The 50,601-nt window shown below is 37.1% G+C and overlaps 1 protein-coding gene across 1 annotated transcript; it reads left to right on the top strand.

Moving 5' to 3' along the window:
- The first annotated feature begins 13,330 nt into the window (after positions 1-13,330).
- Positions 13,331-49,247, top strand: LOC121417672 (deleted in malignant brain tumors 1 protein-like). Its single transcript, XM_041611406.1, has 20 exons — positions 13,331-13,436; positions 16,094-16,405; positions 17,870-18,193; positions 20,837-21,352; positions 22,647-22,970; positions 26,510-26,839; positions 28,426-28,749; positions 30,972-31,151; positions 32,780-32,797; positions 34,511-34,618; positions 35,757-35,810; positions 36,690-36,719; positions 38,114-38,224; positions 39,106-39,150; positions 40,474-40,581; positions 43,396-43,521; positions 44,432-44,545; positions 45,924-46,154; positions 47,275-47,321; positions 48,433-49,247. Exons 1-20 carry the CDS (start codon positions 13,352-13,354, stop codon positions 48,607-48,609), a joined length of 3,564 nt encoding a protein of 1,187 aa, XP_041467340.1. The 5' UTR covers positions 13,331-13,351; the 3' UTR covers positions 48,610-49,247.
- Positions 49,248-50,601: the final 1,354 nt, after the last annotated feature.

Consider the following 50,601-nt stretch of genomic DNA (forward strand, 5'->3'; position numbering starts at 1 on the left):
TTTCCTCTCCGGCAGAAAATAAAAAAATAAGGAATAACCCGGGGAATAACTCATCGGTAACGTATATTTTCGAAATATTATAAAATTTATATAGTATCAATAGAAAGATTAGAGTCTAACGAAAATAGTGGGCCTTCGTTCAAGATAATATAATGTCATTTAGAATCTAAAAGAAGTAAAAAATCTGGACAAAACCCGTCCGCCGAATTGTCGGACCAGATTACACATGCAGGCTCGTACTGACACATTACCGTCGGTGAATGGGGATTATAGTAAAATGTCAGAAATTGTTGAATAAATCCCCAGAAACGACGGTTATTCCTTTCTAAGAAAAAAGAAGCCCTCCCCAATATAAAACAAAGGAGATCTAGATCTCGATAAACCAGGTTTGGACAGGTTGAATACAAATGGAAACAAAACATGTCATGAGGTCAGTGGTCTCCATTTGACAGTCTGAGACTCTGGATATAGGCACTCATTCAATGAACAAGGTTATAATATAACCTTGTTCTCGGTTATATCTCCATGTGTGACAAAATAAGGGTGGCAATGTTTGGCTTATTTTCTCTTTTTCTTTGGGGCAAATGCTTGATTTTTTACACTGACAGTTTCCATTAGACCTGTTATTTCATACTGCTTGGCTCTTATTTAAATTTGATTCTTTATATCATTTATTCTTAATTAAAAATAGAGATAAAAAAATGTAAATTTTCTTGCCATATTACTTTCCACCAATAGAGGGCGTACACAAAAATATGCCAAAAATTCAAGTTTTTGAGCGCTCTAGTAAATACAAAAAATATTCCCACATTACTAATGATAAATAAATTGCAACTGTATGGAAATTAGTAATTTTGGTCACAAAAGTGATATTTTAATGATTTTTTAAAGTGTGTGCTCTATACAGCATTGGCATACCATAGTCCTACCTGTAGATACTCTACAGGCCAGATGGCAGCAGTGAACAAGTGGATATAGGATACAAAATTACAATCATAAATTTCAGTTATTCAAATGTCTATTGTTCAATGATAACTTTTACAGCTCTCTGAGTTTTATGTATCAGTCAAGTTGGTTATTTTGAATACTATATCACGACTGCGCTGATCATGTGAGATTATAATATTAAAGAGCAAAGAGAAGAGCCTGGGCCTTTATTAACATTATTTCAGTGTTTACCCGCGACGACGCCACTAGACCTCCATTCCTGTACACCAGTTGACGAAGGGTGGCTAGGCCGAAACCGGCGGCTCGAGTCCTCCTGCTTTCCCGCTTTGGTCGGAGTCTGGTACTTCAAAACAAAGAATCGTTTACTTTAATTATCATGTCAATTCAACTTACCTCTATTTCAAGCTATGGCCTGTTTTAACCCTGGAACGTGGTCGAATGTTCTCTTACATCATTTATAGCTGGTTTCAGACAATAAACCTAATTATTATGTTTTGATAAAAAGTTGCCAAGGCAAGCATATGTACGGTACTCGCCTTTCCCTGCCAAAATCACATCGCGAGTGCACGCAGTTTGTTTACGTGCCTCGCAAAATTATTCGCACATGTACTGTGACGTCACGATGCGTAGGGTGACGTAATAATATGACTTTCTTGAAGAAACTTTTTCATGAATATTCATGAAGCCGTTTAAACTCTGCGAATGGTTTTGAAGGGGCGGGGCTGTTTGAAAAATAATAAACATTTATACTTATAGGGAGCGGGAATTTCATGAAAGAAACAAACAAAAAGGAAAGTTATGGAGGTTCTTTTAGTTCAGCCATGTATTACATGTATATGTAAATAGTTTTTGTTGTTCTGCTCTGAAGCGCCTTGAGCATCTAATCAAGATGGAAAGTGCGCTATATAAATCTTATGTATTAGTATTATTATTATTGTAAAATTATAACAAACCCTATGCACTGCACTACAAAGAAAATCAAATGACTTTTAAAAAAAGAGTAGGGGGGAGCTAGACGGGGTCATAGAATTGGAAGGTACACATAATATGCCTATAATTAGGCATAATTCATTATTTTGGGCTAAAGAAAGACATCTCATTGTGCACACTCCCGAGTAAAAATAAGAATTAATATGATACATGTATCACGGGTGGCTCCACGTCCATGTGAAAGGGAGAGGGGGTTGAAAATATGTTCACCCTCATTTTCCCTGATTGGCCCATGAAAGCTGATTTTTCTGCGCTTTTGTGGGATAATTATTCTTGAATAGATAAGTACATCTTAATTTTATTCTTATGGTGGTAGCTCGAGCTAAAGCCGGGGTAATAATTTGTCTTCAGACAAAAGGCGCTTTATAAATACGCTATTATTATTATCATTATTATCATTATTACTATACAACCAAGATAAATCTCATGAAGCTTAATCACATAACGCGAGCGCGAAGCGCGAGCTCAATTTTTTTTTAATTTCATGCATGTATTCAGACTCAAATACTGAACATCCCAAGCAAGTTTTAAAATCATGATGGTTCGTTGTCATGGCATCGTGACGTCACACTTCGGTACTCTATAGATGGCTGGGATGAGAGCGATCGGAAAGTAGACTAAAGACTAAGGAGGTTAGACCAAGTGGCAAATTACCGATTCAAACTATCACCAACTGCATCTTAAAGCATGCTTCCAAAGCAACTCATAGAAATTCATAACATTTTGCAGTGATAATCTGTGCTGATGATCATTGTAATATTCATTTTATGTGTAGCGCATATAATATAGGCCTGACATCTATATTAAGGAACTTTGCGCTTCAAACATAATTAGATTTGATTAGATTAGATATATTGATTTCCATCCGTTCTACATGTAATCAAAGTAACAATACATATTCAATATCATACAGACAGATCAATGACATTTCGTAACAAATATTTTGAAGGTAAATTAAACAAAACTAAAGTGAGTTGCAATTAATTTATCTTTGGAAAGAATGTAGAAATTAACATATTTTATTTATCATGTTAATCTGTTAATGCTTAGTTCCTGTATGTATTATCATCTGCAATTGCAGCATGTTTGTATGCTGTTTATATTGTGAAAAACCACACAAACATATAATGACGCGATTCTATAAAAGAACTTGGATATTATTACCCTAGTTTTTGCCCGGCAGGCAGTTAACTACAGTGCAGAAAAAAAATCAAAGAATAAATTCCTGTCAGGTAAGCCTATCCATTTACATCAGCAGCACAAAGTGTATCAAATTCTTACGGAGGAGAAATATAAGGCTACGACTGGGATTCGAATCCACGATCCTAAATTTGAAAGTCAAACTAATCTACTAAGCCATAATGGACTTTTACAGGGTGCTAATTTTTGGCACGATGTATATAGCTGTTGTCGTCTTCAACCGATGCGCTATTAGTGTAATTTTTTAATCATCGTTTTCAAAACGATGATAAATGGCTTGATTTTGTACTTTAAAACGAATTCCGTATAGTATCTTTTCCCTTTTGTTCTCAATATAAATATATTTCAAATGTATGAAGGTTTTTTTTTGGGGGGGGGGGGCGGGTGGGGGCTATAAAATAGTTTTTTTTTTCATTGTCTACGTTTTCCTTTTTTTCTTGCTTTAGGGTAGGCAATCTTAATATCTATCATTATATTCGATAGGCGTGCACTCTAAAAACAATGAGTAAAATGTTACCCAATTATTGGGTAGAAAGGAAACATGCATATTTGCTGGGTAATTTTTTAACCCCATATCGAGCTATTTCAACGAATAATGCGTAAAATTTACCAAATCTTTCAACCCACATGCATGCTCCCAATTTATTGGGTATTTTTTTTTTTTTTAGAGTGTAACATCATTGACATAAACACTTTTTGACATCTCAGGGCCGTCGCCAGGGGGGTGCGGAGGGTGCGAACGCTATCCCCCTTCAGAACCAAAAAAAAAAAAAAAATAAAAAAATAAAAAACAAAACCGGAGAGGGGGGGGGGTAGGGATACTTGAGGGCTCTTTTGAAAAAAAAAACGTTGTTTTTTGTGTTTTTGTGTTTTTTTTCATAAAAAGCACCCCCCCTAGAAAAAAGCTGGTGACGGCCCTGCATCTGCACTTATAAAATTGATTCTCGTTCATAAGGAAATTTCGAGACTGCAAGGGGATGGATTCAAGAAAACAATTGTATATTGAAAATGCCCTATCAATGACAAAGAACAGCTGGGAGGTCTTCGTCTAAACTCGTGAACCAGAACAGCAGTTTCGTCCAAAGTTTCGGAGCTGACGAAAATAATTGCAAATACGTCATTTTGTCCAGGAACCCAGGATAAACCTGTTGCTTTGAGTCAACAATAATCGAGAAAGAATTCTTTGCTGTGCTTTGTCAGGAAGGGGATTTGCCAATGCATTTTCTATGTTCTTGATAGCGTCGTGCGTTGCGGTTCCAAGCGGACCTCCTAATGACAGCAGTGCGACTCCGATAATTTGAATAGGCCATTTTTTCAATTCAATTCAAGTTTATTTTGCTCTCTGCATAAAAATGAACAAAAATGTGGTAAAATACATAGGAACAAAGTTTACATAACACCAAAGACATAAAAAAGCATTGAGAGGGAAGCAGCCAAAAAGGAAAAGAATATCCTTATAAAAAGGCCGACCCAACTTACTTTAAAAAGAATAATAATTATTGACAATATCAAAAGTAAAAAAGACAATTAGGAGACAATACAAAGGCATAGATACACAAATGGTAAGATTTAGATTATATATATAAAAATATTTACAAACAGGTTTAATTATCAAATATAAAGTTTCTGAAGTTACGTTTGAAAATATTAAAAGAACAAGACGTTTTCAAATTAACCGGCAAAGAATTCCAAAGTAGTGGGCCACGAAAGAAAATAGATTTATGAGAAAGGTAAGTTCTTATTTTAGGGAAGTGGAAGTTTGCAGCATTTCTAGTAGGGTATTCATGAATATTATAATTTAATTTAAAACAGTTCAATAAAACAAGAAGGTAAAAGTCCTTTAGAACATAGATACATAAAAAGTCCCATTTCATACTTGTACAAATCATAAAATTTTAAGTGATTGAAAAATAGGATAAGAATGGGCGTAAAAAGGGGAGTTGTTCATAATTCTGACTGCACGTTTTTGAAGTTTATGTAATCTGTCTAAATAAATATTCGCAGCACTTCCCCAGGCAAGAATGCCATAATTTAAAAATGGTGAAATAATAGCATAATACAGCATTTTTAAAATATTTGGTGGAAAATTATGCAATTTGTACATTATGCCTATGTTCTTAGATATCTTATTGCAGATGGCATCAATATGATTTACCACGTTAATTTGTTATCGATTATGACACCAAGAAATTTTAAAGATGAAACTTCTTTTATTATTGAACCGCACAATTTTATATCAATTTCATTAGAGTTTATTTTCTTATTTGTAAATATCATAAAGTTAGTTTTAGAAACATTGAGAGATAACTTGTTCAAGTATAACCAATCGGTAACCTTCTGTAATTCCTCATTAAATTCTGTTTGTAACGTCTGTAAATCTTTGTGGGACATGAATATACTGCATGGTGTCATCTGCGAATAAGATAAATTTAAGTTTACTGGATACATTGCACATGTCATTAATATATAAAAGGAATAAAAGAGGTCCAAGTATCGAACCTTGGGGCACTCCACATCTTAAAGATTTCAATTCTGATTTAATTCCATTACATAATACATATTGTTTGCGATTAGATAGATAATCTTTTAATAAGTCTAAAGTAATTCCTCTTATTCCATATGCATATAGTTTTTTCAACAAAATGTTATGATCTAACGTATCAAATGCTTTTCGCAAATCTAGAAATAAACCTATCAATATACTCTTGTTATCAATTTCATTTGTAACTTTCTGAATAAAATCAAGTAATGCTGACGATGTGGAGTGCCCCGCTCTAAAGCCATATTGACTATGGGTAAAAATATTGCACTTATTGATAAAATTCAAAATACGATTATATAAACATTTTTCAAATAATTTAGAAAAAACTGGTAAAATAGAAATGGGACGGTAATTGGACAATGTTTCGGAATTTCCTCCTTTAAAAATAGGAATAACTCTAGCAATCTTCATTGAATCTGGGAATACGCCCGAGTCAAGGCAAAAATTGAAAATTGCACATAATGGTTGACAAATAGAATAGATACATTTTTTTATTACATTCATACTGATGTCATCATGCCCTGTGCTAGAAGAGTTTTTGAATTGCTTTGTAATATTTATTAGTTCAGATGATGTTATGGGATTTAAAAATATAGACTGAATATTGTTGTCAACAAAAGAAGCCGCATCACTATTATTTACATTGTCAAAATTACGATTTAAATCTAGACCGACATGAATAAAGTAATTATTGAAATTATCAGTAATCATTTCATTTGCTGTTATTTCAGTATCATCAACTACAATTTGTTTTATGATAGTATTTTTGTGACCCTTTCCTAATGCATTATTTATTACTTTCCATGTACCATTCATATTACCACGAACATTGTCAAATTCATTTTTATAATATTCTTTTTTACGAGACTTTATTTTATTAGTTAAAAGATTACGTACTTTTTGTAAACATTTTTCCTGTATTCAGAAGGGCTTTTTACATAAAGTTTATATAAACGACTTTTTTTCTTGATCAGTATCCGAATATCTTGATTAATCCAAGGTTTGTCTTTTTGTTTTTTTATGTAATTTGGTACGTTTAATTTGAAAATGTTTATTATATAAAGTTAAAAATGTATTTAAAAATTCATTATAAGACTTATTAGGATCTTCCATTGACAATGGCCATTGAGTTTCTTGTATTGATTGCATGAAAAGATTTAAATTAATATCATTGAAATCTCTTTTAAAGTGAAAGTCATCAGTACGATTGAAATTGCAATTGAAATTACTAATACAAAGAAAGGGAAAGTGGTCACTGAGATCATTAAAAAAACACCAGATGAGAATTGGCAAGAATCATTTGTTAAAATGTTGTCGATCAAAGTAACTGAAGTAGATGATACACGTGTAGGAGATTGAATTAACGGAAACATAAGAATGTGCCAGCAAAAGGTCTAGATACATATTTACATTCTGAGATTTGCCAATATTCATGAGATTGATATTAAAATCACCAATTAAGTATAAGATTTTATTTTCATTGCTAACTAAATTCAATATATTTTCTAAAAATGATAGGAAATCCGTAATTGATTGACAAGGAGGTCTATATACAATACCTATTAAAATACTTTTATTGCACGTCTTAATTTCAGTAAAAATACTTTCAACATATGACTCATTAATTTCTAAGTCACACCTACGCTTATATTTCAAATCATTTTTTATGTAAAGCCCTACTCCACCACCCCGTTTAGACGTTCTTGGGTTACTAATAAAATCGTAGTTAACAATATTATATAAATTAACAGAAGTATTATCAGTAAACCATGTTTCTGTGACCCCAATAATGCTTGATTGGATTTGTAAAGAAGACAAAAAAGAAGAAATTTCATCAAATTTATTAATCAAACTCCTGCAATTGAAATGTAAACAGAAAATTTTGAAGTCATTGACCGAGTTATTTTCATTAACATATTCATTAAACCCATCAATATTATTGAAAAATATGATTGGGGGAGTAAAGTTTCGTGACAATTAGCCGGAGATAGGTATTCATGTAACCTGTTCAAATCAAACCTGTATTCATCATTTTGAACAAATTGATCAAACACATCATTGACACTAGCAGACATCGAAAATACACAAGTTAATACACAACATTAACATAAATAACAAATAAGTAACTTATTCAAAATTAAAACTTTATAAAAAGAAAAAAAGTTGTATACCGTTTGCAATCAGATACATATGGAGATAAACATTGTGTTATAACATGAGTGATTTCTTTCACATGACGAATATTGCTTCCATTATAATGTAAATCACACATATTCTAGATCTCTTTTTGAGTGAATTTGTTTTTTCAAGTTTTCTTTTCCAGAAGTCTTCACTGATACGAAGATTCTTCCGTCCGCGGACCATGCGTGGGAGATTTTGCTGTCCTGCTTTCTACATTCAGAGAGGGAATTCCAGAGAAGCACTCTATCAGTGAGGTCCTCATAAACGCTTATCCCTGTCTTCTTCTCTTTCAGGCGCTTCCTATTCATCAAAAGAGCTTGACGGTACCTGTAAGACGTAAGCTTAACAATGATTGGCCCTGGCTTTGGACGAACATTTTCTGGGGGAGGGTTTTGACGGCGTACGCGATGACTCCTGACAATTGGGACCTTTCGCAATCATCACGGACGCTAGTATTAGGGTCCCCTAACACAAAAGTTAACGCTTAATCATACACTTGATTTTTAAGATTGATTGTGCATTACAGTCAATAGAATCAAACGTAGAAAACTGCTTTACGATCAATGCTAAGCTTTGTGTAACAGGGGGGTTACAGGCCCTACAAATCTGCTTTTCGTGTGCAAAATCCCTTTCCGCGACACCCGTACCGCATACATGCATGTATATTACGACTGATGGCTGGAGATATTCAAAATGCAGAACCTAAAATAGATTTATGACATGGAGAAGAAAGTGGTTTTTCAAACAAATCGAGAACATTTTGAGTGAGGAAAAACTTACTGAATGAAGGCTTAAATATAGATCATTACAGTCCATCGAATCGATATTACATTTCATGTGGATTATTGGTGGATCACTGGCAATTGATTTCATGGATAAGATCAACCTCTCCAGCCGAACATTTCGCATGCGTTGATATGTACACATCATATGCGATACCTTTGAACTCGTTTCCTTTTGTTTCTTTTGTTTCTTTGTTTCTTTTGTTTACTCCTTATACACAAACGATATGCCTCTCGCACACGATGTGAGGGGCATTATGTTTTACATTCCCCAGAAATGGGGATTAGATTCAAATTCCGGGGGGACCACTTCCATTGATGAGTGGATACCAGGCACGACCATGGGGTTTCGAAAAGTACCCTAAACATGCTAAACAAGGGAAGCAATTCTTTTCCACATTATGAAAATGCATCTCTTAACAAGTATTTGGCTTGTGAAACCCTACAAGTATTGAATATATATCCCTTATTTCAGCATTTTAAACATCGTTTTGACACCCTTATAACGTTACATAGGCCTATATACGTAACGTACCTGCCCACTCTGTCCCCTTTTACGGGTGGTCGCTACTGGTATCCACTAATCAATGGAAGTGAGCCCCCCGGGCGGCCTCTCGAGCTCTAGGAGGAGTCAAATGTGGCTTTGGAAAGTCGTCCTCAATCGGATAAATCGCTGTTACCATAGTAGCAACCAGAATTTTGCACACGAAACGCATATTGAATGTTTCCGTCGCAGATGCGAAACGAAAAAAAAAATTCATGTCACACAATTTGCATTGCAGGACTGAGTTTTACGACCATGATGACGGGCCCAAAAAGTCCCTTCCAAAGTCAACGACCGTTGTAAATAAGCGTCCGCGTCCTCAAACGAAAGGTCGGGAATAATGCAGTGAACGGAAGATCAATTCCGAGAAAATCCTTGGCGATCCTAAAAACTGTTTCGTCGGTCTTTTCTCCATTCACTTCAGGAACTCCAAAGAATCGGACATTGTTCCGTCGGGAATATTGTTCCGAATCGTTCAGTTTGTTTTTCAGGTTATTCATCTCGATCAAATCACATTCTCTTTTCTTTTTTAGGTCAGCTACATCCATTTGACAGTTGCTAAGCATGGACTGAAGATCCAGCAGCTGGCCTTCTTGTTTCTCAAGCCGCAAGAAAAGGTCTTTAACCTTTAATTCTACTGCTTCTTGAACAGCCTCTTTGATAGCTGATAGTAGATCGTTGTCATGAAGAATTTCTTTGATTAGGGCCTTTGTTGAACGTGTGGTGCGAGGATCCATTGTTCAGATTGTAGAAGTCAATTTAGATCTACAATGTAGCCACTAGTGAAATAGTGCATGAGGAGTGTAGTAAGAAGAGTAACACCGAAAAACAAGTGTGGGACTGGTCCAATATGTAACCTTGTCTCGAGCATTGATGACAGGATCATTTAATTTTCAAATATTCAAAGAGATTATTAAGAAGATCTCCAAGTAGTAGAGTGGTGCACTGTCCTAGTTACATAATCCTGGGAAATGAGTTCACATCAATGTTAGATAACCCTGTACTTAGCGATAAAGATTTAGCTCCAAGGTGAACACATCCAGCAGTCATCCATCCACTCCAATGTTCGTAGCACTTTTCTGCACATAATCAAAAGATTCTAAGCATGATCAGAAGAAGGTCATTTGTACTAAAGTGACGTTGTGGTTTAAAATCTAATGACATAAGCACCAACTTTGAAGTCTTGATTATTCATATATTCTTTTGAATTGTGGTTTTCATTTACATCCACACAAAAAAAACAATACGTCCACGAACGACTGGTATTTCATAGTTTTCCAGGTACATTGTGCAACATGCTATGATATGCATTCAAAGTAGGAATGCAACAAATACCTTTATAAAGTGTTCATTGGTGTGCTATTCTAGTCACCTGGTCTATTCAATTTCGTCATCCTGCTATGTAAGGCAAGCTTACGTAACATCTTGCTTTGAAATATTCCTATCATAATGAAAGAAATGGAAGGTTATTTGAACAAAATTGTCCATGAAGTAACTACGAACTGGTCTATTGTGGTTGAGGTAATAAAGATTTATCAAAGTTCTTTTTTTTTAATCAATACCTTACTCAATGCACAAACAAAACTGGTGTTTAATTATTTTTCATTTAAAGTATTGAGGGTTGATTGAATTCAATGTCAAATGTAAAATCGTAATTAGAGCCAATATAGATTTTGACAGCTGTATTTAGTTTTTACTTATCTGCTTACATTGTATCAAGCAGTAACTTCTAAGAGCTTCGTCAATATTGCATTAATGATCAATAAAACAGTCGTTTTAAGCAATTATATTTATATTGTTTGTTTTTATCAAGAGTTTATATCATTGAGTCAGCTGCGTCTATTAAGTATAGATTTCAATTGAAATATTTGCATTCCGTTTGTATTCGTCACGTTCGTTGGCGTATTTTCAACTTTATGACCCGAGGCAAAGAGAATGAACGAGAGAGAGAGAGAGAGAAGAGAAAAAATATGAGGGAAACAGGAGAGACAAAGAAAGTGGGAAAAGGAGATGGTGGGGGAGAAAGTGAGGGATAAATAGGGGGAGGTAGGGATGTGAAAGATGATAGAGAAGTAGGGAGAGAGGGAGAGGTGGATGAGGGATGGAGAGAGAGAAAAAAATAAGGGATATTGTGAGAGCCTGAAAGGAAAGACCCCCCCCCCCACAAAAAAAAAGAAGAAGAAGGAGAAAGAGATGGTGAAGACAAATTGAGGGATTTAGAGAAGAAGAGATGAGAAAAGATGATAGAGAAGGAGTGAGGGAAAGAGAGAGAGGGGGAGAGGGGGGAGTGGATGAGGAATGGAAAGCCGTGGGGGTAGAGGTGTGAAAAAGGAGGTAGAGAAGAAGAGAGAGACAAGGGTTCATATTTTTTCTTTTTAGCGGTCATTGTCACATTGTGGGCAAAGGAAAAGAGAATTTCAAAGTGGTGTCCCGCAAGGCTATTCTGAAAAAGAGTACAATAAAATAGTCAGACGACAACAAAAACTACAACAAAAAAAACAACAAAACCGTCTCAATTTACTGTCGATGACATTTTTACCAATTTGTCTGGAAAGAACACCAAAATAACTTCAGAACATTTAAATAACTTCAGAACAATCATTGTTCTGAAGTTATTTAAGTGTTCTTTCCAGACATGCTTACGTCGTCAATGTAAGCACGGGGACTAATAAGCGGGCATGTCGGAAGATTGAGTGATTTCGACAAGGGTAGGATAACATGTTTACGGACATCGTACCGAGATCGTAAGGTTGCCGTAAACAGAAATGTGCTGCCATACTGTACTGTCTACAATGTACTTGAAGCAAAAGGCCTATCATGCCTATAGCCCTATACGATTAAAGAGTCTATAATTTTTTTTATAACGAATCAAAATCTCAGAGCTAGGGTAGGGCCCGGATTCTGACACCGTACGTGAAACCGCACAGAAAACGTATCGTAGTTGCAATTAATTTTAGGTAGACCGTGATGTTAGGAGGTACGGTTGCTTAGACTCCCCCCCCCCTTTTCGGGTGTGGGCATTGGCGGCGGAAGCCAAAAAATTTAGGGGGTGTTCCCCTGAAATTTTGGGATGGTCATCAAGTCATCAACCTAAATTTTAGGGGGGGGACAACACACGTTTCAGGAGGGGTCCACGTGAATTTCGGGGGGGCGCATAAAAAAATTGACAAGCAAAAAAAAAAAAAAGGTTATCAAAAATTTTTTTAGGGGGGGGGACACGTCCCCCCCCCTTCCGCCGCCTATGGGTGTGGGGGGGGGGCGTAGTAACCCGAGTAGTCCCATGGTCCTGGGAAGTGCGGGTGCTGAATCACCCCCAAGATTTTCCCTGGGGGTGCTGCGTTTATCATTTTCAATAGGCAGCACCCCATGAATTCTGATAGGTGTTAAAAGTGAAGAAACGTAAGCAAAATGAACAATATTTTGTAGTGAAAACTTTTTTTTCTTTTTTGCTTGTCAAATTTATATCAGCACCCGCACTTTAAAAAAATCATTCCGAGGGCCCTGATGCAGCCCCCCCCCCCGAAATCTATTATCCAGAGAGAGGAAAGTTAAAAAAAAGGTCGAGACTATATTATTAGAAATGCCTGATCATGAAAAATTGACACAATTTACAAACATTGTATTCACTGTATTTTCTAGTTCAAAGAGCGACCTCGTTTCACTGAACAGATGGAAAGGGAAAAGTAAACATTTTCGCAAAGTTCATCGTATTTCTTTTTATATAAACAAATTTCTGCTTTCGATTTATTTGTTGTTAATGATTATAAAAGTGGCCTAATAATGTTCATTACTCAGAAAAACGTGCATAATGAAACAAGTGCAAAGAACATGAAGAAAGTCAATATTACACGAAATCTTTAGCATTCCTTTAGAAATGATGTAAACGACTGTTTGAATAATTTATCGATGAAATTGTTAATAACTTTTCAGTACTACTTTAACTGGCTCACACATTGACTAAATAAACACAGAACGTTGAAAACACTTAATGTCTGAACAATATATGCAAGAAATAAACTAAGCAAACGAAATTTTGTTGATTGTTGGAAAGTAAACTGAGTTTCTCAGGAGGATTGTGAGGCCAAATTGTTATAAAAGCGTCGGAGAACCAGCAGGTAGGCATAAGCCGCAGTTTCCGTATAGTTGAAACAAACTAAAGGAACAATGCTGGCGACACGGGCATCCCTGTGGGGCTCACTCCTCCTGATAATAGGAGCGACTATTTTGCAGATATCCGACGCTCAAAATGGTAAGTCATAACTTCCACGTAAATTGTGAGATAGCAATACATTTTTTATGTGATAGGAAAAAGAAGTACTGCATATTTCAAGAAAAGTCTACGCAAGAGAATGAAGAAGAACATACGAAGGAGTGCACTTGATTATTCTTAAAATAAATGAAGAAATTTAGAAATCGAAGGATAAGAAATCAACTTATTCTCAAACTTTGCATGTTAAAGGAACTAACTTTTCTATGGCTCTGACTTTAGGTTTAGATTGATACACTAGGTATTTTCCGCCCCGCGAAGCAGAACGCGTTCATGAACGTAGAAAATATATTGTCAAATGTTCTTTAAGACAAAGAACAACCGAGCAATCTTTATCAATAATAGGTGAATCAGAAGAGCAGTTTCGTCCATGGACAGGACAAACGATCGACATATATTCGCATAAATAATTTTCTTTCGACAGTTCCGAAACGTAGGACGATACTTCTGTTCCGGTGGTGACACGACATTTGATCCTGCGACAATTGCTCCAGTATCAATATCTCAGAAAGCATAGGATTAGAGTTAGGATTGTGATAGAGTGTTTGGTTCAGAATATTGTCATGATTACGATTAGGATTTATTTTAGTTTTGGAGGTTAGGTTTTATGTTTCGCTTAATGTGTTGATTTTCCATCGGATAAAGTGTCATGGAACCGTTCTGGTTCGTCAATGTTCGATAAAAATCTCCCAGCTATTCATTGTTATTAGACATACATTTTCAATACAATTACTGTGTTCGTGTACGGTTCTAGGTCGCGGTGCTAAAACTCCCTACATTGTTAAAAAAAAACCTGATATAACAGAAAAAAGAAGATTTTGCAGAAAGCAATAACAGAATCATTCTGTAAATCCATAAAACAGGAATTTTTCTGCAATTTAACAGAACAGGTCTGTTTAAAAAAAGGGGAAAAGACTATTATATTATAGGAATATTATAGGAAATTTGTAACGTTCCATACACCAAAATACCAATTTCTTGTAATTTTACATGATGTAATTTAAGATTACGCAATCTGGTAAGATTACAGGTGTTCTCCATATGACTCTGCTGCATGAACTTCTTTTATTTTAAGGATAAATTTCCTAACAGTGTACTTTGTCACTTGGGCTTCACACACTATATGGTCTAATTGACGTGTAGGCCCGTATTCTGAATACGAGTCTAAATGTCATTTATACCAAGCTGTGGTTTAAGTACGGGGAGCCAATTGGGGCACAAATCTAATTGTCTCAGAATAACTGAAATATTTTCTTAATTGTTAAAGCAAGGGGAAAGAAATTAAAAAATAAGAAATATACAATATAGGCAGTTTTTTTAAGTTCTTGGCTCCCAATGATTTTGGCACAGAATTAGATCATGGTCTTAATCAAACCTGACTTCAGAATACGGGCCTTGGTAATTTAATTTTGATTAAGGATATACAGTCTATTTGGTATACTTCTACTTTGTCTGTATTGTTAGATGAAGTGTTTTCATTTGACAAAGTAAAACATAAAGATTAGACAAAGTAGTAATAGGATCAACTGGGCATTAGATTCATTGGATAATAGATCTAGGATCTTTTGAGTTACAGAAAAATCTGGCACTTTCGTGTTTGCCATTTCTTCAATGTTGAATGTAAATGGCGTAATTTTATTTGTAAGAGTTTTGTCTTGGCAAAGGATTTAAGGGACATGTCATACAAGCGGCATGCACCAAAAAAAAAGGAAAAAAACCTTGTGTAAGCCTGTTACGCTAACAGGTTGTTTAAACCTTTTTTTGTAATTGTTAAAACGTTTTTAACAACTTGTTTAAAAAGTTTATAGAGTGGTTTAAATGTTTAAACAGTAGTTGTTGGAGTGACGGGCTTAAACAAGGTGCTTGGAATTTTAAACAGCGTTTTTACAGTGCAGATCCATGATTTTTCAAAGGAGTGGGGGGGGGGCACACTTCTGTTTTTTTACGGGATTTTTAAATTATACATTTGAATTGTACGTGCCTCTCAAATGGGGCACGGGCCGGCTGTGCCCCCCCCCCCCGTATTCGCCAGTGTTGTAGACCAAATTTGTTTAGCCCTTGTGAGGTAGCCAAACGGCTTGCAGACCAAACGAATAAATTGAATTAACCATGGTTTGTACCGTGACGCAGAACACTTGTAAGAACATACAAAATGTATTGTCATAACTATTTCCGATCATAAGAAAGAGGTCTGTCGAGAATGGTTGAATCAAACGGTGCCGTAGTTTAGTTAAGTATATTTGCAATCTCTCGTCAGCTTCGAAACTTAGGACGTAATTACTGCCGTTCTTGTTCACAAATTTTCGACAAAGACCTCACGGTTGCACTATAACGGGCATTTTCAATATATTTACTGTTCTGAAATTTGTTCTGCTTCACGGTGCCCCTTCTCTATGGCCAACGTAGCGATATACAATAAAAGTAGGGCCTATATTCAGGCGCGGATCCAGGGGGCACGTGCCCCCCCCCTTTTTTTTGAGAAGCAAAAACTTCCCCCCGAAAAATTTGCCCCCTCTTTGGGAAAATCCTGGATCCGCCCCTGCCTATATCGACCACAGATGAATGACGACACATTCGAGGGGTTTGATACTCTATTCTGTCATTTCCTTTTTCATGAAATCTCCTTTCGTCAAATCAAGAAAACGTTCGGCTCGTTGGAGGTGAAAATGCCTACGAAGGTCGTATTGAGGTTCTACACGACGGCGCATGGGGAACGGTTTGTGACGACTCCTTCACAGATGTTGACGCACAGGTGGCTTGCCGCTCTCTTGGACTGACCGGGGGAGTCGCGCACTCGCAGGCACACTTCGGGCAAGGAAGTGGGCAGATTTTGATGGATAACCTAGCGTGCGATGGAACGGAGAACGCTCTTGACGAGTGTGGCCACAACGGATGGGGCTCACACAACTGTGGGCATCACGAAGACGCCGGCGTGGCATGCGAAGCACCGGGTAGGTATATTTTGTAAAGAAAGATTAAGATTTTTTAATATTGAAGATGATGATAATGGTGATGATGATGATAATAATGATATTATTATTAATGATAATAATGATAGCAATAATGATAAAAATGATACTGATAATAATTATGAGGAGGAGGAGAATAATAATATGTATAATAATAATAATAATTACTATTATCACTATATTAATTTGGTGAGAATCAATCTTTTTGTCCAGTATAGTTATAGGGACCTCTAAAGGAAAAAATAATGATAAAATTTTCATACTCACGGACCTTAACTGTTGTCATAAAGAAACTAACTAACGCTTCCAATTAGGGAAAAAGCATAGAACCCCTTTTCTGATGATGATTGAAATACTAATGATAACCCCCCAACAAAAAAAATGATAATGATAATCACAATAATAGTACTAGTGACGTCATTTTACCCAAGCCGGGTAGCCACTTCAGGGGCCCATTGCATAAAGAGTTGCGTTTAAACGCAAGCCAAAAAATCAATCGCAAGTCCTATAATGCGCGCTGTTGATTGGTTGAAAATCAAGTAAATTCTTGCCCCAGTGGGCCTTGCTTACACTCTAAAAAAACAGAGAGTAAAAATTTACCCCAAATTGGGTAGAAAGGGAGGAGGAGGTGGAGGAGCCGTGGTGTAGTGGTTCTGACTCTCGCCTTGTAAACAGAGGGTCGTGTGTTCGAATCCCACCGCGGTCTGGCGTCCTTTGGCAAGGCGTTAATCCACACTTTGCCACTCTCGACCCAGGTGCTAAATGGGTACCCGTAGGATGTGAAAGTCATTGTAGCTTGTCCAGTATTGTGTGCGCCTCACAGGCGACTGACTGGAATACTCCCCAGGGAGTGGAGGATGTGCACACATTGTGTGCGGGAATGACTGATTGAATCCGATGACCGGGGTAATAATATATCTGTAAAGCGCTTAGAAACGTCGTTCCGATGGATTAAGCGCTATATAAAAGCGGATTATTATTATTAAAGGGAACATGCATATTTGCTGGGTAATTTTTTCCCCTCAATATTAAACAAAATTGGATGTTTGAATGGTCAATTTCAACGCAACATTGCGTACAAAATTTTTGGTATTTTTTTCCAACAAACACGCATGTTCCCATATTAACCAATATTGGGTAAATTTAATATGCATTCAAAATCACTATGGAGAACTGATCGGCTGTTGTCGAAATTTGATGGACTTGGACAGCAGATCGGAGGATTTGCACCGGACGAAAAATTGAAAAAAATATGTCGTTGACCATAGTCAAGAGATTCCGATGCTGTCCCGGTCCAGCAACTTTCGACAAAAGCCTCTCGGCGCTTCATTGTGATTTGACCTGCATTTTCAAAAGAATTGATGCGTTGTAGATAGTGGCTCCGTAGTAAATGCGAAAAATACCGTTTACACTTATCCGAGGGACAATCTTCTTGTTTCATTCCAGCTGAACCCGAACCTGACATTCGGCTTGTTGGAGGCGCCAATGCTTTTGAAGGGCGCGTAGAGATTAAACACAACGGAGTATGGGGAACGGTCTGTGATGACTCCTTTTATGACAGTGACGCCGAAGTGGTCTGCCGTTCGCTGGGACTGAGTGGTGGATCGGTCCGATGCTGTGCAACGTTCGGTCAAGGGACCGGGCCGATTTTGCTGGATGATGTAACATGCAGCGGATACTCTGAAGACTCGCTTGGTGATTGCGATCACAGGGGATGGGGAAGCCACAACTGCGGGCACAGCGAAGATGTGGGAGTCGTATGCGAACCAGGTAGGCCCCCCTATTTAAATCAAATTTTCAGGTTTGATTACAGATATTTGAGAATTGAATGGCGGTTCGCGGCGGTTTTCCAACCACCATGAGCAAATAAGAACTTACGCATAATTGACATGCTATCCTCGAGAGATTAGAGTGTGTATTTGTGTGTGCGTTTGTTATGTTAGGGAGTGTGGGTGAGAGTGTGGTTGTGCGCTCCGTGTGTTGAGGGTTAGGGTTTGTGGAATCAGGGGCGTCGATCCATTTTCCAGATTGGGGGGGGGGCAAAATCATTAACGTTCCAAAGGCGCTCGATCGTACAAAACACACACCCACACACCCTCACTCACACACATATATATACATATATATATATATATGACTCATGAGACACAGACACGTATCTTACCAACAAATAAATGCGAGCGCGAAGCGCGAGCTGATTTTTTTTTATAGTATACTGACAGGAAAAGCGTGCCTGTTTAGGACTGTAGTAAGTCAAGAGGAGGATTCATATCTCATTACACAGATAGTACGATTGCCGAGAGTGCGCTGAAATTTCTTTAGATTTTGACCTGAAAACCTGATATTCTAAGCATTTTTGGTACCAATGATTAAGATTTGTATCTAAAAGAATAATAGATGCGAGCGTGAAGGGCGAGCTGAAAATTTTGATATTTCGATCTGAAAAAATGAGTTTAATGGACGTTTTTTTTTATTAAGAACAAGATATATATCCAAGAAAAGGTGATTGCAAATCGAAGCAGGAGTTCTTTCGAGGCTTATCAGAAAACGGGACATTTACATTCACGTATTTAATCATAAGAAGTATGGGTTTTTGCTACAGAAATGATTCGAACGAGAAGCGCGAGCTGAAAATTCTTATATTCCAATCTGAAAAGCGGACATTTAAGCACGATTTTAAATAAAGAACGAGTTGTGTATCTCAATATCGCTTGCTGAACATTACAATCTTGATTTTTATGCATATCCGGAATAATTGGGGGAAGGGAACAAAATGATATGTTTGCCCCCCAATATTTTCATTGGTGGGGCGATCGCCCCCTGCCCCCCCCCCCCCAGGATCGACGCCTCTGCAGAATTGATTTTGGACAGATATGTATCACTCAAATTATTAAGGTCTGGGACCGACCTTACCGTCACCATATCCGATGGTGTGACCAGAGTTTCAACCACGACCCTCGATCTGTATCAATATGTAACTTCTCATAATTATGTAGTTCGGAAAACATGCAGGCGCACGCCAGAAAGCACAGTTAGATGCTGAAGCAACGTACAGGCATCGACGTCATTGCGGCGTCATCTTAGAGCACCGTGATGCAAAACGCTTTCAAGGAACGTAGAAAATCCTGTCAACTGCCCTCGTAACAAAGAGCAACCAAGAAGTCTTTGTCGAAAATCGGTGAATCAAAACAGCGGTTTCGTCCTGTTGTTATTGATTGGGTTTTGGGGGCGTTTCGTCCTTTACTCTATCTGGCTAAGCGACATATTTTAAATGTTTTCGACAGCTCCGAAACATAGGATGAAACAGCTTTTCCGGTTCGCCTAATTTCGACAATGACCTCCCAGGAATCAATTGTCATATGACGGCATTTTCAATAGGCCTAGATTTTCTATGTTCTTAAAAGCGTTATGCAACGCGGTGTGAAATGACAATGACAATGTCATTACTATCAGAAGAAGGGCGCTATCAAATTATGACGTCATACTCATCAGGTCTATTCTAGTACATGATGATTTTGGGAGGACAAACACGGGGTATTAAAAAAGAGCCTTGGTTTTTGACAATGGAACAATGACAGTGATAACGTGCTATATTAAAGAGGAGGCAAACATGACCAATAATGTGTGTGTATAGTCTCTCCTTGTTATAAATATCTAGTCTTAATATATAACTTTTAAGATAACTAGTAGTAATAGGGAGAATGAATCAGCCTATAATTTTATTTTTCTAGAAAAATAAAATGTTTTGAGATGAAAAACAGGCCTACTTATTTCGCTACTTGGTAACTGTGATATGAATATATTCTGTTCTGAATTAGTGTGCTATCATTCAAGTGGGGCTATCTTTAAAGACTGAATTTTGAAGGGATACTCCAATCTTAATGTATTCATATCTAAATTAATAGAATGAAATTCACAGAGCAAAATGTTGAACATTTCATCAAAAGAAACAGAGTCTAGGTATGCCCCATGAAAATTGGTGGGCTGATGATGTCGCATTCACACTTTCCCTTTTCTTATGTTTTTGCATAAAATCATAATTGTTTCAGTTTTTCATAAATGTGTATATGTTGTGTCTTCATTATGATGAAAGAAGTTGCAGCAATAAATAACTAATGCACTTTATCAGTTATCAATCCATTCGTTTTAAGTCTTTTTGGTAGAAAAATTTTGAATAAACATAATTTCATATAATAAAATACTAAAGACAGGCCTAGAGCTGTTTCACGGGAATATTGCATATATTTAAAATTCAATAACTTTGTTATTTATCATCCGATTTTGATCAAATTTTCAAAATTTTGCTTCGTGAATTTTATATTCATTGAAATATAAATATTTGATTTGATTTAATTATTTCAACATTCCAATAACAAAAGTATATACAAGTGTAATAATCTTTTTTATTCTCAGCAAATGATTATTCATCCTACGATTATTCATCTGATTACTCATCCTACGATTATTCATCCTACGATTACTCATCCTACGACTATTCGTCCGATTACTCATCCTATGATTACTCATCCTACGATTATTCTTCCGACTACCCATCCTACGATTACTCATCCTACGATTATTCATCCTACGATTACTCATCCTACGACTATTCGTCGGATTATTCATCCTATGATTATTCATCCTACGACTATTCGTCCGATTACTCATCCTATGATTACTCATCCTATGATTATTCTTCCTACGATTACTCATCCTACGATTACTCATCCTACGATTACTCATCCTACGATTACTCATCCTATGATTATTCATCCTACGATTATTCGTCATACGATTATTCATCGTATGATTATTCATCCTATGATTACTCATCCTACGATTACTCATCCTACGATTACTCATCCTATGATTACTCATCCTACGACTACTCATCCTACGATTACTCATCCTACGATTATTCATCGTACGGTAAGAATGTCACAACATTTTCAGGACCTAATGAACCACCCCCATTTTTTTTCAAGCCCCCCCCCCCCTGGAAATTTCGTTGTTACGCTATTATGCATATCACTATGTAGCTAGCCTCTTTTACCAAATAAACAAAGTTTCACTAACCTTTTTGGGAGGGGTTTGTGCCTTCATTTGGTCGTGCTTTTTTTTGGGGGGGGGATCACCCGGTTTTGCGAATAAAGACCTGGGGGGTGTTTCATGAAAGGAATTGTCGGACGTTTTATCCGACAGTTACCACAGGAACGGTGCCTCTCAGCCAATCAAAATCATGGAAAGATTTCAGATCTGACAAATTGACGGATGAATATATTGATGAAATGCTCCCCAGGTCACACCGCCCGAGCGTTGTTTGAGCGGTCGTGGAGCGGTAGGGAGAGAGGGTCGAATCTCGCTCACAAAATTGGGGAAAAAACCGAAAAAAAAATTGAAAAAAAAATCGAAATCGAAAATGGTGAACGGTAGCGAGCGGTAAAGATTTTTTTCTCTCCGCTCCACGACCGCTCCAACAATGCCCGGGCTGTGTGACCAGGCCTTAAGACTCTCTTTTTTTCGAATTATTCTTAATGAAAATCACCTTTAATTTTGGAGTGAACACTTTTTTTTCATTTTTATTTATTTATCAAATCCAAGCCATGGCGTGTTTTCTTTCCTTCAACAATAAATTAACCCACATTGTGCCGAAGTGAATGGGAATGTGGTGGGAATTTGTTCCTTGAAACGCGGCGCGCGTAACAGCTGCTCTACTGTAGAACGCTTAGAGACTTCTGAAAAAGTAAGTACACTGGCGGATCCAGGGGGGGGGGGCACAGCCGGCCCTTGTAACCCTTTAACAGTGGAGAACTTTGTTTCGTGGAGGAAGCCAGTTCGCAGTTCCTCTCTGCGTACGATCAGAGTAAGGTCATTTGTACTAAATTGACATGATGGTTTAAAATCTAATGAGATAAGCACCAACTTTGATGTCTTGATTATTCATGTATTCTTTTGAATTGTGAAACTTTTGTAAGTTGGCGGACCTGGACAACATCGGATTTCTAGCCTCTGGACAACGACATATCTGCAGTTGTTCGTCCGGTGCAAACAGTCGGATGATCTGCTGTCCAAGTCCACCAACTTTCGACAAAAGCCCCTTAGCTCTCTATATTGATTTTATTGCATTTTTAAAGGAATCGATGCGTTATAGAGGGTTTCCCGTAGTAAATGCGAAAAATACCTTTTCACTTATCTGAGAGACAATCTTCTTATTTCATTCCAGCTGAACCCGAACCTGACATTCGGCTTGTTGGAGGCGCCAATGCTTTTGAAGGACGCGTAGAGATCAAACACAACGGAGTATGGGGAACGGTCTGTGATGACTCCTTTTATAACAGTGACGCCGAAGTGGTCTGCCGTTCGCTGGGACTGAGTGGGGGAACGGCCCGATGCTGTGCAGCGTTCGGTCAAGGGACAGGGCCGATTTGGCTGGATGATGTAACATGCAGCGGATACTCTGAAGACTCGCTTGGTGATTGCTATCACAGGGGATGGGGAAGCCACAACTGCGGGCACAGCGAAGATGTGGGAGTCGTATGCGAACCAGGTAAGCCCCCTCTTTAAATCAAATTGTCAGGTTTAATTACAGATCTTTGAGAATCGAATGGCGGTACGTTCGCGGCGGTTTTCCAACCACCATGAGCAAATCAGAACTTACGCATAATTTGACATGCTATCCTCGAGAGATTAGAGAGTGTGTATTTGTGTGTGCGTCATGTGGGTGGTGATGTGGTTGGGTGTGTGTGTGTGGACTGTGGATGAGGGTAAGGGTTGTGGAATTGATTTTGGACAGATATGTATCACTCAAATTATTTTGGTCTGGGCCCGACCTAACCGTTACCATATCCGATAGCGTGACCAGGGTTTCAACCAAGACCCTATCAATATGTAGCTTTCCATAATTATATAGCTTGGAACACATGCAAGCGCACGCCAGAAAGCACAGTTAGATGCTGAAGCAACGTACATGCATCGACGTCATTACAGCGTCATCTTAGAGCACCGTGACGCAAAACGCTTTCAAGAACTTAGAAAATCCTGTCAACTGCCTAACGATTTGGCGGTAATAGTCAAATATGACTGGTCGCCATTAGTTTTCAACAAACAACAACATCTCAACAAAGAGCAACCAAGAAGTCTTTGTCGAAAATTGGTGAACCAAAACAGCGGTTTCGTCCTGTTGCTGTTATTGATTGGGCTTAGGGGCGATTTGTCCTTTGCTCTTGTTGGCAAAACGACATATTTTAAATATTTTCGACAGCTACGAAACTTAGGATGAAACTGCTTTTCCTATTCGCCTATTTACGACAATGACCTCCCAGAAATCAATTGTCATATGACGGCATTTTCAATAGGCCTAGATTTTCTATGTTCTTGAAAGCATGGTGTAACGCAGTATGTAATGACAATGACAGTGATAGTGTCATTGCCATCAAAAGGAGGGCGCTATCAAATTATGACGTAATATTCATCAGGTCTATTCTAGTACATGTATGATGATTTTGGGAGGAGAAACACGGGTCTTGGTTTGTGACAATGGAACAATGACGTTGAAAGCACGCTATATTGATGTAAAGAGGGAGTCAACATGACCAACAGCGTGTGTAGTCTCTCGTTATTATAAATAGATATACGAGACTACTAGTAGTGATAAAGATAATTAATTAGCCTTAAAATTTTTTATCTTCCCGGAGAAACTAGATTTATTTTGTCATTTGGTAATTGTGATATGAATATATTTAAGAGTGAAGTAGTGTGCTATCATTAAAGTGGGCCTATCTTTGAAGACTAGACTGCTTAGAAAGTTGCATTGTGGGAAAAGAACGTAGTCAGATATGAGCAGTTATGGAATGGAGGTGTGATGTTCAGGCAGCAAAATTGTTTGCTATTTAGCAGGGGAAAATAAATTTGCTTGCTCGTGAATTCTAAAGGGATACTCCAGGCTAAACATATTAATATCTAACTATAGAGTAAAATTCGCAGAGCGAAATGCTCAACATTTCATCAAAATTGGATAACAAATAATGATAATAATACATATCAGTTATAAGGCGCTTACTACTGGTGTTTCTAAACGCTGTTTATGGTTTGTACTTTGGTTTAAAAAAAGTGGCAGGGGATAATGATACAGGTAATACAACTATTCTAATAATCAAAAATTAAAACTGGTGCGCACCTCCAATTGACCGACCCACAACTTTGAATCATCTCTTAAACAGGTAGGTTTTGAGTAGGGTTTCGAACTGATTCACAGACTTGGCATTATGAATGTAAGATAGTAGCTTATTCCAAATTGAAGGGGCAATTGAAGAAAAAGCGCGGTCACCATATTTTGTAGAGGTTCGAGGTCCAAGAGTTAACTGCATTGTAGACGATGAACGAAGAGGTCTTGAGGAGGTACTAGAACGTAAGGAAATGAGATCTGTAAGATATTTTGGGGCTTGGCCATCGAGAATTTTGGAGGTGAGAAGGAGAACTTTGAAAGGGATACGGTGATGTATGGGGAGCCATAGAAGAGAACGCAGAATTGGAGTTATGTGCTCGGATTTTCTACTGAGAGAGACTAATCTAGCGGCATAGTTTTAAACCCGTTGTAGTGGAACAAGGTATGTATGAGGGAGGTTAGAAAATATTGAGTTACAGTAATCTAGGTGACAGGAAACAAATGCATGTGTTAGTTTAGCAGTTGTGGGTCGGTCAAGTAATTTCCTAATCCTTCCAATTTTAAAAAATACCATATGACGCAGACCTGCAAATTTGCTTGATATGATCTTGAAGTGTAAGATCGTTGTCAATCATTACACCAACGTCGCGTACACACTCACTGCCCTTTAGGGAAACATTATCAGTAGATAAGTCCGGGAATGGAGTAGTGTTTCTGAATTTTGAGGATATGCGTATAATCTCAGATTTTCGTTCATGAAGGCAGAGTTTGTATTCAGATACCAAATCTTAATGTCTTCAGCAAGGCAGCTATGGAGCTTTTGCGCTGCTTCAGCCTTCGCATTCGCTCTGAGAGTAACATGATTTTGTGTGTCATCAGCGTACATTACGTGCTGAACACCTTGGTGAGAATCTATGAGTTTGGACAGTGGACTGGTATAAATGAATAAAAAGTAGTGGACCGACTACGGAACCCTGCGGAACGCCAAAAATTAAGGGGAATGTTTCAGAAACCGTATCATTAATAATTACTTGTTGGGACCGACCATGAATATATGAGCGGATCCATTCCAAGACAGTTCCCGTGATGGAGAATACCTTTTCAAGGCGATTTAACAGAATTATTGAATTTAAAGGAAACCAAAACCCAAGAAGAGAAGTAATCTTATTGGAAAGAGTAAAATGAATGGAACAATTAAAAAAAAAGTTTCATCAAAATCGGTTATGAAATTAGCAAGTTATGGGAGTTTGAAAACTCTTGTTTTACTTTCTATGGGCATCCTCAAATTGGCAAACGTGCTTCAAAATGGCTGATTTTGTGGACAACTCTCCATTTGTTTTATACACATATTTTCAGATTTTACTCGTTATCTTTCAAATTGCATCTTGCCTCCTTCTGGGCACAACATATGTAATGGGAAAATATAATCCACACCATATATGTCAAGGTCATATTTATTAGTTGGGCTGATGATGTCACGTTCACATTTTCCCTTTTCTTATGTTATTGCATAAAATCATGATTGTTTCATTTTTTCAAAAATGTGTATATGTTGTGTCTCCATTGTGATGAAATAAGTTGCAGCAATAAATAACTAATGCACTTAATCAGTTATCAATCCAATCGTTCAATTCTTGGGATAAAAATTTTGAATAAACATAACTTTAAGTCATAAAATACAAATTATGAATAAACATAATTTCATGTGATAAAATACAAAAGACAGGCCTAGAACTGTTTCACTAGAATAATGCAAATATTTAAAACTCAATAATTTTGTTATCTGATTTTGATCAAATTTCGGCATTTTGCTCTGTGAATTAAATCATATTCATTGAGATATAAATATTTTTGGATTTGATTTAATCATTTCCACATTCCAATAACAAAAGTATATATAAATGTAACATTTTTTTTCTCAGCATATGATTATTCATCGTATGATTATTCATCGTACGATTACTCATCCTACGATTATTCGTCCGATTACCCATCCTACGTTTATCCATCGTACGATTACTCATCCTATGATTACTCATCCTACGACTACTCATCCTACGATTATTCATCCTACGATTACTCATCATACGATTATTCATCGTACGATTACTCATCCTACGATTATTCGTCCGATTACCCATCCTACGATTACTCATCCTACGATTATTCATCCTACGATTACTCATCCTACGATTACTCATCCTACGATTACTCATCCTACGATTACTCATCCTACGATTATTCATCGTACGGTAAGAATGTCACAGCATTTTCAGGGCCTAATGAACCACCCCCATTTTTTAAGCCCCCCCCCCCTCTGGAAATTACGTTTTATGCTATCACCAGGGGACCGTTTCATGAAAGTTGTCAGCACTGAAAAATCTTGAATCCGCTCCTGCGTAAGTATTAAGCGTTCTAAAAGCAAGTAAAGTTATTAGTAGTAGAATATAATGACGGGGAAATAGGGAAGAAAATCCTAATAGACTACAAAATGTCAAAATATATCATGAATGGGCGATAAAACTTCAGAGAAATTATTTAGTAGTGACGATAAAAATTATATCAATAAAATTATAATAGTGGGAGAGAAATAAAGAGGCTAAGGATAAAGTCAGATAGATAGAAAGATAGATAGATAGAGAAAGAGAGAGAGAGAGGGTGAGAAGCCCGGGGGGGGGGGCCACTTCCATTCACGAGTGGATACCATGCGCGACCATGGGGTCTCGAAAAGCACCCTAAACACGTAATTTCCATATTCTGAAAATGTACCCCTTAACAAGTATTGGCATGTGAAACCCAACCCTTAACAAGTATTGGAAACAAAACGATACTCTTGGCAAATATTCCCTGAAATGAACCCCTAAACAAGTATAGCAATGTTTTATTGTTAGGGGTCCTTCGGTCGTCAGCTTTACCTTATTTGGTTTAGTACGACCCCACCTTCTACACCTCGCGGAAATCAAATTCTAAACACGAAGTGTTGGGGCAAAAAGGACATCCTTTATAAAACAATTAAATTTTGTTTTATCATCCCCGCAAATTCGACCCTAAACACGTAATTGTCCTAGTGAAATTGATACCCTTTTTTCATTATTTTTGTGTTTTTGACACCCTTATCACGTTACGTACGTAACGTGTCCTATCGTGAAAAAGACATCCTTTTTACGTGTTTTTTTGGTCGCGCATGGTATCCACTCGTCAATGTAAGTGGCCCCCCCCCCCGGGGTGAGAAGATGGGTTCAAATCTTTGTATTTCATTGATATACCTGTGACTTTCGAACTCGGAATCACCAGTTAGTATTTTTAGATGTTTTAAGTACATTTGGATAGGCAGACTCGGAAAAATTTACACAAATTCGACCAGGTTTAGTACCGACACAGCGTTGCTTTTTAAGACATGTCCTTCACTTTAATTTCGTGATGAACTGTAGCCCTATATATTTATAATTTTATATTTACATGTAGAATTCGCGATTTATGCATAATAGGGCGTTTTCGCAATTTCAAAGGGGACATATTCTAGAACACAGTAATTCTATTGAAAGTGATAGTCAAATCACAATGAAGAGCTGAGAGGCTTTTGTCGAAAGTTGGCGGACCTGGACAACATCGGAATTTCTTGACTCTGGACAACATATTTGCAGTTGTTCTTTCGGTGGAAACATTCGGATGATCTGCTGTTCAAGTCCACCAACTTTCGATAAAAGCCCCTCAGCTCTCTATAGTGATTTTAATTGCATTTTCAAAGGAATCGATGCGTTGTAGAGGGTTTCCCCGTAGTAAATGCGAAAATACCGTTTACACTTATCCGAGAGACAATCTTCTTGCTTCATTACAGCTGAACCCGAACCTGACATTCGACTTGTTGGAGGCGCCAATGCTTTTGAAGGGCGCGTAGAGATTAAACACAACGGAGTATGGGGAACGGTCTGCGATGACTCCTTTTATAACAGTGACGCCGAAGTGGTCTGCCGTTCGCTGGGACTGAGTGGGGGAACGGCCCGATGCTGTGCAGCGTTCGGTCAAGGGACCGGGCCGATTTGGCTGGATGATGTAACATGCAGCGGATACTCTGAAGACTCGCTTGGTGATTGCTATCACAGGGGATGGGGAAGCCACAACTGCGCGCACAGCGAAGATGTAGGAGTCGTATGCGAACCAGGTAGGTCCCCCTATTTAAATCAAATTTTCAGGTTTAATTACAGATCATTGAGAATTGAATGGCGGTTCGCAGCGGTTTCCAACCACCATGAGCAAACCAGAACTTACGCATAATTGACGACGCTATCCTCAAGAGATTTGAGAGAGTGTGTATTTGTGTGTGCGTGTGTTATGTTAGGGTGTGTGTGAGAGAGTGTCGTTGTGCGCGTGTGTGTATGGATGAGGGTAAGGTTTTGTGGAATTGTTTTTGAACAGATATGTATCACTCAAATTATTTAGGTCTGGGACCGACCTAACTGTCACCATATCCGACAGCTTGACCAGGGTTTCAACCACGACCCTCTGTAGCAATATGTAACTTTTCATAATTATATAGCTTGGAACACATGCAGGCGCACTCCAGAATGCCCAGTTAGATGCTGAAGCAACGTACATGCATCGACGTCATTGCGGCGCCATCTTAGAGCACCATGACGCAAAACGATTTCAAGGAACCTAGAAAATCCATCAACTGCCATCGTATAACAAAGAGCAACCAAGAAGTCTTTGTCGAAAATTGGTGATATCAAAACAGCGGTTTCGTCCTGTTGTTTGTCCTTTACTCTAGCTGGCTGAACGACACATTTTCAATATTTTCGACGGCTCCGAAACTTAGGATGAAACTGCTTTTCCGGTTCGCCTATTTGCGACAATGACCTCCCAGCAATCAGTTGTCATATGACGGCATTTTCAATAGGCCTAGATTTTCTATGTTCTTGGAAGCGTTATGCAACACAGTGTCATTGCCATCAGAAGGAGAGCGCTATGAAATTATGACATAATATTCATCAGGTCTATTCTAGTACATGTATGATGATTTATGGAGGACAAACACGGGGTATTAAAAAAGAGCCATGATTTTTGAAAATGGAAGATGGCGTTGACAACGTGCTATATTAAAGAGGAAGCCAACATGACCAATAGCGCGTGTGTGTGTGTGTATTTAGTTTTGTCAGACGTGTATCAATTAGATATGATTATTTACCTCTGGGACCGACCTTTAATGTTATCATCCGAAAGACGTGACCAGGGCTTGAACCTCGAACCTCTGCATCAATTTGTAGCTTCCCCACAGCTTGGATTACAGGCGCACGCCACAACGCCCAGTTACCAAGTGGCAAAAAAGTAGGCCTGTTTTTCATCTCAGAACCATCTAGTTTCTCTGGAAAAATAAAATTATAGGCTAATTAATTCTCTTTATTACTACTAGTAGTCTGGTATATTTATATAAAACGAGAGCGTGTGTAGTCTCTTATTATATATAAATATATCAGACTACCAGTAGTAATAAAGAGAATTAATTAGCCTATAATGTTATTTTTCCAGAGAAACTAGATGGTTCTGAGGTGAAAAACAGGTCTACTTATTTTGCCACTTGGTAAATATGATATCAATGTATTCAGTGATGAAATAGTGTGTTATCATTAAAGTGGGCCTATCTTTGAAGATAGGCCCACTGCTTAGAAAGTTGCATTATGGGAAAAAGAACGTAGTCAGATATGAGCAGTCGTGAAATTGAGGTATGGATGCTTAGTCAGCAAAGTTGTGTGCTATTTAACAGGGAAAATAAATTCGCTTGCTCGTGAATTCTAAAGGGATACTCCAGGCCGAATATATTTATAACTAAATAAAAATGCACAGAGCGAAATGCTTACCATTTCATCGAAATCGGACAACAAATAACGGAGTTATTGAAGTTAAAGATTTGCATCATTCCGGGGAAATAGTTCAAGGCATGCCTTAATGAATATTCATTAGGTGGGCTGATGATGTCACATTCACACTTTCCATTTTCTTCTTTTCTTATTTTATTGCATAAAATCGTAATTGTTTCATTTTTTTCAAAAATGTGTATATGTGTCTCCATTATGATGAAGTAAGTTGCAGCAATAAATAACTAATGCACTTAATAAGTCATCAACCCAATCTTTCAATTCTTGGTATTTTTTGAATAAATATAATTTAATTTAATAAAATACAAAAGACAGGCCTAGTTCTGTTTCACCGGAATAATGCAAATATTTAGAATTCAATAACTTTGTCATCCGATTTTTATCAAATTTCAGCATTTTGCTCTGTGAATTTTTTCCTATTCATTGAGATATGAATATCTTTTGATTTCATTTAATCATTTCCACATTCCAAGAACAAAAGTATATATAAGTGTACCATTTTTTTTCTCAGCATATGATTATTCATCGTATGATTATTCATCGTACGATTACTCATCCTACGATTATTCATCCGATTATTCATCCTACGATTATTCATCATACGATTACTCATCCTACGATTATTCGTCCGATTACTCATCCTACGATTACTCATCCTCTGATTATTCATCCTACGATTATTCATCATACGGTAAGAATGTCACAGCATTTTCAGGGCCTAATGAACCCTTATTTACCAAATAAACAAAGAATCACGTTTCACTAACCTTTTCGGGAGTGGTGCATCCCTTCATTTGGTTGTCTTTTTTTGGGGGGGGGGAGGGATCACATGGTTTTACGAGTGAAGCTCTTTGTCAAACTTTCTTCACCAAAAACACGTTCATTTTTAGAGTAAAACATTTTTGTTTGGTTGGTTTTATTTAATCATTTATTTATTTATTCATTTTATTCAAATTTTCCTTGATAAGAAATTACCTTCAACTTTTGTTAACAAACCAGCACCCCCTCTTAGCTCTCAGGAAATCGTTCCTACACTCTAAAAACAAATTAGTCAAAATGACTAGTTAATAGGGTCAGCTGGGAGCGACTGTTATTCTAGTCATATTTGACTATTTTCTAGTCATATTTTACTAGAAGGGAGTTATTTCTGACTAGAATATATGTCAGAAATTCGAATATCAGTGATTGCCATATCAGTTGCACCCAGCTGACTACTAGTCTAGTCAATTTGACTGATTTGTTTTAAGAGTGTAGGTCCCTGAGCATTTTGACTTTAACTCATTCTACAGCTACAATGAAGAAATTTCTAACAAAGTTTGAGATGAAGAAATCAGAGTCGTTTGTCTTCAAACATGAAAGTTGTTGCGATTTGTTGTGGCGATTTTTATATCATTATTATGCAGAATATAAAAAAAATCAATGTAACACTTCAATAACAATGATATATTTATATTTTTAAATTTACGATTGCTTTAATGTTTTGATGCTTATCACTCGAATGCTTGTAGATACATAGTGATGTGATGGGGGAGGTATTGTGAGGGTTGGCTTGAAGTGACCAAGTCACATGTATGACCATTGTATTTTGCCGATTCTAAATATCTTCATTTTATTTTTACCATTAGTGTTCTTACCTGGATGGGGTTGGGAGGTTTGGAGAGGAAGACTTGTGGGTTATGGCTATTAAGTTAGCCTTTGTTATTGCTTTCTGCAAAATCTTCTTTTTCCCTGTAAAATCAGGGGTTTTTTAACAGTGTACCAAACATTAGCATCTAAAATCAAATATATGAAAAAAAATGTTTAGTAGCTCAGAATCTAAAAACATGAAATCATTTTAAGAAAATATTAATAATACTATGCATCAAAAGGTGAAAAGAAAAGAAAATGACCAGGGCGCCGTTTCATACAGCCGATCGTAAGTTAAGAGCGACTTTAAGAACGACTGGTGATCCTTTCTTGTGGGATATGATATTGACCATTAAATGTTCATTGGTGATTATTTAGAGCGTAAGAAATGTTCACCAGTCGTTCTCAAAGTCGCTCTTAACCTACGAACAGCTTTATGAAACACTCACCAGATAAAAATAAACATATTTTTGTTGACTTTGACTTGGAAACCGGTAGGAAATAGTATGGATTGCAATAAATAATTGATAAACAAAAGTGATGTGGTAGGATTTAAAAATGAATTCAAATAGTACCCAATAGAATAATCATCTGAGTACTGGCATGTGTAAATAAATTGGATTGGAAGATATTCCTGAAATAATTCGTTCTTTTCAAACTTAATCATTAACTTCTTCTTTCGTTTATCTACAGATTACGTGTTGCATTCTAGTAAGTATTCGACTTTTTTCATTTTTTTCCGTTTTACTTCAGCGGGGTAGCCCTTGCAGTTACAAAACTTCTCTACCAAGGGGGTCCTGCACACTCTAAGAAATAAAATGTCAAAATTGAACCCCGAAAGCTTGATGCAAAATCAGCACCCTATGGGTTCAAAATTTAAACCTTTGATTTGGGGTTCAAAATTTAAAGTTTTGATTTGGGGTTCAAAAATTGAACCCTGCGCTTGGGGTTCATTTTTGCACCCTGCGGGTTCAAAACCGCACCCTAGGGGTTCAATTTAAAATTTAGGGGTGCAGTTTTGAAACCGCAGGGTGCAAAAATGAACCCCAACCGCAGGGTTCAATTTTTTAACCTATAGGGTGCTGATTTTGCATCAACCTTTCGGGGTTAAATTTTGACCCTTTATTTCTTAGAGTGTGCACAATTAAAAAAATACATATAAATAACAATTTACACACATAAAGACTTAAAACTGTATACACAACTAAAAATATTAGCTTAAATAAAATCGCATGAAATTGAAATCAATCAATTTATTCATTTTATCCCTAAAACAATGAGTACATAAAGCACACATCAAAAATAATATACTAATGTGATATACATGTATGATTATGAACAATATGAAAAATATAAGATAATACAAGTAACATATATATGAGTAGGACTATTAGGCCTATATAATGATATAAGAAATGAAAACGACGGCCTTAAACTGAAACCAATATTGGCATTGTATCAGTAGATTTCGGTTTATACAATAGTGTCTCTGTATCATCGGGATGCCTTCAAAGGGAGTTTGATCATGCACTGCAAAAACTCTGATGTTGATTTACCACCAGTCCGGAATCTAAGTATGCCCACGCGAGAAAAGTGTTGAAGCAACACCAGTATGAAATCAAACCGATGCTGTTTTAATACTAATTGGTGTTGTATTAACACATATCTGGTACACAGCAAAAACTGTGGTGTAACCGGTGTACATAGAGGACCACACCAGTTATTTTACGCCGATGTTAAATTGGTGGTGTTATTGTCACATGTAAAGGTGTTATTACAACACCTTGTTATGTTCAATCTCTAGGGTGTAATTTTAACACCTCAGGGTGTGGTCCTCTATTAACACCAACTGGTGTCAGTTTTAATACCATAGTTTTTACAGTATATTAGACCAAAACCAAACTGGTGTTGTTTAACACTTCTCTGGCGTGGACATACATAGATTCCAGGCTGGTGGCAAATCAACACTGGAGTTTTTGCAGTGTAATAACTGCACCTGACACTTTTCTAGATTAAGTACATTGTAAATCTAGGGTTTTACACAAAGGCTTGCGTGCTAGGATTATACCACCTGGCAATGGACCAACCTGGGATGGCCGGGGGCATGACATTTTCTCCGGCGACAATAAATTCGGGCTTTATTTCCTCCAAGATATAGGGTTATGGTTGCATTAGGGTTTTATGTTAGCTTACAGGTTTAGGATACGGTATAGCGTTAAATCCAGCCAAGGATTAAGTGGGTCATTTCGGTAGTGTGTGGACTTTACAGCAGACAATTTGTCGCCAGAGCAAAAATTTTACGGAACCAACCAGGGAATAGGACAATTTCTGTAGACCGATCGTGAATTCCCATTTCTGGTTGGTCTCTATTGTGTGTGTGTGTGTGTGTGTCCCTCTCTCTCTCTATCTTTCTCTCTCTCTCAGGTTGCCGATCCGATCAGTTCGAATGCTACAACGGTGAATGTATACCAGGTGCTTGGATATGTGATCACGACAACGACTGTAGTTACGGAGAGGACGAATACAATTGTGGTAAGATCTCTAAAAAAAAATCAAAGTTTCTGTATATCAGGTGAGTCATTAAAAATAAATGAACAAACCAAAATATCGATCTGTTATCATGTTTCTGCAGCTTGGTGGCATGGCCCTAGTCTGTAGGCACAGACCCTGATTGAAACTTTTATCAACAAGTGTGTCTCCACGCAAAGACTAGCTAGCACATACAAAACTTGCTGTAGAGGGCCTTCAGTGTGTGTGTGTGCGTATTTGAGTTTTGTCAGACGTGTATCAATGAGATATGATTATTTACGTCTGGGACCGACCTTTAACGTTACCATCCGAAAGACGTGACCAGTACATAAGGCATGAGTAGGCTCCAATTTAGACCCTTTACCCGAGTGAAGGGTTTGCACAGCAGAGTAGCATGGCCCCAGCTGAGACTTGGAACTCTTTGAGGGTAACCCCAGTAACCCATCCAATTTCTTGGAACGGTTTGCAACCTTATCACCGTGAGACCAATGAGGAGTCAAACAATGAGAGCGCCCCATGTCATCAACCCCAACGAAGGCCAACAAAAGTTTGGCCATTTACCTTGGAGACTACACTGCAAAAACTCCGGTGTTGATTTAACACCAGCCCGGAATCTATAGATGTCCACACCAGAGAAGTGTTAACACCAGTTTTGGTATAACACCAGATAGATGTTTATACAACACCAATTAGTTTTAAAACAGCATCGGTTAGATTCCAAACTGGTGTTGTTTAACACTTCTCTGGTGTAGACATATATAGCTTCCGGGCTGGTGTTAAATCGATACCGCAGTTTTTGCAGTGTATATGATACAGGTACCTGTAAAATAAGAGTAAATATTGTACAAGATGGTGTGTAGGATTGGGAAATGCTGAAGACTTCATTGACCAAATTTTGTTCTCATATCATCATCATCATCCATTCTATGTATTTTCAGTCGCCCCTTGTATTTCGTTTTAGTTCAGCAAGGTAGCCCCATCAGTAACGAGATGCTATATAATTGTACATGGGGCCATGCAAAAACACATAGATGGAGGTATAAATATTTAGAAGTAAACAGAAGATATTTGAATATAATTTAATTTCGAATGCAAAATAGTTTAATTGATAAGGAATTATATCATTTGGGTTTTTTTAAAGATTACCCACCGACTTCATGGCCAACATGGGAACCGGAGACTACCGAGTCTAATAGTAAGTATAGATCAACGAACGTTGAGGGTGGCCAAACTGCAAAGTTTTGACGCCCTCCACGTTCATTGGTATAGGAGAAGCCCAATGTTTACACGTTAATGGGAATGCTCACCATGCCCATAATATTTGTTTTAATAAAAGCATGTAGAATAATAAAATACCCGGGGAAAATATATTGGTCAAGTTCTACTGTATCTATCACAGATAAAGAGATATATGAATATGTATTTTTCATGTGTGACGCCATTTGAGACCAGCTCTCTTGTATTGCAGATGATGCACATTTCATGATTTTTTTTTCAAGAAACATGAAAATATTTGTCGAAGCTGTAGAAGGTAGTTTGGAATGATGTCATATAGTAGATGATTTTTCCAGGCCTTTACACAAAAAATAACAAAATTAACTTCATATTTTTTTATAAATTGATTTATAAGAAATTTGCTTTCTGGGAAATGAATATTACACGACATAAGAAGAAGCTGATCGTCGCTTTAGAAATTAGATGCTTCATCATTCTTTATGTGATTTTCATCAAAATTTTCCCACTTTTATTAGTACGAACTTATCGTCAGGGTGAATTTCCTCTTTAAGTATCCGTAGCGGAAAGACACCAGCTATTTTTAATTTAATTTCTTCACACCAGACGGAAACGAAGTTGTTTATGTACTAGATCCAGACAATAAAACTTTTTTAGGTCAGTGTTTGCTTTGTAATCAACAATCTTCTCAGGGTTCTATGAAAGAAAATAGTAACACCTTAGCCTTGTGGAACACTTCTCAGTATACCATTTTTTTACACTTTAAGATGAATTGGTCACTAATAAGTAAAATGTAGTGTATCGTGGTGTGGTACATGAAACTTAACTTTTCTTTCTCTAGATTTGCCACCATGGACAACAGAGACATACGGTACGTAAATAAAGTTCATGTGATATAATACTTGAGCTATTTTCATTCTTGATCCCTGACCGCTGTAGCGGACCGTGACCCGGAGGAGACAAAGCATTGGGGGGGGGGGGCACTGCATTGTTTGTGAACAATGCCGTGCCCCCAATGCTTTGTCTCCTCGGGGTCACGGTCCTCACTGCCTGACCGTCAAAGTTGCTTTCGCATAACCGTCGCTCGAGTTTTAAGATGAATATTTTAAGTGAATATTTATCCACAGCCACAGTCGAAGTATACCATCCATTAGCACTGTGTGGATTAACCTTCAGATAACCTTACTAAGTCGAAATCCTCAACCCCTTATTATGAGAGTTCGGATCCCCAAACAATAACTTACACAGTGGCGAACAGTGACCCGGAGGAGACAATTGATTTGAGGGGCAATTCAAGTTTCATATGGAAGATTTAGAGAGGCGTTCCTCAAGGCTGCGCAATGTCACCAGATATTTTCCTCTGGAATCCTTAGACTATGATGAATACAAACCAAACAATTTATAAATTCAGTGGCGGACCGTGACCCGGAATTAGACAAAGCATTGGAGGGGCACAGCAAAGGATTCCAGAGGAAAATATCTGGTGACATTGCGCAGCCTTGAGGAACGCCTCTCTAAATCTTCCATATGAAACTTGAATTTAAATTGGTCAAGATGTGAAATGTATAAGTCACAGATGGTTTAAGATTACGTCAGATCAGAACGCATGCAAGAACACAGTAAATGTATTGATAATGAAAGCCAGTGAGGTCTTTGTCAAGAACTGTCCAACCGGAAACGCAGTTTAGTCCTGAGATTCGGAGGTGACAGAAAAATACGAATGATTTGTCCAGATTCCTGAACATAACAGCTGTTTTTACGGTGACATGACATTTGCTTTAGCTACATTTGCTCTGGTCTTTATATCTAAGAGGACATAGGTTAAATTATGATTGCAATTAGAGGGGTTTTTTGGCCACAATAATGCAAAGCTAAGGATTAGGGTTTACTATATGTTTTGGGGGTTAGGAGTTATGTTTGGCTGAACGTGCAGATTTTCCATTGGAGCAATTGTCGCTGGAGCAAATGTCATGGAACCGTTTTGACTCGACAAAGACTTCTGGGTTTTTGTTTTGTGATGAAGGGCACTTGACTATGTATTTTCTTTCGTGAATTCGTCATGCGTTGTGGAGCGAAGAGCATCTAATTAGATTAAAATCCCCTTTCTGACATGTGAAAGTCTGGCCGGTGCCAATCTTTAGTGAGGTGTTGGCAAGCTAGGAATCAATGTACCGTCTGGCGTGAGACTAACTGGGAAGTAGGCGAAGTGGGTGTATGTCGATCGGAAATTTACTTTTCTGTTTGGTCTCCCCCTCTATCACTTAGGTTGTGGACCCGATCAGTTCCAGTGCTACAACGGTAATTGTATTCCAGACTACTGGCAATGTGATTATATCAACGATTGCTCATACAACGAGGACGAACAAAATTGTGGTGGTACGATCTATTATGATAACTCTATATACATATAAAGAAATATATATATATATATATGTTTATATATATATATATATATATATATATATATGTATATAAATATTTGTACATAAATAAATATATATATATGGGTACACACACACACACACAGATATATATATATATATATATATATTGTAAAGAAATGGATGAAGAGAACAATGGTAGGCGTAGCTTAAATCAAGGTTCCCCAGAGCTATCTACCCTTTGGAAAAATTGGTGATGCCGAAAAAATGTCTCTGCCGGGAATCGAACCCGGGCCCCCAGCTTTGAACGCCGGTGCCTTAACCACTAGACCACAGAGACGGGTTAATGGTTAGGGCGAGCCAGATCCGATGGACCGTCAGATAGACAGATTTTCGACACTATACCAATTATATTTTCCTTTGTCGGGTGAAGGTGAGTTTTGAACAATGACAAGCCGCCATGCGTCAGCTGGATCGAAGCTATTGCTTTGATACAGTACACGTATGGGAGAAGAAATACAAATGTGTAAAGCTTTACATGTACAACAGCTTTTGGCAACTTTTTTATTTAAATATTGTAAAGAAATGGATGAAGAGAACAATGGTAGGCGTAGCTTAAATCAAGGTTCCCCAGAGCTATCTACCCTTTGGTAGATATATATATATATACATATATATATATCGTTTTATTTCAGCAGCGTGGCCCCATCATTAATTGAGATATTATTGTACACGGGGGCCCTGCCTTACATAACAACACATAGTAACAGAAATATTTAGAAATTCAAAGATGATACTGGAATATAGTTTGGTTTCTGATGCAATGTAATTCAAGTGATAAGGATTTATGTCATTTCTTGTTGTTGTTTTTTTAAGAATACACGACATATTCATGGGAACCGGAAACTACCGAGTCTTATGGTAAGTATAGATCAACAAACGTTGAGGGCAGAGAGACTGCTAAAACAAATATAATGTTGTCTTACCAACATTTATTTTTTTATTGTCCTGAAGTTAGGCGATTATGGGAATAGATGAGTAAAATATTTCAACTGAATGAACTTGGCAGTGACAGTTGGAAAACAACTTTCATGGGGATATCTGGAAATACTACAAGAGTAACTTTAATAAACTTTATTATATTTTTAATTAAGTATATTATTTTTAGTTCAAGAAAACAGGGAATATTGCCAACCGTACAAAAAGTGACACATTTGGTTGAAGAGTGATACGGAATATCAAATAGCGTTTAAAAAGGGGAAGCTGGGGAGCACTTAAGGAAATGGGAACAAATCAATGCATAACTTTCTGAATACTATGGATGTATTGGTTGCTTAAATTTCTGTTTTGTTTATTTGTTCAAAGACAGATAGTTGTACCAGAGCAGGATGCATCGTGTGTGGGTGTACGTGTGTAGATGGATGTATGAGTTTTATGAGGGGGGGGGGGTGCCGGGGTATGGGAGTAAGGTGGGTGTGTAGGGACGTTTTAGGTTAATAACCTTCCTCTAATTAACCTTCAAAATAATCTTATCCTTTTTCAAATTATTATACAACTTATATGTGCAAAAGAAATTATTTCTTTTCTATTCAGGGAAAAGTCATCTTTTACAAAGTATGTTTTTTTGTCGATTGATATGGGTTTTCCCCTCTGCTTTTCCATTGTTATAGAAGAGAAATTTGGCAGTTTAATTTCATTTGTAATCATTTTAAACATATTTGTGATCACAATGATATTGATATTTATTTCTTTGATTGTATGCAAAGAATTTTTATTTTTATGGATTGTGATTGTAAACTTATTGATTTGAAAGAGGAAGAATATAAAATATTATTCAAAACAAAAAAAATGTATAGAAGAAAACATTGCTGACGGTATACTGAACCCATCACAAAATGAGAGAAATGAATATTCGTTTCATTATGTTTGACGTCATATGCGACAAGCTTTCTTATTTTACATGAGATGCACATTTCCTTCCATTTTTTATGAAACATGAATTTAAGCAAAAATGTCGAAAAAAATATAGAACAGAAGAATAAAGAAAATGGTATCTACATAAAATTCCCAATAGAATCTCCAAATACAAATGCTTTTCTTATATACACCATTTTCCCCTCCCTATTTACATAATATACATATAGGTCTATAAATGCGACATACAACTACAAAATCAGCCTAATAAATAGGCCTGAATCTAAATACACATAACAACATAATAACTTTTTTGTTTACCTTTTAAAGGATGTATGCCTGACGAATTCAGCTGTTCCAATGGTTATTGTATCCCTCATTATTGGGTTTGTGATCATTATAGCGACTGTCTCAATAACGAAGATGAAGAATATTGCGGTAAGTTTGATTTGGTTTACTAATATCTTTATTTTTTTATCTAGAGAAAAACATTATTCAAATTCCATTCGGTTTGATTAAATAATACTCATCAAAAAATCCGAAGACTAACAATGTGGATTTACATTTAAAAAAAACTCATAACAGAGAAATAAATAAATACATAATATTCAGTGACCATTCAAAAAAATATGAAATATGTTTAAATGCAATAATAGTATATTAATAAATAGAATGAGCAGATGAATGTAACAAGACATATTTAATATATATATATATATATATATATATTAAAAAAAGTATTTAAAAAATCCGATCCGATATTGGAACAAATAGCATGTTGCTCATTTTATGAAAATGGAACATGTCATTTCATTTGAGGTTAAATTAATCGAAAGAATACTAGTATAACCATTTTGAAATATTGCAAGCCTTTAATTTGGGGGCAAAGGCCAAATTAGTTTCAAATCGTAGCAGAATGGCATTGCTCAGGCGTCCATTTATTGATACTACAAATAAACGGTCTCGGGTAAATAGCCCTGAAAACATTGCCAAGTTTAAGAATGCTTTAATGGCAACTACATGGGATGACGTCCTCTCAGATCATGATGTAGATAGTTCATTTAATACTTTTTTTGATAAATTCATGCTATTGTATAATGATAATGTCCCATTTCAATCTGTGGACCGTCCTAGTCATAAGAAAATGCCTAAAATGCCATGGATTTACGCATTCTTTTCTGAGATCAATTAATAAGACAAACAGACCTTTTCACAAATATAAAGTTGGTAAATGTGAAAATTCACGAAGAAAATATTCCAGTTATAGAAATAATATATCTGTACAGCGCTTAGACACGTCGTTCCGATGTATTAAGCGCTATATAAAAGCGGATTATTATTATTATTAATATCCTCACTTCACTTTTGCGCACTGCTAAACAAGAATATTATGCTAATCGATTGAAGGTTGCGTATAATGACATTAGGGCAACATGGAAAGTCATTAATATCTTATTCAAAGGAAAGCAAAAAGTATCTAATATAAATGAGTTGGAGGTTAATGGCAACTTGATCAATGATCAAGTGGAGAAATTATTGTGGAGAAATTTAATACTTATTTATATAACATTGGCCCTAATTTGTCAAGGGAAATACCAGACTTTCAAAAACAATTTCGTCATTATCTTAAGTCACCAAACGAGCAAAGTATTTTCCTCTCGCCCATAAAAGAGAAGGAACTTCTTGATTTAATAGGTGCCTTAAAGAAAGGGAAAAGTCCAGGGTGTGATAGTATTGGAAATGGTTAAATTAAGGATGTTGTTGAAGGCATATTGAAACCTCTTGCTCACATCTTTAACCTGTCTTTGTTAAATGGGGCTGTGCCTTTGAGGATGAAATTGCTAAAGTAGTGCCGTATTTAAAAAAGGGAATGCAAAATTACTAACAAATTATCGTCCAATTTCTCTATTAACAACCTTTTCTAAGCTTTTAGAAAAGCTAGTATACGTACAAACTGTAATCTTTCGTTTAAAGATAGGAAGTAAACCAGATACCTTAATTGGTACTGGGGACCGTTTCATAAAGCTGTTCGTAAGTTAAGAACGACTGGTGATCTCGTCTTACGCACTAAACCATAGCCAATAATCAGTTTGGTATGTACCATTTACCACAAGAAATGATCACCAGTCGTTCTTAAAGTCGCTCTTAACTTACGAACAGCTTTATGAAACACACACCGGGTAACAAGTTAAATAGTTTGCTGCTGGAAAGGACTGTTTTTTATACTCGGTTCTTGGTTGTGCGAGATACATGTTGGTAGGGTAGGCCTATATCTCTTTCAAGATCTGGAACTCGTAACACAAAGGTTGTTGATTAGTCGCTAAATGACAAAGCCTATCGAGATAGGAACACTTTCAGAAAGGAATTATTTGCTTACCTTAATACAACCAACCCTCTAATTTAATTCTGACAAGAGAATAGGAAATATTTCAATAGAATAAAGAGTATTCTATATAAATCTCTAATTCTAATTATATGTTTTATATAACGTGGTGATTTTTCAAACAACATTTATAGCATTATTCACTGTTCACACATATTTCTTTTATGTAAAATATCAAAGATTTGAAGGAATCAGTCTCGACTAGCACTTGTGCTACCTTCTGGTTCCTTCTTAACAACAACATTCAACCATATACGTATCTTTTTGTTCAATCATCAATATTGGAAACTGTGGATCTTAAAAATTGTTAAAACATTTGTTTTAGGTTTATAAATGCATGTCACATTTTATGTATTCAGATTTATCGTTTGTATTCTCATTTTATCCTTTATAATGTTAGCAATTACATCTGTATACTAGAATAGTTACGTTTGTGCTGTGATGTTAACACATTGTTATCGTTATTGATATTGTTGTTAAGTAAATAAATAAACTCAAAACTAAACTCAATAAAGATCTTCATTGCATGCGCGTTTTGCTTAGTAGACTGACTAGGAACCAATCAGAATGCTTCATTCAAACGAGCGATTAATCGCTTATCTTTTATTTACGGGGCTCTGAATGTTTCAATAAAGAATTTGAATAATTCCAATTAAACATCCATTTTTATGTAGAATATACAAATCATTAGTATATCATGAATATAGAAAAACAATGAATGTGAAATACAGTATGTAAATTATGTGTTAGTTGGCGTAAAAAAACCCCCGAAAGCAAGTGCTTGTGTCGGGATGCGCCCGTAAATCTAAATGTCTAAACAACAATTAAAAGAAATAAAATTCTAATGATTCGATACCTTTTGTCCATAGATTACCCCACTCCAAATCCTGCAGGCCATTTCGTATGCTCAGACGGCGCTGTTATACCAAGCAGCGAGCAATGCAACGGATACGTCGACTGCTCCGACCACTCAGATGAGGCATTCTGTGGACCAAGTAAGATTTACAATGGGGCATTTTCGCAATCACTACCCAGACGCTTTCTCTAACGCAGATAATATATCAAAAGGCCGTTCATGACAATGCAGCCTTTGTCGAAAATCGGAGGATCAAAACGGCGGTGTCGCCCAGGACTTACTGACTGAACAAACGACATATTATGTGCGGTATTTTGTCCGGTCCGAATCAGAACACGATGTGCTGTCCCGGTCCGACAAATTTCGACAAAGACCTCTAATCCGTCCATTGTGATTTAACGGCCATTTTCAATAGATTCTGATTCAGAAAGCGTCGCAAAGTGGGTTTTGAAATAGGCAATTTAGTGCATTCAGTCATTACGCGACATTCAAGAATAGAATAAGCATGCTAGGGCTGTAGTTAATCCTCGTGATATAATTGGTTCAGCACGCCCAATATAAATTGTTATCAATATTGTTATAATTATTATTTTCTTTATTTCTATATGCTATTATTACCAGTATTATTATTATTATCATCATCATCATCACAATTATCAGTATTTTATTATGCGTTATTATACCGTTTTAAAGCATGTGAAAACATTTTGAAATATTTTGGAAATGATATTGAAAACATTTTCAGCATACTAGTTCAATTTTTTATCAACTTTATGATGATGTAGGCCTACATGATTAAATTTTTAAAAAGGTGATTTTTTTTCATTTCAAATATCTGAACAATGTTTTTTTACATGCTAATGGTAATTAGAATTTAATTATAACTATAATAATAATAATGTGACTTGTAAAGTGCCAAATCCCCTCTGTAGAGTGCTCAAGGCGCATAAAGAGCTCAGAGGTAAATAAAAAAAGCATATAAAAGATTTTTGAAAGATTTTTGAAAGTCTCGACAGAGGTACATTTTTTATGTCTTTACATTTCCTCAGCTTGCCAATGGTATGAAGAATTCGAATGCGCGGATGGCATGTGCATATCGAGCGACCAGTTCTGCAATGGCGTAGTCGATTGCCCATTATATGGCGAGGACGAGTGGTATTGTGGTAAGCTTTGAAGCCCCTCCTAAAGTGAGTTATTTCCGATTCGTCTAACGCAATTTCGCCCAAATGCCAACCCGTCTACTATCTTGGGCTATTATCAGTTCGTCTACTATCCAAACGGTCTAATTACCAATTCGTTCACGCACCGTTTCGTCTAATAATCAGTTGGTCGAATAGCCATTTAGTCCATACACTTGGTCTACTTGGACTAAGTGTTCATTGTGCAAAATGAAGGAAAATAAATGGCAATTAGACCAACTGGTTATGAGACGAAATGGTCACAGATGAAATGGTGATTTGACCAAATGACTGTTGTACCCAATTCGCGTTGGACGAAATTTTTATAGAAGGAAGGAATGGCATTAGACTACATAAAAGTAGATCATGTGGTGAGTGGACGAATTGGCAATTTACCCTCAAAAGTTTTGTGACATCGTTAGATTAAAGTCCATTACGACGTTTTTAAAACCCATTACATGTATAACGTTATTCAACGCCAATTAGAAAGAAATATTCGATGTAAACATATGGTTGATGAGGAGAGTTGTCTCAAACACAGCATTTCGGTTCTTATTGACATATCTATATGAATTACATTAGAAACAGACAATTGTCGAATGAAAAAATGACAAGGGTTAAAGAATCTATTTCAGTCATGTAAAAATCAATTTGAATAAGATCTGTTGTGAATCAGAATACAGGGAAATAAAAATTCTGCACATAATCTCAATGATCACAATTTCTCTCCATCGGCATAACTAAAGTGACCAGTTTAAAGAATGGATGCTGACCCAAAACAAGGCTTTAGATAATTCATTCTTTCGACTGACTAACGATGTGGCTGCTCGCTTTTATTCAGGAAACGGATTATTCATACTTTGATTCCTGGGCCAATTATGATTCCTAAGGTCCGTTGCAGAAAGAGTTGCATTTAAACGCAAGTCAAAGAATCAATCGCAAGTCCAAAATGCGCGCTTTTGATTGGTTGAAAATGAAGTGGCGCATGATTTTTAGACTTGCGTTTAATTGCAACTCTTTCAGCAACGGGCCACTGGTCATATTGCTATTATGATTCCTGGGCCCCGATGCATAAAAGTTACCATTATGTCAACATTGTCATGCAATGGTAACTTGCATGGAGTCCTTGATTTTGATTGGCTGTTTATTAGCGTTACCATGGTAGTTACCGTTGGATGGCAAAGTTGCCATAATAGTAACTTGTATGCAACAGGGCCCAGGTCCGACTACTGGCCATCCGAGCATGTATAGAATCAAATAACCATGGTTTCCAGTTTGAAGAATAAATATTGACTTAAACAAATCTTCAAATAATTCATTCTTTCGATTGATTAACGACGTGACTGCTTGATTTTATACACAGACTACGATTATAGTTCCTGGTCCTATTATGATTCCTATTCCGACTATTGGCCTTCGTACTCCTACTGGCCCTCCGAACCTGAGAGTGGTACCTGTGTAAACATGTGCTCCTGCGGCGAGACCGGCGACGGCGGGATCGACCAATGTAGATCAGGAGACTGCTACTGTGATGATATCTGCAAACGTTTCGGCGACTGTTGCTCAGATAAGGACTACTTCTGCCCAGTGGAAGGTATTTCAACGACATTAATTTTTTTTTATTACAGTGCGTCCTACAAAAAAGGGAAACCGGGATTCCAAGTTATTGTATAAAACATATTAACCAAAAGATTTAAAGGTCTGTCATTTTGTTACATCATAAAGTCCAACCTCTCTTCTACAAATTATGTATGATGCAAGTAGTTTGGGCAAAGATAAGCAAGAAGAGTTTGGGGAGTTAATGCCAAAAGCACACTGTGCAGGAAGATGAGTCGGGATTTGTTCAGGGGAGCGTTTCATGAAAGGACTTGTCGGACGTTTTATCCGACAAGTCCCATTTTATCCGACAGTTACTATAGTAACAGTGCATCTCAGCCAATCGGAATCAAGGAAAGATGTCAGATCTGACAACTTGTCAGACAAAATTGTTGATGAAACGGTCCCCAGGACGCTCAGACCTTGCGTGAGAAAGGAATGGCTCGTTAGCATATATCTTGTATTCTTTTTTAAGTTTTCTTTCACTAATCGTGCTAAATCTTTAAGTGAGAGTGGATGCAGACGAGCGAGTTTCCGCGCAAATCAAGTTGTTTCCGGCAGGCAGGCCTCAGAATATATTGTTTTTACTCTGCAGTGTGTGATCAATTCGGTAAATATTTGGTCTCAAATAAATATATATATATATTCTTACAAGATGTTAAATGTTTGATTGAGACATATCCAATTATTGCGATATGATCTCGCTTCACAGGCGGGATCTTTTTTGTGGGATGCACTGTGTTAATGTAAAGCAAGCGTTTATCGTGATAAGGATAACGGAATAGAGTGTTTTATGCATCGTCGGTACATAATTTCAAGGCATTTTTCAATCATAATTCAATGTTGAATTCAGTTGTCCTGATTTTATTGTCCTATCAATTTGATTTACCTTTTTCCTGAGCGCTGGTGGATTAAATTTTGTTTATGTGTTAATAGACAGTGTTTTATTATTATTATTATTATCTGTGATTTGGTCAATACTACTTCTTTGATTAACTTTTGGTTGCCTCGAACGTTCACTAAAATTGAAATGGCGTGATAAAAATCGCATTTACTATCAATTTCGTTCTCACATTTTTTTACTATTTATTGGTTGATTTATTTTTATTTAGAATCAGGACTGGATGGCGGCCTATACTACATTGAGAAAGTCCAGGATCTACCGGTAAGTGTTTGTATTAGACCACCTCTAAACCGACCTCTGGCGTATATAGGGAGGGGAGCAAAAATAAATTATAGAAAATTAAAAAAATAGAAATACCGACTTAAAAATAACGAAAAAAAAAAGTTGCTCAACCAAGGGAAAATTAGACTAGAAAGGGAGAGTAAGGCGAAATACAACACTGTCTTCTAAATATATTGTCAAAATGAATCATTTTTCTTTGTATGTAGAGGAACTAGAATTTTATAGCATTATGTGCATTAATATGATGTACAAAAATCGAGACAATTAATTTTAAGGAGGGTCAACAGACAGTGGTGATAAAAAGTTGGTGAACCCTAACAGAACATGCACCCTTTCATGCTGAGTGTTGAATGGAGACAGCAAGACTAGAGTGTCCGGTCGCCATGAGAAACAGTTACTAACTTGTAAATAAAGAGGCTTTAATAGGAGGAAATAATAATTTGTAAACAAATTTTCGGCTTTACTCCTATGAGTTTAAGATCGCATGCTCGATCTGTAATGAAAATATCAAGTCAGAAAATATTGAAACCAGTGGGATTCGAACCTGCCATCTAGTGCTTTCCGGTCAGTGACTTAACCACCAGGCTATTCTGGTTCAGGGCTAAATTACGATGAACTGGAAATTCAAATACCCTCGATCCTCTTCTTTCTGACTCATTAATATGCAAATGCAGTACGCCGTGGAGAATAGATAGTAAATAAAGAGGCTTAAATAGGAGGAAATTATAATTTGTAAACAAAATTTCGGCATTACTCCTATGTGTTTAAGATTGCATGCTCAATCTGTAATGAAAATCACAAGTCAGACATAATTGGAACAAGTGGGATTCGAACCTGCCATCTACTTTATTGAATGTAATATGTAATCACCTGATATAACAATTTAATATCTGATACATGCTAAAACTAGAACACGTGATATATGTTCATTTTCTGTTGGTGCTCACTACTTTTAGCACCGCTCTATATGGAGATAGATGTTCGAACTTTACACGGAATTCTAATCCTGTCGAGACAAGTAAATAAGGAAATAGTGGTATGATAAAACTATTCAATGACGTGTGTTTTTGTTTATATAAAAAAAAATCAGGTTCACGTCCGACGACGACGCGCAGCTGAAGGACAAAAGCGCCGAGCTCGCCGATCAGTCCCTAAAGAGGTCGACCAGGAAAGAGCCCGAAGACTAGAGGACCAAGCGAAGCGCCTTGAGGGACGCCGAGCTCGCGCTGCGGAGAAGGCAAGACAAGTTCGACAAGCCGAAGCCTAATATCCCAGTGTGGAAAGATGCATCAGCTTGCTAGATGATTAGATCAACGTTCACATCAAAATGAAATTACAGTTTCACATAATTACATCACACAAATATATACAATTAGTTACACAAAATTACAGTTACAATTATATCATTCATGTGGATACTCCCCAACTTGAGATTTTGTAAGCATGTTTTTGTCCTGGCTCATGATTTGTTCTTTAGTAGATGAAAGAGATTCACAGCTCACTTTAATTTGTCTTATTGAGTAAGAATACACAAAGACATCTTAAAGCCTGTCCATAAAAGACGTTACAATGCACGTGTGTGTAACAATCTCTACCAAAAATACCAGATCACTCAATTAACTACAAAATTATATTGCTTTTATAAATATAATTCGTGACGCCGGGACAATAGATTGTGATGAACGAAAGTACTGTACAAGACAACAAATTAAAATTATTACTTCGATTTGTGGCATCAATCACATTGTAAATAGAAATATAATATATAAACATTAATGATATATTGTCGTGTAATTTCATGGTAAATTAAGTTTATTCCTCTTTCCAAGAAAGGAGTAAATCCATTACGCTGCTGTGCGGGTATTGGTCTCCGTTTCTTTGTTCTTGTTAATTGAATAAATTATTGTGAACGAGAAAATAAACCATTCGTAAATGTTCGTTTGTTGCAAGGTAGGGCAAGGTCAACCTTCAGCAACAGTCCTTGTATAATGAATGTTGTGTGCGTGTGTGTATGTGTGTGATAGAAACAGAGACATAGGGTAAAGGGAGGGAGTGTATATGCGTGAGAGAGAGAGAGAGGGGGAGATTGGGTTTGTGTGTGTGTGTGTGTGTGATAGAAACAAGGGGAGTTCGTGTTTGATAAAGGTAGAGATGGAGCGAGACCAACCTTAAGCTAAAGTACGTGTATTATGGATGTGTGCATGTGTGTATGTGTGTTAGAAACAGGGGCAAAGAATAAGGGAGGGAGATCGAGAGTGTATATGAGAGAGAGGGAGGGAACGGAGAGATAGGGTTTGTGTGTGTAATATAAACAGAGACAAAGGGAAGGAGGGAGTGTGTGTGTGTGTGTGTGAAGGAGAGAGGGAAAGAGTGTGTGTTTGATAAAGATAGAGAGGGACAGTAAGTGGGTGTGTGTTAGGCATATAAGGGGGTTTGTGTGGGATACATCCGTGTATAATGAATGTGGGGGGAGTGTGTGTGATAGAAACAAAGAGTAAGGAGTGTGTGTGTGAGAGAGAGAGTTGGGGAGATTGATTTTGTGTGTGTAATAGAAACAGAAAGGGAGGGAGTGATAGAGTGTGTGTTTGGTGTGAAAGAGAGAAGGTGGGAGTCCGTGTGTGTTTGATTAAGTTAGAGCGAATAAACAAAAGTATGTGTATTATGAATGTGTGTATGTGTGATAGAAACAGAGGCAAAGAATAAGGGGGGGAGATCGAGAGTGTATATGAGAGAGAGGGAGGCGGAGGGAACGGAGAGATATGGTTTGTGTGTGTGTGAAAGAGAGAGGGAAAGAGTGTGTGTTTGATAAAGATAGAGAGGGACAGTAAGTGGGTGTGTGTTAGGCATGTAAGGGGGTTTGTGTGGGATACATCCGTGTATAATGAATGTGAGGGGAGTGTGTGTGATAGAAACAGAAATAAAGAGTAAGGAGTGTGTGTGTGAGAGAGAGGGTTGGGGAGAAATGATTTTGTGTGTGTAATAGAAACAGATACAGAAAGTGAGGGAGTGATAGAGTGTGTGTGGGGTGTGAAAGAGAGAAGGTGGGAGTCCGTGTGTGTTTAAGTTAGAGAGAGCGAGGTCAACCTTAAACAAATTTATGTGTATTATGCGTGTGTGATAAGAATAGAGACAAATAATAAGGGAGGGAGATCGAGAGTGTATATGAGACAGAGAGAGAGAGTGGGGGGGGGACAGAGAGATATGGTTTGTGTGTGTGATAGAAACAGAGAGGGAGGGAGTGTGTGTGCGTGTGTGTGAA

This window comes from Lytechinus variegatus, chromosome 6, assembly GCF_018143015.1.
Source record: "Lytechinus variegatus isolate NC3 chromosome 6, Lvar_3.0, whole genome shotgun sequence".
In the NCBI taxonomy this organism is placed as follows: domain Eukaryota; kingdom Metazoa; phylum Echinodermata; class Echinoidea; order Temnopleuroida; family Toxopneustidae; genus Lytechinus; species Lytechinus variegatus.

Coding starts and splice junctions, on each gene's coding strand:
- LOC121417672 (XM_041611406.1), top strand. CDS start 13,352: ATGCTGGCGACACGGGCATCCCTGTGGGGCTCACTCCTCCTGATAATA. Junction 34,619..35,756: donor AGAGGACGAATACAATTGTG/GTAAGATCTCTA, acceptor GTTTTTTTAAAG/ATTACCCACCGACTTCATGG. Junction 40,582..43,395: donor CGAAGATGAAGAATATTGCG/GTAAGTTTGATT, acceptor TTTTGTCCATAG/ATTACCCCACTCCAAATCCT.